Source organism: Heterodontus francisci, unplaced genomic scaffold, assembly GCF_036365525.1.
Source record: "Heterodontus francisci isolate sHetFra1 unplaced genomic scaffold, sHetFra1.hap1 HAP1_SCAFFOLD_121, whole genome shotgun sequence".
Classification (NCBI taxonomy): domain Eukaryota; kingdom Metazoa; phylum Chordata; class Chondrichthyes; order Heterodontiformes; family Heterodontidae; genus Heterodontus; species Heterodontus francisci.
Window position 1 is genome coordinate 2,466,757 of NW_027140425.1, and position 72,089 is coordinate 2,538,845.

The 72,089-nt window shown below is 45.2% G+C and overlaps 1 protein-coding gene across 1 annotated transcript; it reads right to left on the reverse strand.

Moving 5' to 3' along the window:
* Positions 1-5,785: 5,785 nt before the first annotated feature.
* Positions 5,786-23,177, reverse strand: LOC137359691 (histone H2A-like). Its single transcript, XM_068025472.1, has 4 exons — positions 23,144-23,177; positions 20,090-20,215; positions 19,099-19,163; positions 5,786-6,196 (listed from the first exon to the last, which is right to left on the reverse strand). The coding sequence occupies exons 1-4, from the start codon at positions 23,175-23,177 to the stop codon at positions 5,786-5,788; spliced, it is 636 nt and encodes a 211-aa protein (XP_067881573.1).
* Between the last annotated feature and the right edge of the window lie 48,912 nt (positions 23,178-72,089).

Here is a 72,089-nt window from a genome sequence, read left to right on the forward strand (position 1 = left end):
AGACTCTTGTGTTACAGAGCTGCTTGGGATGAATCTCAACAAAATCCACTGCATCTCTTTCCACACATGCTTTGCAAAGACACATTCCAGGAGGAGGTGGGCAACCGTCTCCTGCCTGAACACACACCTTCCCTTTTGTTCTCTTCCCCACCTCCACCTACCCTCCCCACCCCTCCGCCATGCCCACTTCACTTACTTAAAACTTATTACATTGAGTGTGGAACAAATTCCATCAATCTTTTGTACTGTATGAGATTAAGTTTGTCACACATTCTGGTACATTATATGACAGCAAATGTAATTCTAAATCTATCTCTGTTGTACTGTATCTGAGTGTGAGATTATTTGAGTGTCAGTCTATGGAACTAAATGTGATTGTGTGATTCATTCTGTCTGTCAATCATGAGTATTGTATGTGAATGTGTGGCAGCTTCTGTATCTATCTGCTACTGTGGGTGAATGTGGATATAATTCTGTATCTGTCAGTGTCTGGAACTAAATGTGAGTGTGAGATTCATTCTGTATGCACCAGTCTTACAGTCAGAATGTGATTGTTTGATTCATTCTCTATGTGTCAGTCTAAGGTATTATGTTTGTGTGTGGTTTTAATTAAGTGTCTGTCACTTTATGTGAGCTTGGGTCTCATTGTATATTTGTCAGTCTCTGGTTCTTTCTGTGAGAGTGAGATTAATTCTCTATCTGCTGGTCTCTGAAATTAATTGATTTTGTGACTCACTCTGTGTCTGTCAGTCTCTGCTAGTGTATGTGAGTGATATCTGTTATGCATATATTATTTTCTGGTACTGGAAGTGAATGTTGGATTTATTCTTTAGCTGTTAGTCTCTGGTACAACGTATGAGTGTGGGTCCCATTGAGTATTAGTCAATTTCTGGTACAGTCTGCATGTGCACATCCAGAGCTCATTCTGCATTTGGCAGTCTCTGGTTCTTAATGTGTGTTACAATTCATTTTTTATGTGTCTGTTTCTGGGACAGTCAGTTAAAGTGGAATTAATTTTGTATCTCTCAGCTACTGGTATTGTCTACAAGTGTGGTACATTCTGTATCTATGAGACTCTGGTGCAGGATTCCTCTGTACCGGTACTTAATATGTATCTCAGGGATGGTATTGAGAACTATTTGTTTAACGCCATAATGTATCACAATTTGCCTCATTTTAACTGTGTGTTTTATTGAGTTGTGGTATGAGAGTTTTAGGAACATAGGAGCAGGACACCCAGCATGCTCTGCCATTCAATAGGATCAGGACTGATCATCCACTTCAATGCCTTTTTTCCCACACTATCCTCATATCCCCTTATGTCATTTGTATTTAGAAATCTGTCAATCTCTGCTTTAAACATACTCAATGACTGAGCTTCCACAGTTCTCTGGGGTAGAGAATTCCTAATGTTTAACAACCCTCTGAGTAAAGAAATTTCTCCTCATCTCTGTTTGTTTTGGACGAGTATTTAGTCTGTAACTCTGAACACATTTGTGAATGATGACATATATTTCAAACTCACAAATGGTGTGCTCAGTATAATTAGAATCATTGAATTGATACTCTATCTTTCATTACAGCTCTGACAGAGATTATTGGATTGGTATGTCATGTGTAGTGCAGTCTGCACTAATTGGCATAATACTGTAACTTTCCTTTTGATACTGTATGAGATGTTTGTACTACATTGTAATCTGTCTCTCAGTCTGCACTCTGGTCTACATTCTTAGGATTCATTCTGTACCTTTCCATCAGCTGCTCTACCTCATATTTAATTTGTAGCTTAGGCTGCACTTGTGTGAGATTGATCCGGTGCCTTTCAATCTGATAGTGGGTGTGATTTTGAACTGAGATCAATGGACCTACCTTTCAGCAGTACTGAGTTGGGCTGAATTGGAAACAACTTCTGCCTCTCCGGCATTGTTTGATTGTCTGCTGGGAGAGTGGAGTGTGGTGGTGCGTGGGGGGAGGGTTGCGTGGGGAGAGGGGAGCGTAATGCAGTATCTTACACATTCAATGTCTCTTGATCATCTCCATTGACAACCCCATCTGGCCAATTGAATCAGGGAGCACTCCCACTGTCTTGTTTAGTCTTTTAGAATGCAAATGTGCAACCATATTTTCAGCCATTGTTGTGGTTTTTTTAAACAAGGTATTTGAAGTCCATAACAGTTCATACGACAAAATTAATATGTCTCATTTTTGACAGGTGTGGTTTTCGGCATAACATGAATGTAATATTTCAATTAATAATCATTATGACCAACCACAAAGGATGATCAGTAATACAAAGAGTGTCAGTGTCTGATTCCACTGCAGCACTCAGCTTCTGCTGATCAGGTTTTCTTTGGTAGTTTTATAACAAGTTAGTGACATCCAGGAACAACCCAATATCTGCACTGCTCCATGAATGGGAATACCTGCTGGAGCAGGGATGTATGCATAAGTCAGGATTTTATTTCCACCTGGCAATATTATGTAAGAACATAATAACTAGGAGCAGGATTAGGCCATTCCACCAATTGAGCCTGCTCCACCATTCAATAAGATCATGGCAGATCTAATCATGGCCTCAACTTCACTATCCTGCCTGCCCCTATAACCCTTCATTCCCTTGTAGATCAAAAGTCAGTCTAACTCAGCCTTAAATATATTCAATGACCAGTCTCCACCATCCTCTTGGGTAGAGAATTCCAAAGAATAGCAGCCCTTTGAGAGAAGATATTCCTCCTCAACTACATCGAAAATGAGACCCCTTATTTTGAAACTGTTCCCCCGAGTTCTTGATTCCCTCATGAGGGGAAACATCATCTCAGTAAATGCCCTGTCAAGCCCCCTCAGAATCTTATGTATTTCAATAAGATTGACTCTCATTCTTCTAAACTCCAATGAGTGTAGCACAACCAGGTCAACCTTTCCACATAACACAACACCTTCATCCCAGAAATCAACCTAGTGGTACTTGCCTGAACGACCTCCAATGCAAATATATCTCTCCATAAATAAGGAGACCAAAACTGCATGCAACACTCAAGGTGTGGTCGAACCAACAACTTGCACATTTCTACCCCATCCCCCTTGGAATAAAGGCCAACATTCCATTTGCCTTCCTAATTACTTGCTGTACTTTCATGCTAACATTTTGTGATTCATATACAAGGACCCCCTGATTCTCTGTACCACAGCATTCTGCAGTCTCTCTCGATTAAAATAATATTCTGCTTTTCTTCACATCATACCAAAGTGGATAACCTCACATTTTCCCACATTATACTTCATTGCCAAATTTTTGTCCACACACTTAACCTGCCTTTATCCCTTTGCAAACTCTTTGTGGCCTCCTCACAACTTTCCCACCTATATTTGTATCACCAGCAAATTTGGTTACAATACACTCGATCCCTTCATCTAAGCCAGTAATTATAGATTGTAAGTGGTTGAGACCCCAACACCGATCCCTGTGGCACACCATTAGTTAGTTTGCCAAACTGAAAAATGACCCATTGAACCCAATTCCCTGTTTCTTGTTAGTTAGCCAATCCTCTATCCATGCTAATATATTACACCTGAACACCATGAGCTCTTATCTTGTGTCTTTTACAAGGCACTTTATCGAACACCTTTTAAACTCCAAATAAACAACATCTACTGATATAAAAACAGGAAATGCTGGAAATACTCAGCAGGTCTGGCAGCATCTGTGGAGAGAGAAGCAGAGTTAACGTTTCGGGTCAGTGACACGTCTTTGGAACTGGCAAATATTAGAAATGTCAAAGGTTATAAGCAAGTAAAGCGGGGGTGGGGCAAGAGATAAGAAAGGAGAAGGTGTAGATAGGACAAGGTCACAGAGAATAACTGACCAGAAGGTCATGGAGCAAAGGCAAACAATATGTTAATGATGTGTTGAAAGCCAAAGCATTATTACAGATAGGGTGTTAACGGACTGAAAATTGAATAGCAGCAAGTACAGACATGAAAAAAAAACAGTGGGTAAGCCAATTGAACAGACTAAGATGAAATAAAATAAACATACAAAAAAATGTAAAAAGAAAAAATAACTAAAAATGAAAGTAAAATGGGGGGCTGTCATGCAATGAAATTATTGAACTCAATGTTCAGTCCGGCAGGCTGTAGTGTGCCTAATTGGTAAATGAGATGCTGTTCCTCGAGCTTTCGTTGATGTTCACCGGAACACTGCAGCAAGCCCATGATAGAGATGTGAGCATGAGAGCAAGGGGGAGTGTTGAAATGGCAAGCGACCGGAAGCTCAGGGTCCTGCTTGCGGACTGAGCGGAGGTGTTTCGCAAAGCGGTCATCCATTCTGCGTTTGGTCTCCCCAATGTAGAGGGGACCACATTGTGAGCAGCAAATACAGTATACTACGTTGAAAGAAGTACAAATAAGTTGCTGCTTAACCTGAAAGGAGTGTTTGGGGTCTGGGATAGTGAGGAGAGAGGAGGTAAATGGGCAGGTATTACACCTCCTGCGATTGCAGAGGAAGGTGCCATGGGAAGGGGACGAGGTGGTGGGGGTAATGGAGGAGTGGACCAGGGTGTGGCGGAGGGAAAGATCCCTTCAGAATGCTGACAGGGGAAGGGAGGGGAAGATGCGTTTGGTAGTGGCATCATGCTGGAGGTGGCGAAAATGGCGGAGGATGATCCTTTGGATATGGAGGCTGATGGGGTGGTAAGTGAGGACAAGGGGAACCCTGTCACGGTTCTGGGAGGAAGGGGAAGGGGTGAGGATAGAGGTGCGGGAAATGGGCCCGACACGGTTGAGGGCCCTGTCAACCACGGTGGGGGGAATCCTCTGTTGAGGAAAAATGAAGACATATCAGAAGTGCTGTCATGGAAGGTAGCATCATCAGAGCAGATCACTACATCTACTTGTTCCCCTTCATATACCCTGCTTGTTACATCCTCAAAAATAATTTTGTCAAATATGATTTCTTTTTCATAAATCCATGTTGACTCTGCATGATTGTACATTAATTTTCTGAATGTTCTGCTACCACTTACTTAATCATGGATTTCAGCATTTTCCCAATGACAGACATTAGGCTAGCAGGCCTATCATTACCTGCTTTTTGAATAGGGGTTTCACATTTGCGGTTTTAATATCCACTGGGACTGTTCCAGAATCTCGGGAATTTAAGATTACAACCAATGCATCCACTGTAGCCATTTCTTTTAAACTCTAGGATGCAGGCCATCAGGTCCAGGGGATCTGTCAGTCTTTAGTCCCATTAGTTTTCCTCATACATGTTTTCTAGCGATAGTGATGTTTTCAAGTTCCTTCTCTTACTCTGCACTCACTCTGTTCCATGAGCAGATTCTCAGTGAGAAGCGGCGCTCAGATCACCGGAGGAAAAAAAGAACAGAATTCAAACTGTCTAAATGAAAAACAGACCAGAATTGACCCAGATACTGTCATTATTAAATTAATTAATCAGCGCCAAACCACTTATCATTAATGCACCAGGAGGGTCTCCGAATTTATGAAATTGAAGGTGGCAGCATTTATTAAATTGTTGATGGACACCCTGTAGTTCAGTTCTTCATTTAACTGGGGGTGGGTTGGTACAGGGGGATGTGTGAGGAGAGAAACAGAGCGCAACCCAGAGAGGGAACGGAAAACACACCTGGACAGATGTGAAACAGGTCAATCCACTGTTACAATAACTCCATCACTGACTCCCTCCTGACAGTAACCAGCCCTTTCACAGAGACTGTCGGTGGCTCTGAAAAGAGCCTTTGGGTTATTGGATGACATTTTGGCCGCTTTACTTTTTCTGGGAGCTCTGAGCGCTGGTTTTCTTGGGCAGCAGCACGGCCTGGATATTAGGCAGCACCCCGCCCTGAGCGATTGTCACTCCTCCCAGAAGCTTGTTGAGCTCCTCGTCATTGCGAACCGCCAGCTGCAGGTGTCTGGGGATGATGCGGGTCTTCTTGTTGTCCCGGGCCGCATTACCGGCCAGCTCGCCGATTTCAGCGGTCAGATACTCGAGCACAGCAGCCAGATAGACCGGGGCTCCGGCACCCACACGCTCAGCATAGTTACCCTTTCTCAGGAGCCTGTGAACACGCCCCACCGGGAACTGCAGTCCAGCCTGGGAGGAGCGAGACTTGGCCTTGGCCCGAGCTTTCCCGCTGGTCTTTCCTCTTCCAGACTTTTTTTTAATTTCCAAAATATACTTTATTCATCAAAATCTGGAAGAAAAAATACATTACCGTACAGTTTCAAACAGCATCAAGTCAAAAAATACAAACAGTGCAAAGGAGGTCAGTTCCTTCAATAAAGGAGTGAGTTGCCTCACAACCATTTCATTTGTCATGCCAGATACATTTTTACATTTTATAGCACACAAATATTTTCCAGATAAAGTTCGAGGGGTTTTCCATGGATCCAGCCCCTCCATTCAGCTTGATGAGGGGAACTTACACAGTGGTCTTTCCCCATTGAGCCTTTGCTGCGGCTGCCCCAAGCTTTAGTGCGTCCCTCAGCACATAGTCCTGGACCATGGAATGTGCCAGTCTGCAACATTCGGTCATGGACAACACTTTGTGCTGGAAGACCAGCAAGTTTCGGGCAGACCAAAGGGCGTCTTTCACCGAATTGATAGTCCTCCAGCAGTAGTTGATGTTTATCTCGGTGTGCGTCCCTGGGAACAGCCCATAGAGCACAGATTCCTGTGTTGCAGAGCTGTTTGGGATGAACCTCGACAAAAACCACTGCATCTCTTTCCACACCTGCTTTGCAAAGACACATTCCAGAAGGAGGTGGGCAACCGTCTCTTTCTCACCACAGCCACCTCGAGGGCATTGTGCGGAGGGTGTGAGACTTCAGGCGTGCAGGAAGGATCTGACGGGGAGGGCTCTTCTCACCACTAGCCAAGCTGCATCTTGGTGCTTGTTTGAAAGTTCTGGTGATGAGGCATTCTGCCAAATGACTTTGGCGGTCTGCTCGGAGAACCATCCGACCGGATCCACCATCTACGTTTCCCGTAGGGCCTTGAGGACATTCCGTGCAGACCACTGCCTGATGGATTGGTGGTCAAAGGTGTTTTCCGCAGAAACCTTCCCACGCAGGATAGGTGGTACGGCACGGTCCAACTGGATGGAGTGTTCCGCAGCAATGTGACCAGGTCCATCCTTCTCAACATCGGGTACAGATAGAACCTCAGCACGTAATGACACTTGGTGTTTGCGTACTGAGCAGAAGACGGCAACGTCATCCATGTATGAGAAAAGCTCGAGTAGACTATGCTAGAATTCCCCAGAATGTAGAAGAATGACAAGTAATCGTACTGACAAATAAAAATCTTAAGTGGTTTGACACAATAGATACTGGGAGGCTGTTTCCTCTGGCTGGCAAACCTAGAACAAAGGCTCATAGTCTCAGTGTGAAGGGCTCAGTCATTCAGGACTGAGAAGAGATTTTTTTTCACTCTAATGGTTGTTAATCTTTGGAATTCTCTTCCCCAGAGAGCTGTGGATGCTCAATCATTGCGTATATTCAAGAGAGAGATTAATAGGTTTTTGGACACTTAGGTGATCAAGGGATCTGTGCTATTGTAGTGAGATGGAGTTGAGGTAGGAAATCAGCCCTAATCTTATCGAATGGCAGAGCTATTTCGAAGGGCCGAGTGGCCTAATCCTCCTTCTTATGCAAAGTTCCATTCTGTAAGAAATGGGACCTTTAATAACTGGTTCTTCTCATAATAATGTCGAATGCTGAAAGCAATATATTATAGCGGCACAGTGGCGCAGTGGTTAGCACTGCAGCCTCACAGCTGCAGCGACCCCGATTCGATTCTGGGTACTGCCTGTACGGAGTTTGCAAGTTCTCCCTGCGACCATGTGGATTTTCGCTGGGTGCTCCGGTTTCCACCCACAGCCAAAGACTTTCAGGTTGATAGGTAAATTGGCCATTATAAATTGCCCCTAGTATAGGTGTGGGGATGTGGTAGGAATATAGGATTAGTATAAATGGGTAGTTGATGGTCAGCACAGACTCAGTGGGATGAAGGGCCTGCTTCAGTGCTGTATCTCTAAATAAATAAAAGTAGCAGACAGAGCATGAGGCCACCCACAGAAAAGCAGTTCTTAGCAGCGAGGGTCAGCACTGGTATAAACAAAGATAGAGGCTGAGGAGTATGCTGTTCCTGAGGTGGTCATAATAGAAGCCACTGGACACCATCGACATTCCTGAACTGATAGATGGAGTCTTCTTGCACTTTGTGTACCCTGTTATCAGTACAAGTGTCTAGTGAAAGCTAAAAATGGGCTCCAGTATAAGATAAACTGAAAGATGACCTTGAGCAAAAGTGATGGACAAAGTTGGGTGGCCACCCTGATACTTCAGTTACCTGTCCTGTATTCATTGGTTAGAAGTGTTGGAACAAGTGATTGACATAGGGTACCAGTCCCTAGAAATAAAGTATATAAACAGGTGCTCGACAGGGAAATAGTCAGTCTTATTCAGACAGGAGAGCTTCCCAAAGCTCGGCTTCAGCTGAGTGTTAGACTTTGGCCTAACACTTTGGTTGGCTGAAGAAGACTGAGGACACCAACACCAACACCTCGCCTGCTTCATCGTCAGGGAGACTGTCAACACTGTTCTTCCCCACTGTATGATCCGGATCGGTAATCCATTCAATCTGTTATGGGTCGTACCTCTAATTCATCTATTTAGCTTACGCATCATCATATTTAAACTGTTCATATTTAAACTGATACTTCTTAATATTACATTAAACTGTTGCTTCTTAATAAACTATTTTGCAATCACATTATGAGCTCGGTCCCCTTCTTTGTGTATCTGTGAAGACCGAACCAAAATCTTACAATTCCTTCCCAGGGAATATTTCATTCTTCAAAAAGAGAAACTTGCTGGAAATCTGAATAACAGAAGATTCTGGAAACACTCAGCAATTCCAGCAGTATCTATGGAGAGAGGAAGGCAGGAGCAACGTTTCAGGTCTATAGAAGGGTCACAGAACTGGACCATTAACCTGAGCTTCTCTTCTCCACAGTTGTTTCTGGACTGGCTGAGTGTTTTCAGTATTTTAGTTTTTTTTTTTGTATTTCATCCCTTTCCCTTTTGACTGTTTGCTGTGAAACTTTCAGCGTTGTGCTCAGTTCTTTGTGTAGTTATGTTTTCTTTGTTTGAAGTGATGTAAATAGTATCCTAAAAAATCAGACAGAAATACTGCTCAATTTAGTGTAAAATATAACAGGGCACATTTACAAATATCTAATCAATTAAGGTAATTTTTAAAAATAAGAATCAATTACCTTTATTTTCAATATAAAAATATGAAGCAATATGAGTGCAGCACTTACAGACAAAATCTATTACCTCACATTACCTGCTTCTTTAATCATGACAGACTGTGTAAATTTCTTCTCCTATGTTACAGTTCTCACTTTCAGCTAGCAAATGTCAGCAATCTGTGATGCAGTGCAGTTTACAGATCAGACCGTCAGTCACAACATGCAATAATTGTTCAGCTTATGTTGGACAGGTGGAACTTAGAAATATTGGGAATGGAGACAAAGAACAAAGAACAAAGAAAATTACAGAACAGGAACAGGCCCTTCGGCCCTCCAAGCCTGCTCCGATCCAGATCCTCTTTCTTAACATGTCACCTATTTTCTAAGGGTCTGTATCTCTTTGCTTCCTGCCCATTCATGTATCTGTCTAGATACATCTTAAAAGACGCTATCGTGCCCGCGTCTACCACTTCCGCTGGCAACGTGTTCCAGGCACCCACCACCCTCTGCGTAAAGAACTTTCCACGCATATCCCCCCTAAACTTTTCCCCTCTCACTTTGAACTCGTGACCCCTAGTAATTGAATCCCCCACTCTGGGAAAAAGCTTCTTGCTATCAACCCTGTCTATACCTCTCATGATTTTGTACACCTCAATCAGGTCCCCCCTCAACCTCCGTCTTTCTAATGAAAATAATCCTAATCTACTCAACCTCTCTTCATAGCTAGCGCCCTCCATACCAGGCAACATCCTGGTGAACCTCCTCTGCATCCTCTCCAAAGCATCTACATCCTTTTGGTAATGTGGCGACCAGAACTGCATGCAGTATTCCAAATGTGGCCGAACCAAAGTCTTATACAACTGTAACATGACCTGCCAACTCTTGTACTCAATACCCCGTCCGATGAAGGAAAGCATGCCGTGTGCGTTCTTGACCACTCTATTGACCTGCGCTGCCACCTTCAGGGAACAATGGACCTGAACACACAAATCTCTCTGGACATCAATTTTCCCCAGGACTTTTCCATTTACTGTATAGTGCACTCTTGAATTGGATCTTCCAAAATGCATCACCTCGCATTTGCCCTGATTGAACTCCATCTGCCATTTCCCTGCCCAACTTTCCAATCTATCTACATTCTGCTGTATTCTCTGACAGTCCCCTTCACTATCTGCTACTCCACCAATCTTAGTGTCGTCTGCAAACTTGCTAATCAGACCACCTATACTTTCCTCCAAATCATTTATGTATATCACAAACAACAGCGGTCCCAGCACGGATCCCTGTGGAACACCACTGGTCACACTTCTCCATTTTGAGAAACTCCCTTCCACTACTACTCTCTGTCTCCTGTTGCCCAGCCAGTTCTTTATCCATCTGTTTAGTACACCTTGGACCCCATGCGACTTCACTTTCTCCATCAGCCTACCATGGGGAACCTTATCAAACGCCTTACTGAAGTCCATGTATATGACATCAACAGCCTTTCCCTCATCAATCAACTTTGTCACTTCCTCAAAGAATTCTATTAAGTTGGTAAGACATGACCTTCCCTGCACGAAACCATGTTGCCTATAGAACATAGAACATAGAACATAGAACATACAGCACAGAACAGGCCCTTCGGCCCACAATGTTGTGCCGATCCTTTGTCCTCTGTCAAGGACAATTTAATCTATACCCCATCATTCTCCTTTATCCATATACCTATCCAAAAGCCTTTTGAAAGTCCCTAAAGTTTCTGACTCAACAACTTTCCCGGGCAAGGCATTCCATGCCTCGACCACTCTCTGGGTAAAGAACCTTCCCCTGACATCCCCCTTATATCTCCCACCCTTCACCTTAAATTTATGACCCCTTGTAACGCTTTGTTCCACCCGGGGAAAAAGTTTCTGACTGTCTACCCTATCTATTCCCCTGATCATCTTATAAACCTCTATCATGTCACCCCTCATCCTTCTCCTTTCTAATGAGAAGAGGCCTAGAATGTTCAGCCTTTCCTCGTAAGACTTATTCTCCATTCCAGGCAACATCCTGGTAAATCTCCTCTGCACCCTCTCCAAGGCTTCCACATCCTTCCTAAAATGAGGCGACCAGAACTGCACACAGCACTCCAAATGAGGCCTCACCAAGGTCCTGTACAGCTGCATCATCACCTCACGGCTCCTAAACTCAATCCCTCTGCTAATGAACGCTAACACCCCATATGCCTTCTTCACAGCCCTATCCACTTGAGTTGCAACTTTCAATGATCTATGCACATAGACCCCAAGGTCTCTCTGCTCCTCCACATGCCCAAGAACCCTACCGTTAACCCAGTATTTTGCATTCATGTTTGTCCTTCCAAAATGGACGACCTCACACTTTTCAGGGTTAAACTCCATCTGCCACTTTTCAGCCCAGCACTGCAACCTATCCAAGTCCCTTTGCAGACGACAATAGCCCTCCTCGGTATCCACAACTCCACCAACCTTTGTATCATCTGCAAATTTACTGACCCACCCTTCGACTTCCTCATCCAAGTCGTTAATAAAAATCACAAACAGGATAGGACCCAGAACTGATCCCTGCGGCACGCCACTGGTAACTGGGCTCCAGGCTGAGTATTTACCATCTAAGACCACTCTCTGCCTTCTATCAGTTAGCCAATTCTTAATCCAACTGGCCACATTCCCCACTATCCCATGCCTCCTGACTTTCTCCATAAGTCTACCATGGGGGACCTTATCAAATGCCTTACTAAAATCCATGTACACCACATCCACTGGTTTACCCTCATCCACTTGCTTGGTCACCTGCTCAAAGAATTCAATCAGGCTTGTGAGGCAAGACCTACCCCTCACAAAACCGTGCTGACTGTCCCGAATCAAGCAGTGTCTTTCCAGATGCTCAGAAATCCTATCCCTCAGCACCTTTTCCATCAACTTGCCTACCACCGAAGTAAGACTAACTGGCCTGTAATTCCCAGGGTTGTTCCTATTCCCTTTCTTGAACAGGGGCACAACATTTGCCACCCTCCAATCACCTGGTACCACCCCCGTCAGCAGAGAAGATGAAAAGATCATTGCCAGCGGCTCTGCAATTTCATCCCTTGCTTCCCATAACATCCTTGGATATACCCCGTCAGGCCCGGGAGACTTGTCTATCTTCAAGTTATTCAAAAACCCCAACACATCTTCCCTCCTAACGAGCACTTCCTCGAGCTTACCAGTCTGCTTCCCACCGTCCTCTTCAGTAATACACCCCTTCTCATTCGTAAATACCGAAGAGAAGTACTCATTCAAAACCTCACTTATCTCTTCCGGCTCAACACACAGTCTCCCGCTATTGTCCTTGACCGGACCTATGGTCCCCCTAGTCATCCTCATATTTCTGACATACGCGTAAAAGGCCTTGGGGTTTTCTTTTATCCTACCCGCCAAGCATTTTTCATGCCCTCTCTTAGCTCTCCTAATCCCTTTCTTCAGATCCTTCCTGGCCATCTTGTATCCCTCCAGAGCTATGCCTGTGCCCTTTTTCCTCAACTTTATATACGCATCCTTCTTCTTCCTAACAAGACTCTCAACCTCTCTTGTCAACCACGGTTCCCTCACATGACCATCCCTTCCCTGTCTGACAGGGACATGCTTATCAATGGCCCCTACTATCTGCTCCTTGAAAAAGTTCCACATTTCGACCGTGCCCTTCCCTGCCAGCATATGCTCCCAACTTATGCTCCTCAGTTCCTGCCTGACAGCATCATATCTACCCTTCCCCCAATTGTAAACCTTGCCCTGTTGCACATACCTATCCCTCTCCATTACCACAGTGAATGCTACAGAATTGTGATCACTATCTCCAAAGTGCTCGCCCACCAACAGCTCTATCACTTGCCCTGGTTCATTACCTAGTACCAAATCCAATATTGCCTCCCCTCTGGTCGGGCAGTCTACATACTGAGTCAGAAAAGCTTCCTGGACATACTGCACAAACACTACCCCATCCAAACTATTCGATCTAAAGAGTTGCCAATCAATATTTGGGAAGTTGAAATCCCCCATAATTACTACCCTGTGACTTCTGCTCCTTTCCAAAATCTGTTTCCCAATCTGCTCTTCCACCTCCCTGCTGCTATTGGGGGGCCTATAGAAAACTCCCATCAAGGTGACTGCTCCTTTCCTGTTCCTGACCTCAACCCACAGTGCCTCAGTCGGCAGATCCTCCTCGAAAATTCTTTCAGCAGTTGTTACACTATTTCTAACTAACAATGCCACCCCCCCACCTCTTTTACCACCATTCCTAATCTTATGAAAACATCTATAACCAGGTACCTCCAAAAACCATTCCTCCCCCTCACCTATCCACGTTTCAGTGATGGCCACAACATCGTAGTCCCAAGTGCCCATCCACGCCTTCAGTTCACTCACCTTATTCCTGATGCTTCTTGCGTTGAAGTATACGCACTTTAACCCTTCTCCGTGCCCATCTGTCCTCTGTGACAGTGCTACCTTCCCCAATACCTCACTACACTCTTTGTCTTTCTGAGTGGACCCACTGGTCCCTGGATTACAAGTCCGGTTCCCATCCCCCTCCCAAACTAGTTTAAACCCTCCCGAACAGTACTAGCAAACCTCCCTCCCAGGATATTGGTGCCCCTCTGGTTCAGATGCAGCCCGTCCTGTTTGAACAGGTCCCATCTTCCCCAGAATGCAGTCCAATTATCCAAGAACTGGAAGCCCTCCCTCCTACACCATTCCTGCAGCCACGTGTTCAGCTGTGCTCTCTCCCTATTCCTAGCCTCACTATCACGTGGCGCCGGCAACAAACCAGAGATAACAACTCTGTCCGTCCGAGCTTTCAGCTTCCAGCCTAACTCCCTAAACTCACTTCTAACATCTGTGCCACCCTTCCTTCCTACGTCGTTGGTGCCAATGTGCACCACGACCTCTGGCTGCTCCCCCTCCCCTTTAAGGATCCTGAAGACGCGATCACAAACATCACGGACCCTGGCACCAGGGAGGCAACAAACCATCCGTGCGTCTCGCCTGCGCCCACAGAACCGCCTGTCCGTACTCCTCACCATCGAGTCCCCGATGACTAGTGCTCTCCCATTCTCCCTCCTTCCCTTCTGAGCCACAGTGCAGGACCCCGTGCCAGAGGCCCGGTCACTGCAGCCTGCCCCCGATAGGCCGTCCCCCCCAACAGTATCTAAAACTGTATACTTGTTGTTGAGGGGAACGACCACAGGAGATCCCTGCACTGACCTCTTCCCACCTCTAACTGTTACCCAGCTGCCTTTGATTTGTGGAGTAACGACCTCCGTGTAGCTTCTATCTATCAACCCCTCAGCTTCCCGAATGATCCTCAGTTCATCCAGCTCCAGCTCCAATTCCCTAACACGGTCTGATAGGAGCTGGAGACGGATGCACTTCCAGCAGGTGAAGTCGGCAGGGCCACCGGAGGTTTCCCTCACCTCGAACATTCTGCAGGAGGAGCAATACACTACACTGGCTGCCATTTCTTTTATTCAATTACCCCTTAGTTAAGTACAACTATAGATATTAACAAAAACAGTAAATAGCTTACCTGCTCAGTCCTTTTTGGTTAGAGGAGGAGGGTAAAAAGGGTCTCGGGTTTACTCAGCTCCGCACCTTTAAGGAAAATACCTACCCAGGAGTCCTCGCTGCCGACCAGCTTCCGGTTCCTCCGGCGCCAAAAGAAACTCAAAGACAAGGAAAACAGTAAGTAAAACAGTAAGTACTTACTTTTAAAACACAGCTCCTGATGCCTTCACTCACCCACCGAAGAGTCGCTACCTTCTCCTGCTGCTCCGCCGGGAAATGAGCACTGATAAGCCCATTTTCTTCCAAATGGGAATAGATCCTATCCCTCAGTATCTTCTCCAGCAGCTTCCCTACCACTGACATCAGGCTCCCAGGTCTATAATTACCTGGATTTTCCCTGCTACCCTTCTTAAACAAGGGGACAACATTAGCAATTCTCCAGTCCTCCGGGACATCACCCGTGTTTAAGGATGCTGCAAAGATATCTGTTAAGGCCCCAGCTATTTCCTCTCTCGCTTCCCTCAGAAACCTGGGATAGATCCCATCCGGACCTGGGGACTTGTCCACCTTAATGCCTTTTAGAATACCCAACACTTCCTCCCTCCTTATGCCGACTTGACCTAGAGTAATCAAACATCTGTTCCTAACCTCAACATCCGTCATGTCCCTCTCCTCGGTGAATACCGATGCAAAGTACTCATTTAAAATCTCACCCATTTTCTCTGACTCCACGCAAAACTTTCTTCCTTTGTCCTTGAGTGGGCCAATCCTTCCTCTAGTTACCCTCTTGCTCCTTAGATATGAATAAAAAGCTTTGGGATTTTCCTTAACCCTGTTTGCTAAAGATATTTCATGACCCCTTTTAGCCCTCTTAATTCCTCGTTTCAGATTGGTCCTACATTCCCGATATTCTTCCAAAGCTTCGTCTTTCTTCAGCCGCCTAGACCTTATGTATGCTTCCTTTTCCCTCTTAGCTAGTCTCACAATTTCACCTGTCATCCATGGTTCCCTAATCTTGCCATTTCTACCCCTCATTTTCACAGGAACATGTCTCTCCTGCACACTAATCAACCTCTCTTTAAAGGCCTCCCACATATCAAATGTGGATTTACCTTCAAACAGCTGCTCCCAATCTACATTCCCCAGCTCCTGCCGAATTTTGGTATAGTTGGCCTTCCCCCAATTTAGCACTCTTCCTTTAGGACCACTCTCGTCTTTGTCCATGAGTATTCTAAAACTTATGGAATTGTGATCACTATTCCCAAAGTAGTCCCCTACTAAAACTTCAACCACCTGGCCGGGCTCATTCCCCAACACCAGGTCCAGTATGGCCCCTTCCTGAGTTGGACTATTTACATACCGCTCGAGAAAACCCTCCTGGATGCTCCTTACAAATTCTGCTCCATCTAGACCTCTAACACTAAGTGAATCCCAGTCAATGTTGGGAAAATTAAAATCTCCTATCACCACCACCCTGTTGCTCCTACATCTTTCCATAATCTGTTTACATATTTGTACCTCTATCTCACGCTCGCTGTTGGGAGGCCTATAGTACAGCCCCGACATTGTTACCGCACCGTTCCTATTTCTGAGTTCTGCCCATATTGCCTCACTGCTCGAGTCCTCCATAGTGCCCTCCTTCAGCACAAGCTGTGATATCCTCTTTGACCAGTAATGCAACTCCTCCACCCCTTTTACCTCCCTCTCTATCCCACCTGAAGCATCGATATCCTGGGATATTTAGTTGCCAATCGTGCCCTTCCCTCAACCAAGTCTCAGTAATAGCAATAACATCATACTCCCAGGTACTATCCAAGCCCTAAGTTCATCTGCCGTATTTACTACACTTCTTGCATTAAAACAAATACACCTCAGACCACCAGTCCCTTTGCGTACATCATCTGCTCCCTGCCTACTCTTTCCCTTTGTCACGCTGACTTCATTATCTAGTTCCTTACAGGCTTTAGTTACTACCTCCTTACTGTCCACTGACCTCCTCATTTGGTTCCCATCCCCCTGCCACATTACTTTAAACCCTCCCCAACAGCGTTAGCAAAAGCACCCCGAAGGACATTGATTCCAATCCGGCCCAGCTGTAGACCGTCCAATTTGTAATAGTCCCACCTCCCCCAGAACCGGTCCCAATGTCCCAAAAATCTGAACCCCTCACTCCTGCACCATCTCTCAAGCCATGCATTCATCCTGACTATTCTTTCATTTCTACTCTGACTATCACGTGGCACTGGTAGCAATCCTGAGATTACTACCTCTGAGGTCCTACAGATAGCCATTATTGCACTGAGTTTGTCCAAACATTAATTGTACCATTGTGCCACATCAGCCAGCCTGTTGTCCCGTACATGAGAATGCGAATCATTCTTTATATGCGGCTAACTGTCAGTCTTGGTTCCTGAGTGGGAGTATGGGATTCATGCTGCAGTCAGTCATATTCTAGTCCTGTATGTAACTGATTCATACTGTGCTATTAGGTCTCTGTTGCTGTATGTGACTTTATGATCCAGTCTGTATCTGTCAGTACTGTGTGTTAGTGTGGACTCATTCTGTATCTCAGTCTCATGTATGCTATTTGAGTGTGCGATTCATTCTGTATCTTTAAGTTACTGGTACAGTATGTGAGTGTAGGAATATTGTTGTAATTCTCAGCCACTGTAACTTTTTGAATCTGGGACTCATTCAGTATCAGTCTCTCGTCCTGTGTATGAGTGTGGCTTTCATTCAGTATCTGTCAATCTCTGGTATGGCCTGTGCATGTGGGTTTCATTCTGTATCTGTCAGTCTCTGGTACTGCCTGTGAATGTGGGTTTCATTCAGTATCTGTCAGTCTCTGGTACTGCCTGTGAATGTGGGTTTCATTCAGTATCTGTCAGTCTCTGGTACTGCCTGTGAATGTGGGTTTCATTCAGTATCTGTCAGTCTCTGGTACTGCCTGTGAATGTGGGTTTTTTCAGTATCTGTCAGTCTCTGGTACTGCCTGTGAATGTGGGTTTTGTTCAGTATCTGTCAGTCCCTGGTACTGCCTGTGAATGTGGGTTTCATTCAGTATCTGTCAGTCTCTGGTACTGCCTGTGAATGTGGGTTTCATTCAGTATCTGTCAGTCTCTGGTACTGCCTGTGAATGTGGGTTTTGTTCAGTATCTGTCAGTCTCTGGTACTGCCTGTGAGTGTGGGTTTTTTCAGTATCTGTCAGTCTCTGGTACTGCCTGTGAGTGTGGGTTTCGTTCAGTATCTGTAAGTCTCTGGGATTCTGTTTATGGGATATATTCCGCAACCATTAATCTCTGGGATGTTTTGCTGTTCTGAATTCATTCTACACAGAATTACATAGAATTTACAGCAAAGAGACAGGCTATTGTGCCCAAGATTTTGCATTTCCACATGAGCCTCCTCCAACTCTACTTCATCTAATCTGATCAGCAAACCCCTCAAATCTTTTCTGCCTCATATAATCATTTAACTTGCTGTTAAGTGTCGCAATGTTCATGAACTCAACTGCTGCATGTGGTGGCATGTTACAGATTCTAACCACGGTCAAAGCAGGGTGAAGAAGTTTCTCCTGAATTATTTATTTGATTTATTACTGACTATTTCCTATTCACAACTTTTCCCACAAGTGTGAAAAATCTCTACCTCGACCCTATCAAATCCTTTCATAGCCAATGCTTCTATTAGCCTGAACACTGAGCCTCCTTCTTTCCAGAGAAAGGAGCTCAGGCTTATTCAATAATGTGGAACATGTAGTTCTGTTGCAGTCATGGAATAAATATTGTATCTCAGTCTGAAACTGTATGCGATTTTAGATTGGTATGTAATGTGGAGCTCAGGCTGCAATCAATAATTGAGACAGTATCTTTCACACTAACACTATAGATTTTTGGAGTGCTATGTTATCTGTACTTCAGCCGGTTCCAATGGAATAGATAATGTTATCTCTAAGTCTGATAATGCTTGTTTATTAATTCACAGGATGTTAGTGTCACTGGCAAGGTCAGCATTTATTGCCCATCCCTAATTACACTTTCAAGACAGCTGAGTGGTTTGCTGGGCCATTTCAGAGGACAGTTAAGGTTCAATCACATTGTTGTGGGCCTGGAATCACTTATACTTCAGACTGGGTCAGAATGGCAGATTTCCTTCTCTCAAGGACATTCATGAATCTGATGGATTTTTTGACAGCAATCCAGTAGCTCCAGGGTCACCAGTGCTGAGACTAGATTCTTTTTATTCCAGATTTATTTAATTAACTGAATTTAAATTACCCAGCTGCTGTTGTGGAATTTAAACTCATGTGTCTGAATCATTAGTCGAGACTTCTGGATTAATCCTGTACCACAACCACAATCAACCAGTAGATTTTTTACTGGTTTGTAATGTGGAGCTCAGTCTACACAAATGAAATTGATACTCTATTTCATTCTGATACTGTATATGTTTTTATGGCTGGTAAATAATGTGTCATTCAGTCTGCTGTATTTTTCAATTCTTCAGTTTGGGTGAGTTCTGTACTGACATCTAATTTGCACCACAGTTTACAATTTACAAGCATTGCACAATCGGATACTGTGGGCTGGATTTTACAGACCCCCACCCGACATTGCCTTTCATGATGGGGGAGGGGGGGGCAGCAGAAAATGCCTCCGGGAGAGGCTGGGAGGGTCCGGCCCGCCGATATTGCCGGTTGCAGCGAGGCCTCATGGCAGCACCCCATTTCCCGCCGCTCAGCAACCAGACCTCCATTTGCATATTCAAATATATGTAAATGAATGCACTAATTATATTTACGTCCCCACCTGAGTTACTCCTCCTATCCTCAGTCTGGTGGCTGGCCTTCGGATCCCTGTCCCGGGAAACGAGGCACACACTCATGGGCAGGGGGAAGGAGGTAAGTTTCTTAGTGCAGGAGGGAGGGGGAACATGGTCAAAGTAACATATTGGTGTAGGGGATGGTGGGAAGGGTTTGAGGTTAAAGTTTATGCACTTTGGGTGGGGGGGCGCGGAAGGTCAGGTGGACAAGGTAAGTGTTTTTGGGGAGAGAGGGCAAGTCATTAATTTAATTGATACTGGGGGTGGGAGAGAGACAGAAGAAATGTCTTTGTTTATTTTCATGTCCTTGCGGTTTAAATATTTAAATTTAAAGATAGGGCTCAAAGCCCTTTAAAAATGGTATCAGCACCTGCGCACAGGCGGCTGACGCCATTGCCAGGGATGGTCAGCTCGCCCCCTACATGTGATCGGCGGGAGGTGGCCCACCCCGGCTATTTAAATGAGCCACCACGCTGAGGATCGCGCTGACTCCACGACGTGTGGCCCGCACGAGCGGACCACCATTGTTTTCACCGGCCGTCGATTTCGGCAGCAGGCTTATAAAATTCAGCCCTGTGTGTGATTTTTGGACTGGCAATGTTTAGCTCAATCTGTACTAATGGAACTGATACTGCATTTCAGTTTGATATTGTATCTGTTTTGAGAATGGTATGTAATATTTAGTAATTTTTCATGGTGTGGGTGAGTTTTGAACTGGTATCTAATTTGTGTCTCAGGTTGCGCGATTTTTCAGCCCTTTTAAATATTTTACTGTAATGAATGTTGAACTTGTATGTAACTTGTATCTCAGGGTACACTATTGGGATGGTTAATCATCTTTTATAATCAATAGGCGTGAGCTTTGGGTATGGTATTTAATTAAAAACTCAGGGTACATCATTAGGTCAGATTCTGTGCCATTCAGTCAATACTGTGTGCCAGTTCTATCTGATATTTAATTGATAGCTAAGTCTGCATTATATTTAGATTGACACATTGCATTTCAATCTGCCAGTGGGTGTGATTATGACCTGGGATTGATGTATCGACCTGTTAGTGGTACTGAGTTGGGGTGAAACACAAACAATTTATTTCTCTCCCGCTTTGTTTGATTGTTGGATTGAAAATATGACTCTGGAACTCGGGATCAATGTGAGCCTGACTACTTCTGCAGTCTGAGACTGGGGAACTGATGAACTGTCTATCCCTCTGTCCTCTGAGTGATAATGTACCTACTGTGTGTGAGAGGAGCTGGCTGCACTGTTCCTTGTGCCTCGAGTGCAGCAACCATCACATTCATCACAATACCTTCAAATATTTGCCTGTTGGAAGAAAAAATATATCTTATAACTCAAGAACAGGTGAGGTGCAAAATATCAAAGTGATCAATTTAATTTCTCAATTAATATTCATTAAGAACACACACAATTGAAAACCAGTGTCAGTATCAGCCTCCACTGAAGTACTGAAGCTCCCAGCTCCTGCATCACAAGTGTTCTGGGCAGATCCATCCTGACAAAACACTGCATTGGGATCATCCCAACTGCTCTATGCTCTACACATATTTCCAGCCATCCTGCTTCATATAAATGAATAACAGAAAAATAAAGCCCTATATGTATAGTCCTCTATTCCTTTCACCCCATACATCTGTTCAGCGTCCCCTTCAGTGCACCGACCGATACTATTCGCCTCAACCTCTCCCTGTGTTAGCATGTTCCAGATTCTAAGCACTCACTACATAAATACATTTTTCATTAATTCCTCATTTCTTTTAAATTTTAAATTTCTCGCCCTTTTTTCCCACAAGTGGAAACATCTACCCTATCAAACCCCCTTCACTATTTCCTCATATTGCAAGGTTTCTTTAACCCTGACAGACTTTGGGAGTTTCTGCCACTCTATTGAAATTCTTGCTTCCCGCCAGTAGATGTCACCTCACTCCAATACAGTGAAGTTTACAAATCTGCGAGGGACACAACAGGAAATAATTGTTCACATTATAGTGAATGTGTGAGATTTAGAAATACTAGGAGTGGAGATGAGCTATTAATGCATTTTATTTAAGCAATCATTGGTTTTGATGTTGTCATAAATCTGTCAGCTTGTTGTCTTGCCTGTGAAAGTGAAAGTCATTTTAAAAATCTGTCAGTCTCTGGTACTGACCGTCAGTGAAATTCATTACCTATCTGTCATTCACTGGTGCAGTGTGTGAGTGTGGGATTAACACTGTATTTGTCATTTTCTGGTAATGCATGTGTGAGTGTGGAAAACACTTTGTATCTGTCAGAGCTGTTATACATGAGTCTGGGATTCATTCTGTGTCTGATACTTGGTGTGTTTCGTGGGGGGGAGGAGTTTTCTTTCTGTAACTGTGGTCTCTCATTCTGTGTGTGAGTGTGGAATTTATTCAGTCTCTGTTTTTCTGATACATTGTGTCTGAGTATGGGATTAATTCAGTGTTTGTGAGGTTGTGGTAGTGTCTGAGTGTGGAATTCATTCTCCATCTGTCAATCTCTGGCACTGTATGTGAGTATGGGATTCATTCTGCAGCTGTCAATTTCTGGAACAGTATGTGAGTGTGTTTGTCAGTCTCTAACAGTGTCAGTGAATGTGGTATTTTTTCTATATCTTTGAATCTTTGGTATTATGTCTGAGTGTGCGCATCTGTATGCCAGGCTCTGTTCCTGTGTGTCCATGATGGATTAATAAAAATATGACAGTCTCTGATACTCTATGTGAGCATAAGTTTCTTTCTTCATCCATCTGCCTTGGGCACTCTATAAAGATGTTGATTTCCTTATCCATCACTCACTGAAACTAAATAGGATTAATTCTGTTTCAGTCAATAACTGAAACTAAATGTCACTGGTAATTACTGAATGTCAGTTAGTCTCTGGTATTGCATCTGAATGCAGGTCTCACTCATTCGTGCCAGTGCCTGGTACTGTGTGTGAATATGATATTAATTCCATACCTGTTAACACCTGGAGTTGAATGGAAGTGCAAAATTCAGCTTGTATCTGTCAATCTCTGGTACTGTGTGTGAGTTATAGAGAGATACAGCACTGAAACAGGCCCTTCAGCCCACTGAGTCTGTGCCAACCATCAGCCACCCATTTATACTAATCCTACATTAATTCCATATTCCCTCCCACATCTCCACCTTCCCTCAATTCTCCTACCACCTACCTACCTACACGAGGGGCAAGTTACCATGGCCAATTTACCTATCAACCTGTCAGTCGTTGGCTGTGGGAAGAAACTAGAGCACCCGGCGGAAACCCACAGTCACAGGGAGAACTTGCAAATTCCGCACAGGCAGTACCCAGAACCGAACCCAGGTCGCTGGAGCTGTGAAGCTGCGGTACTAACCGCTGCACCACTGTGCCACCCTGTGGGATACATCTTCTGTCTGCCATTCTCAGGTATGGTAAGCAACTGAAATTATTCTGCATCTCTCAGTGCCGAGGGCTGAATGAGAATAAGTCCCACACTCACAATCACTCCATCTCTTGTAGTCATTTAGACTCATTCTATACTTGGATAACATTGGTGCTGTATGTGAGAGTGGGATTAATTCTGTATCTGTCAGTTTGAGGGATGATATATGAGTGTGGGATTCATTTTGTCTGTGTGAGACTCTGGTATTCTGTATGATTACATTCTGTAAATCTTAGTCCCTGATTCTGTGCATAAGTGTGCAACTCATTCTGTCTCCATCAGTCTTTGTTTCTGGTCATGTAATAGTGACTCCTCTGTAACACTCAGCAATGTATGAGTGTGGGATTCATTCGGTAGCTCTCCATCTCTGGAACTGTTTGAGACTTATTCTGCATCGATCAGTCAGTTGTACAATACATGCTTGTGGGATTCATTCTGTACCTGTCAGTCCATGGCACTGTGTATGAGTGTGGGATTCATTCTGCATCTGTCAACCTCTGGTACTGTAGGTGAGCACAGGATTTATTTTATAGTTGCCACTCACTAGCATTATGTATCAGTGTGGGATTTATTCTGTATCTGTTAATCTGTTAACATGTAGGATTTGTTGTGTAGCTCTCTGTTTGGAGTGCTGTATATGAATGTGGGATTCATTCAGTTGCTCTCAGTATCTGGTGTTCCATGTGAGTTTGGGATGCATTCTGTATCGGTCAGGTATGGTGTTGGAAAGGATATGTTTCACACCTTAATGTTCCATAAATGTATTCTGACTTGTATCTAATTGAAAGGTGGATCAACTGAAGTTAATAGCTGTTGGTTTTAATCAGATATTGTGAGAGAGTTTTGGTCTAGTATTCAATCAGTATCACTGTGAACACAATTTGAGAATGGCAATATATTTTACAATCTGATTGATGGCCTGGTTTGTGAGGTCAGCTTCATTCAACTCATAACAATGGAATTAATATTGCGTCTTCCAGTCTGACCCTTTGTCAGTTTTGTGGAGTGGTGTGTAACAAGTAGCTCAGTCTGCAGTCTGGGTACATTATTGAGATTAATTCTGTACCTTGCAATCAGGTACTGTTTGTCTGTTCTATCTTTGTTATTTTTTTTATTTTATTTAGAGATACAGCACTGAAACAGGCCCTTCGGCCCACCGAGTCTGTGCCAACCAACAACCACCCATTTATACTAACCCGACACTAACCCCATATTCTCTACCACATCCCCACTATTCTCCTACCACATACCTACCACCTACCTACACTAGGGGCAATTTACAATGGCCAATTTGCCTATCAACCTGCAAGTCTTTTGGAGGTGGGAGGAAACCGGAGCACCCGGAGGAAACCCACGCAGATACAGGGAGAACTTGCAAACTCCACACAGGCAGTACCAAGAATCGAACCCGGGTCGCTGGAGCTGTGAGGCTGCGGTGCTAACCACTGCGCCACTGACATTGATTTTGTAGTTGAGGCTGCACTCTTATGAGAGTGACACAGTGCCTTGCAATCTGATAGTGGGTGTGATTTTGGACTGGGATTGATGTATCTACCTGTCAGTGGGACTGAGTTGGGGCGAAATGGAAACAACTTCAGTCTTTCCTGCTCTGTGTGACTGTTGGATTGAATGAATGTCTCTGGAACTTGAGATCAGTGCCAGTCTGACTACTTCTGTTGTTGGTGGAACTGATGTCTCTTCTCTCTGAGAGTGATACTGTACTTACTATTTGTGGATTGGCTGCACTTCCCCTTGAGTCGAGGAATCACTACATTTATTCCACTTCCTTCAAGTATTTGCCTGTAGGAAGAAAAGGTATTTATAGTTGACTTTGTTGCAGTTAGATACAACTGAGAGGCTTGCTAGGCCATTTCACAGGGCATTTAAGAGTCAAATTTATTGCTGTGGGTCTGGAGTCACTTGTAGGCCGGACCAAGTAAGGAGAGCAGATTTCCTTCCCAGAAGGAAAATAGTGAACCAGATGGGTTTTTACAACAACCAACAATGGTTTCATGGCCATCATAAAACGAGCTTCATTTAATTCCAGATTTATTAAATAAATTCAACATTTTGCCATGGTGGAATTTGAACCCATGTCCCCAGAACAAGGCCCTGGGTTTCTGAGGTACTCGCCCAGTGACAATACCACTGCATCACTGCCTCCCCAATCAAAATCCTGGAACTCGCTTTCTAAGAGCACTGTTGGTGTACCTAACCCACATGGACTGCAGCTGTTCAAGAAGGCAGCTCACCACCACCTTCTCAAGGACAATTAGGGATGGGCAATAAATGTTGGCCTAGCCAGCGATGCCCACGTCACATGAACGAATAAAAAAAATCAGGAAGATGTGTGGTAGAAGATACAAATGTGACCAAAACAATGTTTCAATTAATAATCATTGTGAACAATCACAAAGGAAACCCAGCAACACAAACAGAGTCAGTGTCAGATTCCACTGCAGTCCTGCAGCCCCCAGCTACTGCATACCAGAGGCTTTGGCCATTTTACAACAATTAAATGACATCCAGAAACAATCCACTGGGCCATGAATGGGACTGACCGACGGAGCAGAGACTTTTACACAGGTCAGATTTCCAGTTCCCGCTCCTATGGTCGAAGTGAAACCAAACAGCCGCTGTTTAAAATGTGTCCTTCACACTTCTCACCTGGTGCCTATAATAGATTCTCTTTGTGTAAATCCCCACATCCTGACTGTCCGCTTCTGTTTCCACACTTCACTGTCCAATAACAATAAACTGTGGGATCAGGCTGGATCGCTCTTTGCGCTGGCACGGTCACGATGGACCGAATGGCCTCATTCTGTGTCGGAAATTTTCCATGTTTCTGTTAGCGGAGTTGTTGCAGAAATCTGCGCCTGCGCTCCCCTCCCCCAGCACTGCCTGTGAGCGGAAGAAGATGCTTTAAAACAGCCGCCAATGAAGAGATCCCGGTCCCGGGGGAAGGCAGCAAACAGCAGCCTCCTTCCAGCAGCACATCGCTTTGGGAGCGTGTCCGCAGATGGACTCAGAGATCAGCATCGAGTCCGGGGCAAGTTCAGGGGGAGGTGGGGGCTGTTTGTAAGAGACGGAGTGAAGCGAGAACTGGTCCCGGAACATGGAGTGAGTGGGGGAAGGGAGAGACTATTCTCGGGCTGTGTGTGGACAAGGGGAGGGAGACAGAATGTGAAGAAACTGTTATTGTAGTGGAGTGAAACACTGACAATATTTGTGTGGCTGGGGTTCCTTTGCGGGTATCCATAATGATTATTATTTGAGGGATTAAATTAATTAAAACTCTATCTCCTATTTCACCTTGATTTGAATTAAAAAACATACTTTTGTTCCAACAGGCAAATAATTGAAGAAACCAGAGTAAATGTCATTTTTCCTCCACCCAAGTTACAAGGAAGAGTGTCACCAGCTCCTTCTCACACACTGTACGTACATTATCACTCACAGAGCGCAGAGAGACAGACAGATCATCAGTTCCACAGTCTCAGACAGCAGAAATAGTTCCAGAGACATATTTTCAATGTATCAATCAAACAGAACAGGAGAGACAGACGTTGTTTCCATGTCACCCCAACTCAGTACCACTGACAGGTAGATACATACATCCCAGTCCAAATTCACACCCACTATCAAATTATCAGTGTGTCAATCCCACAACACTGCAACCTCAGCTACAAATTAAATACACATAGAACTGGGTACATGGTTCCCGTTTCAAAGTTACAGAATTAGCCTCAATAATGTACTCTGAGATTCAAGTTAATACCCGCCCAATATTAACACATTATGGGTTTATAAGTTGCAGTATTAATTCCCATAGTGTATGCTGACATATACATTAGATACTAGTCCAAATTTCAGGTGCAGAATCAGATTTAGAGATTCCGTAAAATAGAATGTCTTTCCTGGATGTCAAGTGATATAGAGGATTGGATAAGGAAAAAAAATGAGGCTTATGGCAGATTCAGAGTGCTGAAAACAGTGGAGGCACGAGAGGAGTATGGAAAGTGTAGGGCAGTACTTTAAAAAAGTAATTAGGAGAGCAAAGTGGGGTGATGAGAAAACACTGGCGGGCAAGATAAAGGAAAATCCCAAGGCATTTTCTAAGTATATTATTTATTTTTTAAATTTTATTTAGAGATACAGCACTGAAACAGGCCCTTCAGCCCACCGAGTCTGCGCCGATCAACAAGCACCCATTTGTACTAATCCCACATTAACCCCATATTCTCTACCACATCCCCACCATTCTCCTACCACTTACCTACACTAGGGGCAATTTACAATGACCAATTTACCTATCAACCTGCAAGTCTTTGGAGGTGGGAGGAAACCGGAGCATCCAGCAGAAACCCACACAGACACAGGGAGAACTTGAAAACTCTGCACAGGCAGTAACCAGAACTGAACACAGGTTGACTGAAGCTGTGAGGCTGCAGTGCTAACTACTGCGCCACTGTGCCGCAAGAGGGTAACTAGGGAAAGAGTAGGGACCATTAGGGACCAAAGTGGCAATCTGTATGTGGAGCCGGAGGATATAAGTGAGGTTTTAAATGATTACTTTTCATCCGTGTTCACTATGGAGAAGGACGATGTAGGTATAGAGATCAGGGAGGGGGATTGTGATAAACTTCAACAAATTAGCACTGAAAGGGAAGAAGTATTAGCTGTTTTAGCGGGCTTAAAAGTGGATAAATCCACAGGGCCAGATGAGATGTTATGTGAGGCAAGGGAGGAGATAGCAGGGGCTCTGACACAAATTTTCAAATCCTCTCTGGCCACAGGAGAGGTACCAGAGGACTGGAGGAAAGTTACTGTGGTACCTTTATTCAAGAAGTGTAGCAGGGATAAACCAGGTAATTACAGGCTGGTGAGTCTAACATCAGTGGTAGTGAAACTATTGGGAATAATTCTGAGGGACAGGATTAATCTCCACTTGGAGAGGCAGGGATTAATCAGGGATAGTCAGCATGGCTTTGTGAGGGGGAGATCGTGTCTAACTAACTTGATTGAATTTTTCGAGGAGGTGACTAGATGTGTAGATGAGGGTAAAGCAGTTGATGTAGTCTACATGGACTTCAGTAAGGCTTTTGATAAAGTCCCGCATGGGAGATTGGTTAAGAAGGTAAGAGCCCATGGGATCCAGGGCAATTTGGCAAATTGGATCCAAAATTGGCAGGAGGCAGAGGGTGATGGTCAAGGGTTGTTTTTGCGAGTGGAAGCCTGTGACCAGTGGTGTATCACAGGGATCGGTGCTGGGACCCTTGCTGTTTGTAGTGTACATTAACGACTTAGACATGAATATAGGAGGTATGATCAGTAAGTTCGCAGATGACACTAAAATTGGTGGGTGTCGTAAATAGTGAGGAGGAAAGACTTCAATTACAGGACGATATAGATGGGCAGAGCAGTGGCAAATGGAAGTTAATCCTGAGAAGTGCAAGATGATGCATTTTGGGAGGACTAACAAAGCAAGGGAATATACAATGGATGGTAGGACCCTAGGAAGAACAGAGGGCCAGCGGGACCTTGGTGTACTTGTCCATAGATCACTGAAGGCAGGAGCACAGTTAGATAAGGTGATTAGGAAGGCATATGGGACACTTGCCTTTATTAGCCAAGGCATAGAATATAAGAGCAGGGAGGTTATGTTGGAGCTGTATAAAATGTTAGTTAGGCCACAGCTGGAGTACTGTGTACAGTTCTGGGCACCACACTGCAGGTAGGATGTGATTGCACTGGAGAGGGTGCAAAGGAGATTCACCAGGATGTTGCCTGGGCTGGAGCATTTCAGCTGTGAAGAGAAACTGGATAGGCTAGGATTGTTTTCTTTAGAGCATGAAGGCTGAGGGGGGACATGATTGAGGTATACAAAATTATGAGGGGCATTGATAGGTTAGATAGGAAGAAACCTTTTTCCTTAGCAGAGCGGTCATAACCAGGGGCCATAGATTTAAGGTAAGGGGAAGGAGGTTTAGAGGGAATTTGAGGAAAAAAATTTTCACCCAGATGGTGTTTGGAATCAGGAACACACTGCCTGAAGGGGTGGTAGAAGCAGGAACCCTCACAACGTTTAAGAAGTCTTTAGATGAGCACTTGAAATGCCATAGCATACAAGGCTATGGACCAAGTGCTGGAAAATGGGATTAGAATAGATAGGTGCTTGATGGCCAGCACAAACACGATGGGCTGAAGGGCCTGTTTCTGTGCTGCATAACCCTATGACTCTATAACCTGAGATACAAACTCAGTTTCCACTTTAAAACTCCCCCGGACTGTGAAACTAAAAGATACAATAGCAATTCAATTTGTATTGACTGTGCTTTGGATCACATTCCAGCCTTCGTACAGTATGATACTGGAAGATACTGTAGCAGTTCCATTCGTGCAGACTCAGCTCTACATTACAGGCAAGTCCAAGATTCTCATTCAGAGTCAGACTGAATGGCACTGATCAAATTGATTAGTACAGCCTGAGTTACACTTGCACACCAATCCTGTATCAGATTGAAGGAGACATTATCTTTCACTGTTGTGTTCACAGTGACAGATATTTAATAGTCGGCAAAATCTTACACACTTCGTCTGCTTAAAACCTACTCCATCAATGGCCTGTTGTTGTGCTGAAATTTGTATGTAGAATGAATCCAGACTTGCAAACAGTCCCAGAGACTGAAGGTTACATAATGACTCCCACATTAACATGAAGTAGCAAAGACTGACAGATAGTGATTCTGAAATACATGTCCAGTATTAGATGCTGAAAGATACAGACTGACTATTATGCTCACTCACAGTACCTGAGCCTTAGTGATACTCAATCTCTCACATGCTAATAGTACTACTGACCGATTCAGAAAGAGTACCAGACACTCACGTAGAGTTCCAGACACTCACGTAGAGTACCGGACACTCACGTAGAGTACCGGACACTCACGTGGAGCAGCAGACACCCACATAGAGTACCAGACACATGCATAGAGCACCAGACACTCAGATAGAGTACAAGACACATGCATAGAGCACCAGACACTCACATAGAGTACAAGACACTCACATAGAGTACCAGACACTGACAAAGAGCTGCAGACACTCACATAGAGTACAAGACACATGCATAGAGCACCAGACACTCACATAGAGTACAAGACACTCACATAGAGTACCAGACACTCACATCGAGCAGCAGACACTCACATAGAGTACAAGACACATGCATAGAGCAGCAGACACTCACATAGAGTACAAGACACTCACATAGAGTACCAGACACTCACATCGAGCAGCAGACACTCACATAGAGTACAAGACACATGCATTGAGCACCAGACACTCACATAGAGCAGCAGACACTCACTTAGAGTACCAGACACTGACATAGAGCACCAGACACTCACATAGAGCAGCAGACACTCACATAGAGCAGCAGACACTCACATAGAGTACCAGACACTGATATAGAGCACCAGACACTCACATAGAGCAGCAGACACTCACATGGAGTACCAGACACTGACAGAGAGCAGCTGACATTGAGAGACACACACACACACACACACTACCAGAGACTGACGGATATAGAATGAATCCCACATTTATATACAATACCAGTGGCTGAAAAATACCAAATGAATCCAACAATCACATACAGACCACTGACAGAATGTATCCTACACTCATATTCAATACCAGAGACTGACAGGTTCAGAATGTATCTCACACAGTAACAATGAGTAACAGAGACAAAATGAATCCTACATTCACAAACTATACTGGAGACTGGCAGGTAATAATGAATCTCACTCTCACTTACAGGACAACAGGCTGATGGATTTAGCACAACATTACAGCTATTGTTTGTATAACAAAAGGTAATCACAGATATTTTCATTCCTCGGCTGGATTTTTTGCAGGAGGCGGGGCTCCTGGTGCCAGGCCTAAAAGGTGGGGGGAACCCCGCCTCTGCATTTTTTCAGCACCCCTACCCCTCGAGCGATTCTGAATCTTTTGTTGTCAAAGTTTAAGGAGCCGGGATCCGTGTCCTTTTAAAAACTTGAATAGGAACCGGGATCCCATCCCCAAGAGCTGCCGGTCGTTTACAGGGCTGGCAGTTCAGCAGTATCGGCAGCTCCACTGGGAGTAGTGGCCATTGCCAGTACTGCAGAGGTCTCAGACCCAGGCCCAGCACTGGATCTTGGCAAAGTGGTAGTGAGGCGGGTTTGCTGGGGCCAGTCCAGAAGGCCCCAGCGAGGGGTGGGGTGGGCGTTTGGTTTGGGGGTGTGTTGTCCCTGGGGATACAGTTGTTCCCAGTGGGGCTCCTCTGTCGGCCACAAATTATCCGCGAAGGAGGGACCACCCCCGCCATCCCGCAGGGAGGCCATTGAGTAGGAAGGTTGTTGTCAGACGATTCCGCCTCCAGGAGAATCTGAACCAGGATTCCCGACGTCGGGTTCCATGGTGGTGGGTAATTCTGCCCTGATTCTTCGCCTCCTCACCCCCCACCACAAAATCCGCCATCAGGATGAGAACAAAAACCAGCCCCTAGTGTTTGTAAACCTACCCGTCCACCAGAATATGAACAATTCTTGTCTGTTGTGTTTTTCTTTGATCTGCAAACTTCGTTGTACCGCAGTGTGGTGATATCTAGTGGCCGGGAGTGAGAACTGCAACAGAGTGGCAGAAATTCATAGGATCTGTCAGTGTTGCAGAAACAGGGCAATATGAGGAATTAGGAAGTGGATTGATAGGGTAGACATGGAGATGTTTCCACTTGTGGAGGTTTCCAAAGTGAGGGGCCAAAAATATAAAACAGTCATTAGGGTGGCACAGTGGCGCAGTGGTGAGCACCGCAGCCTCACAGCTCCAGCGACCCGGGTTCAATTCTGGGTACTGCCTGTGTAGAGTTTGCAAGTTCTCCCTGTGTCTGCGTGGGTTTTCTCCGAGTGCTCCGGTTTCCTGCCAAAAGACTTGCAGGTTGGTAGGTAAATTGGTCATTATAAATTGCCCCTAGTATAGGTCGGTGGTAGGGAAATATAGGGACAGGTGGAGATGTGGTAGGAATATGGGATTAGTGTAGGATTAGTATAAATGGGTGGTTGATGGTCGGCACAGTCTCGGTGTGCCGAAGGGCCTGTTTCAGTGCTGTATCTCTAAAACTAAACTAAAACTAAAAACTAAATCAAAAATAAACAGGAGAACGTATTTTCCCTGAGAACGTTTAACATTTGGAAGCTGCTATCACCTGGAGCAGTTATGGCGAAGTGCAGAGAGGGGTTTAAGGAAAAGCTTGATAAGTGTCTGAGGTAGAAAGGATTTCAGGGAGATACAGACAGTGAGAATTGATGTAGAATGGGTGGAGGGAGAACCATCAAGCAATTGGGACAAATGGCCCCTGTCAGTAGAATGAATCCAGACACACAAAATGTCCCAGAGACATAATGAATCCCACACCCATGCAGTGTACCAGAGACACAACGATACAGAATGAATCTTGCATGCACACATATCATCAGAGATTGACAGGTACAGCCTGAATCCTACACACATTCATTATCCAAGCATAAGAGATACAGAATGATTTCCACACTCAGATACAGTATTAGAGATAGACAGATACAAAACCAATTGTAAGCACACATACAGTGTCAATGACCAATTCAGAATGAGTTCCAAACTCACAAACTGTACCAGAGACTGAGAGAAACAAAATCAATTCCACACTCACATGCACTACCAGATACAACATGAATCCTATACCTACACACAGTACCACTGACACATTCAAAATTATCTCCAATACTATCCACAGGTCCAGAGACAGACAGATACGGACTAAATACTATGCTTAAATACACTAACAGAGATTGACAGGTACAGCCTGTATCCTACACACACAGTACCAGAGCCTGTCAGATACAGATGAAATACTGCATACATATACAGTACCAGAACTGAGAGATACAGAATGAATCCAATACTCACACATAGCGCCAGAGATTGACAGATATTGAAATAATCCCACACTCACATAAAGCAGTGGAGACAGAACAAGACAGACTGAATTCTACACTCCATACAGTACCACTGACTGACTGAGATAGAATGGATTCCAAACTCACACACACTATTAGAGACTGAGAGATGTATGATGATTCCCACACTCATAGAGAATATTGAATCATACCTTGCAACCAATGTTCCAGACTCTTCCATCACCATCCATGGGTATGCCATAGAGTCATAGAGTTATACAGAAACAGGCCCTTCGGCCCATTCTGTCCGTGCTGGCCATAAAACACCCAACTATTCTAATCCCATATTCCTGCACTTGGCCCACAGCCCTGTATGCTATGGCGTTTCAAGTGGTCATCTAAATACCTCTTAAATGTTGTGAGGGTTCCTGCCTCCACCACCTCTTCAGGCATTGCGTTCCAGATTCCAACCACCCTCTGGGTGAAAAAATGTTTCCTCAAATCTCCCCTAAACCTCCTGCCCCTTACCCTAAATCTATGCCCCCTGGTTCTTGACCCCTCCGCTAAGGGAAAAAGTTTCCTACTATCTAACTTATCAATGCCCCTCATAATCTGGTACACCTCAATCATGTCCCCCCTCAGCCTTCTCTGCTCTAAGGAAAACAACCCTAGCCTTTTCAGTCTCTCTTCATAGCTGAAATGCTTCAGCCCAGACAACATCCTGGTGAATCTCCTCTGCACCCTCTCCAGTGCAATCACGTCCTTCCTATAGTGTGGTGACCAGAACTGTACACAGTACTCCAGCTGAAGCCTAACTAGCATTTTATACAGCTCCATCATAATCTCCCTGCTCTTATATTCTATGCCTCGGCTAATAAAGGCAAGTATCCCATATGCCTTCCTAACTACCTTATCTCCCTGTGCTGCTGCCTTCAGTGATCTATGGACAAGTACACCAAGGTCCCTCTGACTTTCTGTACTTCCTAGGGGCCTACCATCCATTGTGCATTCCCTTGCCTTGTTAGTCCTCCCAAAATGCATTACCTCACACTTTTCAGGATTAAATTCCATTTGCCACTGCTCTGCCCTTCTTACCAGCCCATCTATATCTCCCTGTAATCTAAGGATTTCCTCCTCACTATTTACAACACCACCAATTTTCATGTCATCTGCGAACTTACTGATCATGCCTCCTATATTCACATCTAAATCATTAATGTACACTACAAAGATCAAGGGTCCCAGCACCGATCCCTGTGGTACACCACTGGTCACAGGCTTCCAATCGCAAAAACAGCCCTCAACCATTACCATGTCCTGTGCTACCAGCAGGACAGATCCACCAGAGCTGGCGGCACAATTGTATACAGTCAGGAGAGAGTTGCCCTGGGAGTCCTCAATGAAGTCTCATGGTGTCAGGTCAAACATGGGCAACAGAATTTGTTTATGTTTATGTTTATGTTTAGAGATACAGCTCTGAAACAGGCCCTTCAGCCCACCGAGTCTGTGCCGACCATCAACCACCCATTTATACTAATCCTACACTAATCCCATATTCCTACCACATCCCCACCTGTCCCTATATTTCCCTACCACCTACATATACTAGGGGCAATTGCGAATGGCCAATTTACCTCTCAACCTGCAAGTCTTTGGCATGTGGGAGGAAACCGGAGCACCCGGAGAAAACCCACGCAGACACAGGGAGAACTTGCAAACTCCACACAGGCAGTACCCAGAATTGAACCCGGGTCGCTGGAGCTGTGAGGCTGCGGTGCTAACCACTGCGCCACTGTGCCACCCATTTCCTGCTAATTACCCTCCCTCAGCTGGAGAATCAGTACTCCTCCATGTTGAACACCAACTGGAAGAAGCACTGAGGGTAGCAAGGGCACAGAATGTACTCTGGGTGGGCGACTTGAAGGACATATCTGCCAGACTGGAACAATGCAGGTGGAGAACCAACAAGAGGGGAAAATCCTACTTGACCTTTTCCTCACCAATCTACCTGTTGCAGACACATCTGTCCATGACAGCACTGGTAAGCATGACCACCACACAGTGCTTGTGGAGATAAAGTCCCATCTTCACACTGAGGACTCCCTCCATCGTGTAGTGTGGTACTACCACCATGCTAAATGTGATAGATTCAGAACAGATCTAGCAGCTCAAAACTGGACATCCATGAGGGACTGTGGACCATCAGCAGCAGCAGATTGGTATTCAAACACAATCTGTAACCTCTGGCCAGGCATATTCCTCTCTCTACCATTACCATCAAGCCATGGAATCAACCCTGGTTCAATGAAGAGTGAAGGAGAGCATGCCGGGAGCAGCATCAGGCCTACATAAAGATGAGGTGCCAGCCTGATGAAGCTACAACACAGGGCTACATACATGCTAAGTAGCAGAAGCAAAATGTGTTAGACAGAGCTAAGCCATCCCACAGCCAATGGATCAGATCGAAGCTCTTCAGTCCTGCAACAGACAGTTGTGAATGGTGGTGGACAATGAAAGAACTAACCAGTGGAGGAGGCTCCACAACCATTTCCATCCACAATGATGTGGGAGTCAAGCACATCATTGCAATAGACAACGCTGCTCATTTACACCATCTTTAGCCAGAGGTGCTGAGTGGATGATCCTCCTCCGGAGATCCCCAGGAGTCACAAATGCCAGTCTTCAGCCAATTGTGATATGAAGAAACAGCTGAAAGGACTGGATACCGAAAAGGTTATTGACCCTGCCAACAATCTGGCTGTAGTACTGAAGACTTGTGTTCCAGAACTAGCCGAACCCCTAGCCATGGTGTTCCAGTATAACTACAACACTGGTAACAGGCAATGTAAAGTACTATTGACAAAATCAGAATGTGACCCAAACTCTCACACAGTATCTGATATTGACAGATACAGACTTAATACCACACACATAAACAGTACCAGAGACTGACAGATACAGACTGAATCCAACATACATAAACTGCACCAGAAAATGACGGATACAGACTGAATCCAACACACATAAATTGTACCACAGACCAACATATACAGACTGAATCCAACACACATAAACCGTACCAGAGACTGACAGATACAGACTGAATCCAACACACATAAACCGTACCAGAGACTGACAGATACAGACTGAATCCAACACACATAAACTGTACCAGAGACCAACATATACAGACTGAATCCAACACACATAAACTGTACCAGAGACTGACAGATACAGACTGAATCCAACACGCATAAACTGTACCAGAGACTGACAGATACAGACTGATTCCAACACACATAAACCGTACCAGAAACTGAGATATACAGACTGAGTCCAACACGCATAAACTGTACCAGAGACCAACATATACAGACTCAATCCAACACACATAAACTGTACCAGAGACTGACATATACAGACTGAATCCAACACACATAAACTGTACCAGAGACCAACATAAACAGACTCAATCCAACACGCATAAACTGTACCAGAGACTGACAGATACAGACTGAATCCAACACACATAACCCGTACCAGAGACTGACAGATACAGACTGAATCCAAAACGCATAAACTGTACCAGAGACTGAGAGATACAGACAGAACCCAACACACATAAACTGTACCAGAGACTGAGAGATACAGACTGAATCCAACACACATAACCCGTACCAGAGACTGACAGATACAGACTGAATCCAACACGCATAAACTGTACCAGAGACTGAGAGATACAGACAGAACCCAACACACATAAACTGTACCAGAGACTGAGAGATACAGACTGAATCTAACACACATAAACTGTCCCAGAGACTGAGAGATACAGACTGAATCCAACACACATAACCAGTACCAGAGACTGACAGATACAGACTGAATCCAACACGCATAAACTGTACCAGAGACTGAGAGATACAGACAGAACCCTACACACATAAACTGTACCAGAGACTGAGAGATACAGACTGAATCTAACACACATAAACTGTACCAGAGACTGAGAGATACAGACCGAATCCAACAGGCATAAACCATAGCAGAGACTGAGAGATACAGACTGAACCCAACACACATAAACTGTACCAGAGACCAAGAGATACAGACTGAATCCAACACGCATAAATTGTACCAGAGACTGAGAGATACAGACAGAACCCAACACACATAAACTGTACCAGAGACTGACAGATACTGACTGAATCCAACACGCATAAACTGTGCCAGACACTGACAGATACAGACTGAATCCAACACACATGAACTGTACCAGAAACTGACAGATACAGACTGAATCCAACACACATAAATTGTACCAGAGACCAACATATACAGACTGAATCCAACACACATAAACCGTACCAGAGACTGACAGATACAGACTGAATCCAACACACATAAACCGTACCAGAGACTGACAGATACAGACTGAATCCAACACACATAAACTGTACCAGAGACCAACATATACAGACTGAATCCAACACACATAAACTGTACCAGAGACTGAGAGATACAGACTGAATCCAACACGCATAAACTGTACCAGAGACTGACAGATACAGACTGATTCCAACACACATAAACCGTACCAGAGACTGAGATATACAGACTGAGTCCAACAAGCATAAACTGTACCAGAGACTGACATATACAGACTCAATCCAACACGCATAAACTGGACCAGAGACTGACATATACAGACTGAATCCAACACACATAAACTGTACCAGAGACCAACATAAACAGACTCAATCCAACACGCATAAACTGTACCAGAGACTGACAGATACAGACTGAATCCAACACACATAAACTGTACCAGAGACTGACAGATACAGACTGAATCCAACACGCATAAACTGTACCAGAGACTGAGAGATACAGACAGAACCCAACACACATAAACTGTACCAGAGACTGAGAGATACAGACTGAATCTAACACACATAAACTGTACCAGAGACTGAGAGATACAGACTGAATCCAACACACATAAACTGTACCAGAGACTGAGAGATACAGACTGAATCCAACAGGCATAAACCATAGCAGAGACTGAGAGATACAGACTGAACCCAACACACATAAACTGTACCAGAGACTGACAGATACAGACTGAATCCAACACACATAACCCGTACCAGAGACTGACAGATACAGACAGAACCCAACACACATAACCCGTACCAGAGACTGACAGATACAGACTGAATCCAACATGCATAAACTGTACCAGAGACTGAGAGATACAGACTGAATCTAACACACCTAAACTGTACCAGAGACTGAGAGATACAGACTGAATCCAACACGCATAAACTGTACCAGAGACTGAGAGATACAGACTGAATCCAACACACATAAACTGTACCAGAGACTGAGAGATACAGACTGAATCCAACAGGCATAAACCATAGCAGAGACTGAGAGATACAGACTGAACCCAACACACATAAACTGTACCAGAGACTGAGAGATACAGACTGAATCCAACACGCATAAACTGTACCAGAGACTGAGAGATACAGACTGAATCCAACACGCATAAACCATAGCAGAGACTGAGAGATACAGACTGAATGCAACACACATAAACTGTACCAGAGACTGAGAGATACAGACTGAATCCAACACGCATAAACTGTACCAGAGACTGAGAGATACAGACTGAATCCAACACGCATAAACTGTACCAGAGACTGAGAGATACAGACTGAATCCAACACGCATAAACCATAGCATAGGCTGAGAGATGCAGACTGAACCCAACACACATAAACTGTACCAGAGACTGAGATATACAGACTGAATCCATCACACATAAACTGTACCAGAGACTGACATACACAGACTGAATCCAACACGCATAAACTGTGCCAGAGACTGAGAGATACAGACTGAATCCAACACACATAAACTGTACCAGAGACTGAGAGATACAGACTGAATCCATCACACATAAACTGTACCAGAGACTGACAGATGCAGACTGAATCCAACACGCATAAACTGTACCAGAGACTGAGAGATACAGACTGAATCCAACACACATAAACTGTACCAGAGACTGAGAGATACAGACTGAATCCATCACACATAAACTGTACCAGAGACTGACATATACAGACTGAATCCAACAAGCATAAACTGTACCAGAGACTGAGAGATACAGACTGAATCCAACACGCATAAACTGTATCAGCGACTGAGAGATACAGACTGAATCCAACACGCATAAACTGTACCAGAGACTGAGAGATACAGACTGAATCCAACAAGCATAAACTGTACCAGAGACTGAGAGATACAGACTGAATCCAACACGCATAAACTGTACCAGAGACTGAGAGATACAGACAGAACCCAACACACATAAACTGTACCAGAGACTGAGAGATACAGACTGAATCCAACACGCATAAACTGTACCAGAGACTGAGAGATACAGACTGAATCCAACAGGCATAAACCATAGCAGAGACTGAGAGATACAGACTGAACCCAACACACATAAACTGTACCAGAGACTGACAGATACAGACTGAATCCAACACACATAACCCATACCAGAGACTGACAGATACAGACAGAACCCAACACACATAACCCGTACCAGAGACTGACAGATACAGACTGAATCCAACACACATAAACTGTACCAGAGACTGAGAGATACAGACTGAATCCAACACGCATAAACTGTACCAGAGACTGAGAGATACAGACTGAATCCAACACACATAAACTGTACCAGAGACTGAGAGATACAGACTGAATCCAACATGCATAAACTGTACCAGAGACTGAGAGATACAGACTGAATCTAACACACCTAAACTGTACCAGAGACTGAGAGATACAGACTGAATCCAACACGCATAAACTGTACCAGAGACTGAGAGATACAGACTGAATCCAACACACATAAACTGTACCAGAGACTGAGAGATACAGACTGAATCCAACAGGCATAAACCATAGCAGAGACTGAGAGATACAGACTGAACCCAACACACATAAACTGTACCAGAGACTGAGAGATACAGACTGAATCCAACACGCATAAACTGTACCAGAGACTGAGAGATACAGACTGAATCCAACACGCATAAACCATAGCAGAGACTGAGAGATACAGACTGAATGCAACACACATAAACTGTACCAGAGACTGAGAGATACAGACTGAATCCAACACGCATAAACTGTACCAGAGACTGAGAGATACAGACTGAATCCAACACGCATAAACTGTACCAGAGACTGAGAGATACAGACTGAATCCAACACGCATAAACCATAGCATAGGCTGAGAGATGCAGACTGAACCCAACACACATAAACTGTACCAGAGACTGAGATATACAGACTGAATCCATCACACATAAACTGTACCAGAGACTGACATACACAGACTGAATCCAACAGGCATAAACTGTGCCAGAGACTGAGAGATACAGACTGAATCCAACACACATAAACTGTACCAGAGACTGAGAGATACAGACTGAATCCATCACACATAAACTGTACCAGAGACTGACAGATGCAGACTGAATCCAACACGCATAAACTGTACCAGAGACTGAGAGATACAGACTGAATCCAACACACATAAACTGTACCAGAGACTGAGAGATACAGACTGAATCCATCACACATAAACTGTACCAGAGACTGACATATACAGACTGAATCCAACAAGCATAAACTGTACCAGAGACTGAGAGATACAGACTGAATCCAACACGCATAAACTGTATCAGCGACTGAGAGATACAGACTGAATCCAACACGCATAAACTGTACCAGAGACTGAGAGATACAGACTGAATCCAACAAGCATAAACTGTACCAGCGACTGAGAGATACAGACTGAATCCAACACGCATAAACTGTACCAGAGACTGAGAGATACAGACAGAACCCAACACACATAAACTGTACCAGAGACTGAGAGATACAGACTGAATCCAACACGCATAAACTGTACCAGAGACTGAGAGATACAGACTGAATCCAACACACATAAACTGTACCAGAGACTGAGAGATACAGACTGAATCCATCACACATAAACTGTACCAGAGACTGACATATACAGACTGAATCCAACAAGCATAAACTGTACCAGAGACTGAGAGATACAGACTGAATCCAACACGCATAAACTGTACCAGCGACTGAGAGATACAGACTGAATCCAACACGCATAAACTGTACCAGAGACTGAGAGATACAGACTGAATCCAACAAGCATAAACTGTACCAGCGACTGAGAGATACAGACTGAACCCAACACACATAAACTGTACCAGAGACCAAGAGATACAGACTGAATCCAACACGCATAAACTGTACCAGAGACTGAGAGATACAGACAGAACCCAACACACATAAACTGTACCAGAGACTGACAGATACTGACTGAATCCAACACGCATAAACTGTGCCAGACACTGACAGATACAGACTGAATCCAACTCACATGAACTGTACCAGAAACTGACAGATACAGACTGAATCTAACACACATAAATTGTACCAGAGACCAACATATACAGACTGAATCCAACACACATAAACCGTACCAGAGACTGACAGATACAGACTGAATCCAACACACATAAACCGTACCAGAGACTGACAGATACAGACTGAATCCAACACACATAAACTGTACCAGAGACCAACATATACAGACTGAATCCAACACACATAAACTGTACCAGAGACTGAGAGATACAGACTGAATCCAACACGCATAAACTGTACCAGAGACTGACAGATACAGACTGATTCCAACACACATAAACCGTACCAGAGACTGAGATATACAGACTGAGTACAACAAGCATAAACTGTACCAGAGACTGACATATACAGACTCAATCCAACACGCATAAACTGGACCAGAGACTGACATATACAGACTGAATCCAACACACATAAACTGTACCAGAGACCAACATAAACAGACTCAATCCAACACGCATAAACTGTACCAGAGACTGACAGATACAGACTGAATCCAACACACATAAACTGTACCAGAGACTGACAGATACAGACTGAATCCAACACGCATAAACTGTACCAGAGACTGAGAGATACAGACAGAACCCAACACACATAAACTGTACCAGAGACTGAGAGATACAGACTGAATCTAACACACATAAACTGTACCAGAGACTGAGAGATACAGACTGAATCCAACACACATAAACTGTACCAGAGACTGAGAGATACAGACTGAATCCAACAGGCATAAACCATAGCAGAGACTGAGAGATACAGACTGAACCCAACACACATAAACTGTACCAGAGACTGACAGATACAGACTGAATCCAACACACATAACCCGTACCAGAGACTGACAGATACAGACAGAACCCAACACACATAACCCGTACCAGAGACTGACAGATACAGACTGAATCCAACATGCATAAACTGTACCAGAGACTGAGAGATACAGACTGAATCTAACACACCTAAACTGTACCAGAGACTGAGAGATACAGACTGAATCCAACACGCATAAACTGTACCAGAGACTGAGAGACACAGACTGAATCCAACACACATAAACTGTACCAGAGACTGAGAGATACAGACTGAATCCAACAGGCATAAACCATAGCAGAGACTGAGAGATACAGACTGAACCCAACACACATAAACTGTACCAGAGACTGAGAGATACAGACTGAATCCAACACGCATAAACTGTACCAGAGACTGAGAGATACAGACTGAATCCAACACGCATAAACCATAGCAGAGACTGAGAGATACAGACTGAATGCAACACACATAAACTGTACCAGAGACTGAGAGATACAGACTGAATCCAACACGCATAAACTGTACCAGAGACTGAGAGATACAGACTGAATCCAACACGCATAAACTGTACCAGAGACTGAGAGATACAGACTGAATCCAACACGCATAAACCATAGCATAGGCTGAGAGATGCAGACTGAACCCAACACACATAAACTGTACCAGAGACTGAGATATACAGACTGAATCCATCACACATAAACTGTACCAGAGACTGTCATACACAGACTGAATCCAACAGGCATAAACTGTGCCAGAGACTGAGAGATACAGACTGAATCCAACACACATAAACTGTACCAGAGACTGAGAGATACAGACTGAATCCATCACACATAAACTGTACCAGAGACTGACAGATGCAGACTGAATCCAACACGCATAAACTGTACCAGAGACTGAGAGATACAGACTGAATCCAACACACATAAACTGTACCAGAGACTGAGAGATACAGACTGAATCCATCACACATAAACTGTACCAGAGACTGACATATACAGACTGAATCCAACAAGCATAAACTGTACCAGAGACTGAGAGATACAGACTGAATCCAACACGCATAAACTGTACCAGCGACTGAGAGATACAGACTGAATCCAACACGCATAAACTGTACCAGAGACTGAGAGATACAGACTGAATCCAACAAGCATAAACTGTACCAGCGACTGAGAGATACAGACTGAATCCAACACGCATAAACTGTACCAGAGACTGAGAGATACAGACAGAACCCAACACACATAAACTGTACCAGAGACTGAGAGATACAGACTGAATCCAACACGCATAAACTGTACCAGAGACTGAGAGATACAGACTGAATCCAACACACATAAACTGTACCAGAGACTGAGAGATACAGACTGAATCCATCACACATAAACTGTACCAGAGACTGACATATACAGACTGAATCCAACAAGCATAAACTGTACCAGAGACTGAGAGATACAGACTGAATCCAACACGCATAAACTGTACCAGCGACTGAGAGATACAGACTGAATCCAACACGCATAAACTGTACCAGAGACTGAGAGATACAGACTGAATCCAACAAGCATAAACTGTACCAGCGACTGAGAGATACAGACTGAATCCATCACACATAAACTGTACCAGAGACTGACATATACAGACTGAATCCAACAAGCATAAACTGTACCAGAGACTGAGAGATACAGACTGAATCCAACACGCATAAACTGTACCAGCGACTGAGAGATACAGACTGAATCCAACACGCAGACTGAATCTCTCGCTGTCTCTTGCTGATTTGCTCAGTCCCTTTTTTTGTCCGCAGTATTTTGGTTTTAATTTACCTTTTTCTGTCAGTTCCTTTCTGAATGCTAATAGTGGTTTGCTGTTTTTCTGTGTATTTTTCTCTTCCTGCCCCATTCTTGGTGATGTTACTCAGTGTCCTTATACCATTGTGCAGTGAGGGTGAGTCTGTCAGCGCGTGTGTTGCTGACTCTGGGATTCTTGAGCGAGCTGACTGCAAGACTATTATTTTAAAAAGATCAAGAAAAAAGACATCTCTTTCGCTAAGCACTAATATGTAGCTTGAATTCAATCGTTCCACAGCAGAGTAGCGCAGTGGAAGCATGCTGGGCCCTTAACCCAGAGGTCGATGGATGGAAACCATTCTCTGCTATTTATCTTTCATCGTTACGCAAACAACTCACTTTTAAAACTTTGTGTTACCCACAATCGCATCACGCTTCTGAAAACACTGGAATGCCATCAGCTTTTTCCTTGTAACTTTGTGTAGCCAGGCTGAGCCTCCCAACACCTGCGTTGCCGTAATAAAAACAGAAAATCTGGAAATACTCAGTGTGTCTGGCAGCATCTGTTAATAGTTAACGTTTCAGGTTAACGTTCCGAAGAAGGGTCACTGACCCGAAACGTTAACTCTGCTTCTTTTTCCACAGATGCCGCCAGACCTGCTGAGTATTTCAAGCATCTTCTGTTTATGTTTCAGATTTCCAGCATCTGCAGTATTTTGCCTTTGTACATGCGTTGCGATGTCTGGGACTGTTTGAGTGCAATGCTATTGCTTTATAAACAGCGTTGAAACAAACATTTATCTCGCTAACACACAGCACTAATACACAGCTGGATATAAACAGCAGCCTGCAGCAGAGGGCGCAGTGGAAGTTTATTAACGCAAATAATTCACCAACACAATATTTACTGCTACGCACAGTCACCTCGTCTTAACTCTTTATTTACATCAACTTCTTGCTTCCAATAAACACTTCAATTTGGAACATAGCTTCCAAAACACCCTTATTCACAAACCTGAACACAAGCTGCAAATGCTGCAAACACACACCAGCCCAGACTTTCCCCTTTCTGTCAACACATTCCTGCATCACTGCCTCTCCATCAACAGTTGCTGATAGAATCATACAATCATAGAATGGCGACAGCACAGAAGGAGGCCATTCGGCCTGTCGAACCGGTGCTGGCTCTCTGCTAGAGCAATTCACCTAGTCCCACGCCCCAGTCAGTTTAACATTGGTGGTGGGGAAACTGCGAGAACAAATAATTCAGGACAAAATTAATAGTCACATGGACAAATGCAGATTCATTCAAGAAAGCCAGCATGAATTTCTTAAGGGAAAATCATGTTTAACTAACTTGCTGGAGTTTATTGATGAGGTAATAGAGAGGGTTCATGAGGGCAATGCAGTTGATGTGGTGTACATGGACTTTCAAAAGGTGTTTGAGACAGTGCCACACAACAGACTTGTGAGCAAAATTATAGCTCATGGAATAAAAGGGAGGTAGCAACATGGATATGGAATTGGCTGAGTGACAGAAAGCAAAGAGTTGTGGTTAATGGATGTTTTTCGAGTTGGGAGAAGGTTTGTAGTGGAGTTCCCCACGGGTCAGTGTTGGGACCCTTGTTTTTCCTGATATATATTAATGATCTAGACCTAGGTGTACAGAGCAGAATTTCAAAGTTTATGGATGATATGAAACTTGGAAGCATTGTGAACTGTGTAGAACTTCAAAAGGGCAGACAGGTGACAGATGAGGTTCAATGTGGAGAAATGTGAGGTGATTTATTTTGGTAAGAAGAGCATGGAGAAACAATACAAAATAAAGGGCACAATTCTAAAGGAGTTTAGGAGCAGAGGAACCTAGGTTTATATGGGCATAGGTCATTGAAGGTGGCAGGACAGGTTGAGAGAGTGGTTAATCAAGCATACAGTATCCTGGGCTTTATTAAGAGGGGCATAGAGTACAAGAGCAAGGAAGTTATGTTGAACTTGTATGAGACACCAGTTCGGCCTCAGCTGGAGTATTGCATCCATTTCTGGGTGCTGCACTTTAGGAAGGATGAGAAGACATTGGAGAGAGTACAGAAAAGATTCACGAGAATGGTTCCAGGAATGAGGAACTTCAGTTATGAAGATAGATTGGAGAAGTTGGGATGGTTTCCCTTGGAGGAGAGAAGGCTGAGAGGAGATTTGATAGAGGTATTCAAAATCATGAGGGGTCTGGACAGAGTAGATAGAGAGAAACTGTTCCCACTCATGAAAGGATCGAGAAGGAGAGGGCACAGATTTAATGTATTTGGTAAGAGAAGCAAAAGTGACATGAGGAAAAACTTTTCACACAGCGAGTGGTTAAGGTCTGGAATGCGCTGCCTCAGAAAGTGGTGGAGGCAGGTTCAATTGAAGCATTCAAAAGGGAATTAGACAGTTAAGTTAAAAGGAAGAATGTGCAGGGTTATGGGGAGAAAGCAGGAGAATGGGACTGAGGGAATTGCTCTTTCAGAGAGCCGGGGCAGACATGATGGGCCGAATGGCCTCCTCTGCACTGTAACAATTCTGTGATTCTGCGGTGAGCAGAGCAGACACACAAGCTCAATGACAGGACAGCTCGGCTGTCCCTGAGTTTCAGCTCCCGGCTCTTACATTTCCTCATCCACACTGTCTTTACTGTGGATGTTCAGGGGTTCCTTGTCGGATCTGAGGACTGTATCCATTAAACATTCTGAGCCAGGAGATCCACACACTCTCTGTTACCAAGATTTATGGGTTATTTATACCCCCAGCTCCCTCTGCTCCTGCACCTTCTTAGAATTGTTCCCTTTATTCTATATTGTCTCTCCATGTTCTTATTACCAAATGAATCACCTAATTTCTCTGCATTGAACTTCATCTGCCATCAGTCCACCAACTTGTCTATGTCCTTTTGAAGTTCTACACTATCCTCCTCACAGTTCACAATGCTTCCAAGTTTCGTATTATCCACAAACTTTGAAATTCTGCCCTGTACACCAAGGCCTCGGTCATTAATATATATCAGGCAAAGCAAGGGTCCCAACACTGATCCCTGGGGAATTCCACTACAAACCTTCCTCCAGCCCAAATAAACATCCATTGATCACTACTCTTTGTTTCCTGTCACTCAGCCAATTCCGTACCCATGTTGCTACTGTCCCTTTTATTCCATGAGTATCTAATGCTTTTTGAAAGTTCATGTACACATCAACAGCATTGTCCTCAATAACCCTCTCTGTTACCTCCTCAAAAAACTCCAGAAAGTTAGTTAAACATAATTTTCCCTGAAGACATATCCATGCTGGCTTTCCTTAATTAACTCGCATTTCTCCATGTGACTATTGATTTTGTCCCGAATTGTCTTTTCCATAAGTTTTCCCACCACCGAAGTTAAATTGACTGGCCTGCAGTTGCTGGGCTTATCTGGACATCCTTTTTTGAACAAGGGTGCAACGTTGGCAATTCTCCAGTCCTCTGGCTCCACTCGCGAGTCTAAGACACTTCCGGGTCTCTTTAATTTCGACTGAAAAGATGAAAAGGGCTGTTCGATTTTCCTCTGACAGAGAGCGTGTTTCACTCGGGTTAATATAACCCGGGACTTTTGCTGCTGAAATGAATTCTGCAAGGTCCCAGCAAACACACCGGCTCCCTCCTTTCTCCCCTCTTTCTATCGGATTGTTTTACCAGGAGGGGCTCAATAATAACAAACCCCTGCAGGGAATGACCGCAAATTGAGCATCTAAATGGGGCAAGTGGGCAGCGTTCTAGGTTCTAGGTTCCCCCTACCCCGCCCCTCCCTCCCTCCAGTCCAAGCCCCTCTTCACTTTCTTTGGGACTTTGATGAGGGTGAAATGGGGAAAGTTCCCATTGATGTTTGAATGCTGAATTGCTGCAGATCTCTGCGCACGCGCGATGTAGCCCCGCCCCCAGTGGGACGTCACAATGAGGAGTGGAGCGCATGCGCATCCTTTCCCCAACCCAGTCTGTGAGGCCATTCACTCAATCAGGGGAAGATGCTTCAAATCAGCTGCTAATGGAGACTTCCCGGGCCCGGGGGAAGGGAACAAACAGCATCTACTTCCAGCAGCCACTGCTTTGGGAGCGTGTCCGCAGATGTGCTCAGAGATTAGCATTGAGTGGTGGGAAGTTGAGGGGGAGTCGGGGAGTGTTTGTCACAGACACTGTGGAGCAGGAGCTGCTCCCAGAACATGGAGTGAGCCGGGGACATGGGGAAGGGAGAGTTCATTCTCGGACAGTGTCTGTACAGGCTCAGGGAGACACAATGGGAAGAAATCACTATTGAAAATCACTGACAATTTCACCACCCAAAGGAGAGGGAATTTTCCTGCTTTAGTTCCAGTCTCTCACTGTTTGTTGGATTGTGAACAGTGGGGGGAAAATAGCCGCAAAATAACGATGTGGACAGTTAGACAAAGAACATTTATTGCAGACACCAGGTGAGAAGTGTGAAAGGCACATTTTAAATAGTGGCTGCTTGTTTTCTGTTGAAATAGAAATGTGACTGTGTAAAGGTCACTGCTCTATCGGACAGTCCCAGTCATTGAGCAGTGCAGGGCTTGTGTTGTTTCTGAGTGTCACAAACTTGTTGTAAAACCACTGCAAACACCTGGTCAACAGAAGCTGAATACTGCAGTACTGCAGTGGAGTCAGACACTGACACCGTTTGTGTTCTTGGTTTTCATTTTGTGATTGTTCATAATGATTATTATTGGGACGATTACATTGATCGCTTTTGTATCTTCTACCTCACCAATTCTTCAGGTATAAGAACAAGAAGTGCTGGAAATACTCAGCAGGTCTGGTAGCATCTGTGGAGAGAGAAGCAGAGTTAACGTTTCAGGTCAGTGACCCTTTTTCAGAACTGGCAAATATTAGAAATGTAAAAGGTTATAAGCAAGTAAAGCAGGGGTGGGGCAAGAGATAACAAAAGACAAGGTGCAGATAGGAGAAGGTCACAGAATAGTTGACCAGAAAGTCGTGGAGCAAAGGCAAACAATATGTTAATGGTGTGTTGAAAGACAAAGCATTAGTACAGCGTGATGCCACTAGCAAACGCATCTTCCCCTCCCTTCCCCTGTCAGCATTCTGAAGGGATCGCTCCCTCCGTGACACCCTGGTCCGCTCCTCCATTACCCCCACCACCTCATCCCCTTCCCATGGCACCTTCCCCTGCAATCGCAGGAGGTGCAATACCTGCCCATTTACCTCCTCTCTCCTCACTATCCCAGGCCCCAAACACTCCTTTCAGGTTAAGCAGCGATTTACTTGTACTTCTTTCAATGTAGTATACGGTATTCACTGCTCACAATATGCTCTCCTGTCCATTTCGGAGACCAAACGCAGACTGGGTGACCACTTTGCAGAACACCTGTGCTCAGTCCGCATGCAGGACCCTGAGCTTCCGGTTGTTTGCCATTTCAACACTCCCCCCTGCTCTCATGCTCACATCTCTGTCCTGGGCTTGCTGCAGTGTTCCAGTGAACATCAACGCAAGCTCGAGGAACAGCATATCATTTACCAATTAGGCACACTACAGCCTGCCGGACTGAACATTGAGTTTAATCATTTCAGAGCATGACGGGCCCCCCATTTTACTTTTATTTTTAGTTTTTTTTTTCCTTTTTTAATATATGTTTTGTTTTTATTTTATTTCATAGTTTGTTCAGTTTGCTTACCCACTGTTTTTTTTTCATGTTGGTACTTGTGGCTGTTCAATTTTCAGTCCGTTAACACCCTATCTGTACTAATGCTTTGTCTTTCCGCACACATTAACATATCATTTGCCTTTGCTCCATGACCTTCTGGTCAACTATTCTGTGACCTTCTCCTATCTGCACCTTGTCTTTTGTTATCTCTTGCCCCACCCCTGCTTTACTTGCTTATAACCTTTTACATTTCTAATATTTGCTAGTTCTGAAGAAGGGTCACTGTCCTGAAATGTTAACTCTGCTTCTCTCTCCACAGATGCTGCCAGACCTGCTGAGTATTTCCAGCATTTCTTGTTTTTATTTCAGATTTCCAGCATCTGCAGTATTTTGCTTTTATGTTAAGGTTTAAGAGTTACTTTTCATTCCTGCAGGCAAATACATGAAGGAACCTGAATGGATGTGGTGATTCCTGGACACAAGGAAAAGTGCAGCAAGCTCGTTCCAACACACAGTAGGTACAGGATCACTCACAAAGCACAGAGATACTGCCAGCTCATCAGTTCCACTGGAACAAACAAAAGAAGTAGTCAGACATACACTGATGCCAAAGTGAGAGACACATTTTCAATCCAACAGTCAAACAACGGCAGGAGAGACAGAAGTTGTTTCCATTTCACTCCAATTCAGTACAGCTGACAAGTTGATACATCAATCACAGTCCAAAAACAAACCCACTATCAGATCTCAATAAACTCTGTCACCATGGCCACATTTTAAATATAAAATCTGAAATAGAACAGACAAAATTTAAAAGCAAAATACTGCAAATCTGAAATAAAATCAAGAAATGGTGGAAATACTCAGCAGGTCTGGCAGCAGCTGTGGAGAGAGAAGCAGAGTTAACGTTTCAGGTCAGTGACCTTTCAGATGCTGCCAGACCTACTAAGTATTTCCAGCATTTCTTGTTTTTATTACAGACAAAATTTTCCTGATTGAAAGGTACAGAATGAATGCAAGGAGGCTTCAAGGGGATTCGGACAGGCTAAGTGAATGGGCAAGAACATAGCAGATGGAATATAATGTGAATAAGTTTGAAGTGATCCACTTTGGTAGAAAAAACAGAAGGGCAGAGTATTTCTTAAATGGTGAGAGGTTGGGAAGTGTCGATGTCCAAAGGGACCTGGGTGTCCTTGTTCATGAGTCACTAAAAGCTAATGTGCAGGTGCAGCAAGCAATTAAGAGGCAAATGGTATGTTGGCCTTCATTGAAAGGGGATTTGAGTGCATGAGTAAAGATGTATTGCTTCAATTGTATAAAGCCTTGGTGAGACCGCACCTGCAGTATTCTGCACAATTTTGGTTTCTTTATCTAAAGAAGGATATACTTGTCATCGAGGGAGTGCAACGGAGGTTCACCAGACTCATGCCCTGGGATGGCGGGATTGTCTTATGATGAGAGACTGCAGAAACTGGGCCTGTGTTCTCTCGAGTTTCCAAGAATGAGAGGTGATCTCATTGAAACTTATAACATTCTCACAGGGCGTGACGGGGTAGATATAGTTAGGATGTTTCCTCTGGCTAGTGAGGCTGGAACAAAGGGACACAGTCTCAGAATAAGGGCAGGCCATTTGAGACTGAGATGAGCAGGAATTTCTTTGCTCAGAGAGTGGGAAATCTGTGGAATTCTCGATCCCAGAGGGCTGTGGAGGCTCAATCATTGAATATACTCAAGACAGAAATCGATAGATTTCTGAATACTAATGTTATCATACGTACGAACATCCGAATTAGGAGCAGGAGTGGGCCACTCGGTCCTTCGAGCCTGCTCCGCCATTCACTAAGTTCATGGCTGAACTGATTACTCCACATTTCCACCTACCCCCGATAACCTTTCATCCCCTCGCTTATCAAGAATCTATCTACCTCTGCCTTAAAAAATATGCAAAGACTCTGCTTTCACCACTTTTTGAGCAAGAGAATTCCAAAGACTCACGACCCTCAGGGAAAAAAATTCTCCTTATCTCTGTCTTAAATGGACGACCCCTTAATTATAAACTGTGACCCCTGGTTCTAGATTCACAAGGGGAAACATCCTTTCCACATCCACCCTGTCAAGACCCCTCAGGATCTGATATGTTTCAATCAAGTCGCCTCTTACTCTTCTAAATTCCAGCTGATACAAGCCTAGCCTGTCCAGTCTTTCTTCATAAACCACCCCCCCCGCCCCCCATTCCAGGTATTAGTCTAGTAAACCTTCTCTGTACTGCCTCCAACTCATTTACATTCTTCCTTAAATAAGTAGACCAGTATTGTACTCAGTACTCCAGACATGGTCTCACCAATGCCCTGTATAGCTGCAGCATAACCTCCCTACTTCTGTTTTCAATTCCCCTTGCGTTAAACTATAACATTCTATTAGCTTTCTTAATGACGTGCTGTACCTGCATATTAACCTTTTGTGATTCATGCAGTAGGACACCCAGTTCCCTCGGCATCTCAGAGCTCTGCAATCTCTCACCATTTAGATAATCTGTTTCTTTTTTATTCTTCCAAAGTGGACAATTTCACACTTTCTCACATTATACTCCATTTGCCAGGTCTTTGCCCACTCACTTAACTTATCTATACCCCTTTGTATCCTCCTTATGTCCTCCTCACGAGTTACGTTCCGACCTATCTTTGTCTTCAGCAAATTTAGCAACCATTCCTTCAGTCCCTTCATCAAAGTCATTTCTATTAATTGTAAAATGTTGAGGCCCCATCACAGATCCCTGTGGCACACCACTCGTTACACCTTGCCAACCAGAAAATGACCCATTTTTATGCCTACTCTGTTTCCTGTTAGCTAGCCAATCTTCTGTCCATGCCAATATGTTACCCCCTGCACCATGAGCTTTTATTTTCTGTAATAACCTTTGAAGTGGCACCTTATCAAATGCCTTCTGGAATCTAAGTGCAATACATCCATTGCTTCCCCTTTATCCACGGCACATGTAACTCCCACAAAGAACTCCAATAAATTGGTAAAACATGATTTCCCTTTCACAAAACCATATTGACTCTGCCTGATTACCTTCAATTTTTCTAAATGCCCTTTAAATGTCTTTAATAGCTTCTAACATTTTCCCTAAGAGAGATGTTGAGCTAACTGGCCTGTAGTTTCCTGCTTTCTGTCTCCTTCCCTTTTTGAATAAGGGAGTTATATTCACTATTTTCCAATCTAACAGAACTTTCCCCGAATCTAGGGTATTTTGGAAAATTAAAACTAACGCATCAACTATCTCAGTAGCCATTTCTTTTAAGACCCTTGGATGAAGTCCATCAGGACCCGGGGACTTGTCAGCCAGCAGCTCCTACAATTTGTTCAATATCACTTCCCTGGTGATTGTAATTTTCTTGATTTCCTCTCTCCCTTCCATTTCTGACTTACAGCTAATACTGGGATGTTATTTGTATCTTCAATAGTGAAGACCGATGCAAAATATCTGTTCAATTCATCTGCCATCTCCTTATCCATGATTAATTCCCCAGACTCACTTTTTATAGGACTAACATTCACTTTATTAACTCTTTTTAAAATATCTATAGAAACTCTTACTATCTGTCTTTATATTTCGAGCTAGCTTTCTCTTGTCCTCTAATGTAACCTTCCTTATCAACCTTTTAGTCATTCTTTGAACAGTATATAAAAAACGGCAATCTTCTGACCTGTCTCCCATCTTTGTGTAATTGTAAGCTTTTTCTTTAAGTTTGATACTATATTTAACTGTTTTAGTTAAATATGGTTGGTGGGTCCCACCTTCAGAATTTTTCTTTCTCGTTGAAATGTATCTTTTCTGTGCATTCTGAAATATCCCCTTTAACGTCTGTCACTGCATCTCAATTGACTTATCCCTTAACCTGATATGCCAGTTCACTTTAGCTAGCTCTGCTTTCATGCTCTCATAATTGCCCTATTTAAGTTTAAAATACTGGTCTTGGATCCACTCTTCCCTCCCTCAAACTGAATGTAAAATTCATTCATATTATGATCGCTGCTACCTGGGGGTGCCTTAACTATGAGGTCATTAATTAATCCTATCACATTGCACAATGCCAGGTCTAGTGTAGCCTGCTCTCTGGTTGGCTCCAAAATGTATTGTTCCAAGAAATTATCCCAAAAACATTCTGTGTACTCCTCATCGAAGCTACCTCTGCCCATCCGATTTTTCCAGTCTGTCTGTAGGTTAAAATCCCCCATAATTATTACTGTACCTTTCTGACAAGCTGCCATTATTTTTTTACTTTATACCCTGTCCGACAGTGTGGTTAATGTTAGGTGGCCTGTACCCCACTTCCAAAAGTGATTTCTTGCCTTTTATGATTTCTCATTTCTACCCAAACTGCGTTACTTCTACATCCTGGTATCCTCAACTTAGGTCATCCCTCTCTATTGCGCTAATAGCATCATTAATTAACAGAGCTACCCCTCCATCTTTTCCTAGCTTCCTATCCTTCCTAAATGCCATGTACCCTTCAATATTCAGGTCCTAATCTATGTTGTCCTGCAGCCATGTCTCTGTAATGGCTAACAGATCATACTGATTTATTTCTATTTGCGCTCTCAGTTCATCTGTTTTGTTTTGTTTCGAATGGTACATGCATTCGGATGCGGAGCCTTTAGTTGTGTCCTTTTATTGTTTTTGTAACCTGTAGCCTTATCTGTTGATTTACTCTTAGATTTGTATGCTCTGTCCTTCCTGTCACAGTCTGTTTATCATTTCCAATATTCATACCATTCTCTCTTGCCTTGTCTCTACTCTTTGATTTACCATTGTCTTCCCAAAGTTGATCCCTTGCCCCTACTATTCCGTTTAAAGCCCTCTCTACCTCCCTAGTTATGAGGCTAGTTATGTCAAGGGATACGGAGATAGTGGGGAAAAATAGTGTAGAGGTAGTTGATCAGCCACGATCTGTTTGAATGGCGGAGCAGGTGCGATGGGCCGATTGGCCTCCTGCCCCTATTTCCTATGATCCTACGAATCTCAATAATGTACGTCAGATGTTAGACCGAGCTACACATTACATAGCAGTCAAAAAGTCCCACAAAGATTAAGACTGAAAGATAAAGTATCAATTCCATTACTACAAAGTGAAGGACTTGGAGCTTGCATAGCAGCCCATGTATAAGATTGAAAGTTAACTTTTCATTCACAATCGTTTTCACAGAGCTAAATATTGAATACCAATCCACAACTCACAATGTACAGCTATAAAATAGAGAGAGAGAGACAGAGAGATCACTCAGACAGCAGGAAGCAGCGTGAGAGGAGCAGACAGGAGCCCACGCCACCGGAGTTTGAAAACAAAGTGAACTGTGACATAACAGGAAAGCTGCAAGGTGATTGGTTGTGAGTAACTGCTGTTAGGGATTATCAATAAATAGTTAATACACCACTGTTCGGGTGGGTGCATAAATAGTTGGGTTATAGCGTCTCAACTCTGGCAGACTAAAAAAAAGACAGTATAAATTCAATATTCATAATAATGAACAAGTGAGTAGCTGAGTATTATTTTTTGAGTAAGGTTTGTTTTAACTGGTGAACTGTATTGATTTTTAGTAGGATTCATCAGTACTAGTAAGGTTTTATTAATAATTCTAAGGTGTTGTAGTATTGGTAAGGTTTTTTTTAAGCAGTAGCAAAGGGTCAACTAATAAATAAATGAATGGTAGGGGTGCTTCAGCTTCGAGAGTGCACCTCCTGTGCTATGTGGGAGCTCCAGGATCCTTCCCGTATCCTGGAGAACCATTTGTGCAGGAAGTGTGGTCAATTGCGGCAGCTTGAGCTCTGGGTTTTGGAACTTAGGCAGCAGCTGGCGACACTGCGGTTCACTTGAAAGGATGAGAGCTGCACGGATAGCATGTTTATAGATGTAGTCACCCCACAGCTTAACAGTAAGCATGGAGAGAGGGAATGGGTGACCACCAAGCAGTCAAAAAGAATCAGGCAGGTACTGCAGGACACTGAGTGCATCTCACTCTCCAACTGGTATTCAGTTCTGAATATGGAGGACAATGATGCTTCCCTGGTGAGTGCAGTCAGAACCAAGTCCATGGCACCATGGGTGGCTCAGCTGTAAAGGGGAGTACAGGGAAGACTGGAAAAGCCATAGTGATAGGCGACTCAATAGTCAAGGAAAAATGAGGCATTCCTGTGGCCGCAGATGTGAATCCAGGAATGGAGTGTTGCCTTCCTGGTGCCAGGGTCAAGGATGTCATTGAGTATCTACAGAGCATCCTGAAGGGGGAGGATGAGCAGCCAGCAGTTGTGGTCCACATTGGACCCATCGACATAGTTAGAAAGAAGGATGTTGTCCTGCAGTCAGAACTTAGGCTGCTCGGTAAGAAATCAGCAAACTTGCCATCAAAAGTAGTAATCTCCAGATTATTCCCAGTGCCACGTGCAAATGAGTACAGGAATAGAAGAGTAACACAGATGAATGTGTGGCTGGAAAGATGGTGCAGGAGGGAGGGCTTCAGATTCTTGGGACAGATCGGATGGGTTGCACCTGAACAGAGCTGGGACTGAGTTCCTTGCGGGACATTTTGTCAGTGCTGTTGGAGAGGGTTTAAACTAGTTTGGCAGGGGGATGGGGACCTGAGGGTAGACTCAGATGGGACAAAAGCTGAAATGAAAATGGAAGGCAGAAAATTAATGTCTGGAAGACAGAGGAAACAAAGGTTAGAAAATTAAAAAAAAAAGTTTGGCAGTGCTCAAGGGTATCTATTTTAATGCAAGGAGTATAGCAAATAAAGCAGATGAGCTGAAGGCACGGAGAGACACATGGCAGTATGATATCATAGCTATTACAGAAACATGGCTTAAGGAGGGACAGAAATAGCAGCTCAATTTTCCTGTTTACAGGGTTTTCAGACGCGATAGGGAGGGGGATAAGAAAGGAGGGGGAGTGGCAATTTTGGCCAAAGAAACTATTACAGCTGTGAGGAGGGATGATATGTTGTAAGGTTTATCAGATGAGACTATATGGATCGAGCTAAGGAACAAAAAAAGGGGCAATCCCACTGCCGTGAGTGTACTATGGACCCCCAAACAGTCAGTGGGAGATAGAACAGCAGATATGTAGGCAAATCTCTGAGAAGTGCAAGAACAATAGAGCAGTAATAGTAGGGGATTTGAGTTTTGGGCAGTGGCAATATCGTAGCTAATGAGGTTTAACCGAAGCGTGATTATGATGGGGAAGCTTTGAGTAAAATGGCGATAACCAATTTTCGAGCTTCGGGCCAGGGAGTGCGCAACACAGTTCGGGTGGTCGTGACGGACAAGGAAGGAGATGCACCGGTCGATCGCACCTTCTTCATCCATAAAATTCTCTTCGATTGCTGCGGATTTCAAGCGACGGAGGTCTTCTGCCTGCAGGATTTCCCCAGCAGTGGATACTTCGACGTGACGTTCCGGAACGTGGCGGGATGCATCAAGTTCCTGAAGGCGTTCAAGGAGAAAGGGGACCGGGCTCCACTGTCGATCCTCACAGCGGAGCCGCTCTTCACACTTCCGTCACAACGGGACCGGGTGGTGACGATTCACCTCTACAACCCCCATGTTCCGGTGGTGGATGTACTCACCTTTCTCGCCAGGTACGTCGAGGTGGCCGGCAGCAGCACTGATGTCAAGGACCCCTTTGGGATCTGGACCAGCAAGCGGCAGGTCAAGGTGACCTTGAAGGTAGATCCCAGTGGAGCCATCATCCACCCTCCCTCCAGCTTTGCTATCGGGGGAAGTCGAGGCTTCTTGGTCTACGCTGGGCAGCCCAGAGTTTGCCGCACCTGTGGCAAATCTGGTCACATGGCAGCCAACTGCAGCACGGTTGTTTGCAAGAACTGCAAGGAGGAAGGCCATCAGACCAAGGACTGTAAGCAGACTAAGTGTTGCAACTTGTGCGGTGCGGCAGGCCATCTCTACAAGACCTGCCCCAAACGTTGTCTCAGCTATGCTCAGGCGGCAAGGTCCAAGGAATGGCCGGGCGAAGGTTCGACGAAGGCGTCCGCTGTCCGAAAGGAGACCAGCAACCTTCTCCGCAGTGAGGAACTTCAACCTGAGAAGGAAGGGGAGGCAGCTGAAACCAACGACCCAGCACCTACCCAGCGCCCGGAAACCCCTCCTCCACAGACAGAATCAATGGAGGAGGAGGCAGCAGATGTACAAACAGGTCAGTGGCAAGTGGTCCAGAGGAAAACCACAAAGAAAAAACATCCCAAAGCCACCACCCAAACCAGTGGCAAGAGGAGGCTCTCTTCTGAATCAGACTGCAACAACTCCTCTTCACTGGACGGGGAAATGCTGGAACGACAGCCCCTTCAAAAGAGGCGGCAGAACTCCGAAATGGATGATAAAGCATCCCAGCCCCCGGGCACTGGAAGCTGTGATGGGCCCAGCGTGCCCCAACCCCAATGCCCCAAACGTAACGAAGTGGCCAACGCATCTCAGCTCTGCGACACCGGGAGCAAAGACACGTCTGGCGCACCTGAGCTCCGGGAGACCGGGAGCTGTGATGTTTTCGAGGAGGAACAGATGGAAGCAGCTGAGGACAACCCAATCCTCTCTGCCTACAAGACACCCCCCACCCCCCGATGTCACCCGAGCGGCACAAACCCTGCATGAAAAATCAGGAGGGGTTTCTGAGCCCAACCAACGTGAAACTGCTTGCGCATACGATGGGTATGCAGGAACATCCCGAAGGGGAAGGACTGGGACTAGCGAGGACAAATGGTATGGGAAGCAACAACTAATTTTTAGTTAAAAATGGGTGTAAGAATTGCTTCCATTAATGTGCGTAGCATTAAATCTACTACGCGATGTGTTTCAACCTTGGATTACCTTGCCAAGGTCAAAGCTGACCTACTGTTTCTGCAGGAGTGTGGAATACCACACCTCAGCACCTACAGGCAGTGGTCGCGATGGTGGTCCCACGGGCCATCGATCTGGTCGGGGGGTAATGACTGCCGTTCCTCAGGCCTGGGTATTCTGCTGCGGGGAGGTAACTTCACCATCTCCGAAGTTAAGGAGGTGGTGGGCGGCCGCCTCCTCGGAGCAGACGTGATGTACAACAACGCTCCGCTCCGGTTGATCAACGTGTATGCCCCGGTACAACGCAGCGAGCGGCTGACCGTCTTCCAGCAGCTCCCACTGCTGCTGGCAACGTCCAGGCCGGTCATCCTAGGCGGTGACTTCAACTGCATCATCGATGCGGCTGGACGATCCGGCAGTGACGACAGCAAACTGGACGCTACGTCCAGATTCCTAGTAGAAACAGTTAAGGATGCCAAACTGCACGACGTCTTCAGCAAACCTGCAGACGGAGCGCAGCGCAGATACACATGGTCAAGATCGGACGGGTCTGCCCGTTCCAGGATTGACTTCCTGTTTGTGTCCCGTGCTGTCACGGTCGGATCCACCGACGTCAAGCCGGTGTTCTTCTCCGACCACTGCCTCTTACTGGCCGACTGTCACTTACAGGACGACCAGCGGGTTGGCAGAGGGACGTGGAAGCTCAATGCGACACTGCTGACCCCAGAGAACGTTGAGGAACTCAAAAGGGATTACAAAGGTTGGAGGACCGTGAAACCCCTCTTTGAGTCTCCAGTTCACTGGTGGGAAGCGACAAAGGAGAACATCAAGAGGTTCTTCATCCACAAAGGTGTTCAGAAGGCGAGAGAGAGACAGAGGGAACTGTCCCGACTCCAGAAAATTATGCAAAATCTACTCCGGTTGCAGTCAATGGGGGTCGAGGTCAAGGAGGACCTCCAAGAGGTGAAGAGCCAGCAGGCCTCGCTCTTTGCCAAGGAGGCCTCCAAGATCATCTTCCAGTCCAGAGTCCGCTCCATCGAGCAGGATGAGACGTGCTCGCGTTACTTCTTCCAAAAGGTACACAGAGAGAGCTCTGTTATCAGCAGCCTGAAGGAATAAGATGGCTCGGTAACGTCTTCGCAGTCCGACATACTAAGGATCAGCTATTCCTTTTATGCTGGGCTGTATGACGCGAAGCCCACAGACAGCAGAGCCTCCCAGTCCTTCCTGTCATCTATCACAGAGGTCCAAGATGACAGCAGGAGGGAGAGACTGGACAAGCCGCTAATTCTGGACGAGCTGACAAAGGCCGTCGAGTCTTTCGAGACGAGTAAAACCCCCGGGAGCGACGGCTTACCGGTCGAGTTGTACTCGGCCCTGTGGGACTGGGTCGGCCCGGACCTGCTGGAAGTATACGAGAGTATGCTCCTGGCCGGCAGCATGTCAGAGACCATGAGAAAAGGCATCATCACCCTCATTTACAAGCAGAAGGGGGAGAGGGCAGAAATCAGAAATTGGCGGCCCATCTCACTGCTTAATGTTGATTACAAGATTCTGTCCAAAGTCATAGCCAGTCGAGTCAAGTCTGCTCTGGAGTTGGTGATTCACCCCGATCAGACCTGTACTGTACCCGGCAGGAAGATCTCTGATAGTCTCGCGCTACTCAGGGATACGATCGCCTATGTACGGGACAGGAGGGTGGACACCTGCCTCATCAGCCTGGACTTTTGACAGGATATCGCACACCTACATGATGGACGTGCTTTCCAAAATGGGGTTTGGGGAGGGAATCTGCAATTGGATCCAACTGCTCTACACAAACATCAGTAGCGCAGTGTCAGTCAACGGGTGGGAATCTGAAAGTTTCCCGATCAAATCTGGAGTCAGACAGGGCTGTCCTCTGTCCCCGGTCTTGTTTGTTTGCTGTATTGAACCCTTTGCTGAGTCTATTAGGAAGGATGCGAGCATAAGAGGGGTGACAATCCCAGGCAGCGGAGGCACTCAGGTCAAAACCTCCCTGTACATGGATGACGTCGCCGTCTTCTGCTCGGATCCGCTGTCCGTGCGCAGACTGATGAGCATCTGCGACCAGTTCGAACTGGCCTCGGGAGCCAAAGTTAACCACGGCAAGAGCGAGGCCATGTTCTTTGGGAACTGGGCTGACCGATCCTTTGTCCCCTTCACCGTCAGGTCAGATTACCTGAAGGTGCTGGGGATATGGTTCGGAAGTGCCGGGGCGTGCACCAAAACATGGGAGGAGCGTGTAGCCAAGGTACGACAAAAGTTGGGCATGTGGGGGCAGCGATCTCTCTCCATTGTGGGTAAGAACCTGGTCATCAGGTGCGAGGCGCTCACGTTGTTGCTCTCCGTGGCGCAGGTCTGGCCCATACCCCACTCCTGCGCCGTGGCAGTCACCCGAGCCATTTTCCGCTTCGTCTGGGGATCTAAAATGGACCGGGTCCGGAGGGACACGATGTTCAAATCTCTGGACATGGGCGGGAAAAATGTACCCAACGTGGCCCTCATCCTGATGACCACCTTCGTGTGCGGCTGCATCAAGCTATGTGTAGATCCCCAGTACGCAATCTCCAAGTGTCACTACGTGCTGAGGTTCTATCTGTCCACGGTGTTGCGAAGGATGGGCCTGGTCACATTGCCGCGGAACGCACCATGCAGTTGGGCGGAGCCGTACCACCTATCCTTCGTGGAGCAGTTTCTGCGGAAAAACGCCTTTGACCACCGGTCCATCAGGCAGTGGTCTGCACGGAATGTCCTCAAGGCCCTACGGGAAAAGGAAACGGTGGATCCTGTCGGATGGTTCCCCAAGCAGACCGTCAAAGTCATTTGGCGGAATGCTTCATCACCAGAACTTTCAAACAAGCACCAAGACGTAGCTTGGCTGGTGGTGAGAAGGACCCTCCCCGTCAGATCCTTCATGCACACCCGAAGTCTCGCCCCCTCCGCACAGTGCCCCCGCGTTGGCTGTGGTGGGGAAGAAACGGTGGCCCACCTCCTCCTGGAATGTGCCTTTGCAAAGCAGGTGTAGAAAGAGATGCAGTGGTTTTTGTCAAGGTTCATCCCAAGCAGCTCTGTAACACAGGAGTCTGTGCTCCACGGGCTGTTCCCAGGGACGCACACCGAGACAAACATCAACTGCTGCTGGAGGACTATCAATTCGGTGAAAGACGCCCTTTGGTCTGCCCGAAACTTGCTGGTCTTCCAGCGCAAAGAGTTGTCCACCACCGAATGTTGCAGACTGGCACATTCCAAGGTCCAGGACTACGTGCTGAGGGACGCACTGAAGCTTGGGGCAGCCGCAGCAAAGGCTCAATGGGGAAATACTACAGTGTAAGGTTCCCCCACCAAGCTGGACTGAGGGGCTGGAACCATGTGAAGCCCCTCGAACTGTATTGTTAATATTCTCAATTGCTGTAAATGTAAAACTGTAATTGACATGACAATTGTGAAACGGAAGGGTTGGGAAGAAACTCATGACATTATTGAAAGAAACTGATCTCTTTTGCAATGTTTGTATTTTTTCGTGCTGTTTGGAAACTGTTTGGCAATGTAATTTTTACAGATGTTTATGAATAAAGTATATTTTGGAAATTAAAAAAAAAAAATAGTAGGCGATTTTAACCAACATGAACTGGGATAGTTTTAATATGAAAAGAATTGAGGGAGCAGAATTCTTGAGCTGCATTCTTGAGAACATTTTTAGCCAATATGTAGCAAGTTCAAACAAGAGAGGGTGCAGTTTTAGACTTAGTTTTAGGAAATGAAGATGGGCAGGTGGAAGGAGTGGCAGTGGGAGAGCATTTTGGTGGGAGTGATCATAATTCAGTCAGTTTTAACATAATTATAGAAAGGACAAGGATACAACAGGAGTTAGAGTTCTCAATTGGGGCAAAGCCAACTTTACGAAGCTGAGGAGTGAGTCAGCGAAAGTGGATTGGAAACAGCTACTTGAAGGTAAATCAGTGTCAGAGCAGTGGGAGTCATCCAAACGGGAGATTCAAGGGGTTCAGAGTCAAGATGTTCCCACAAAGAAAAAGGGTGGGACGGCCAAATCTAGAGCCCCATGGATGTCAAGGAGCTTATGGGTATAATAAGGCAGTAAAGGAAAGCTTATGCCCGACACAGAGAACTCAATACTGCAGAAAGCCAAGAGGAGTATAGAATGTGGAGGGGGGAAATCAAAAATGAAATTCGGAAACTGAAGAGAAAGCATGAAAGAATATTGGCAATCAAAATCAAGGTGAACCCAGAGATGTTTGATCAATACATTAAGAGTAAAAGGATAACTAAGGAAATTGTATGGCCCATAAAAGACCAGAAATGTAACTTGTGTGTAGGGGCAGAAGATGTTGGTAATGTTCTTAATGAATACTTTGCATCTGTCTTCATAAAAGAGAGGGGACGATGCAGGTGTTGTAGTTAAGGAAGAGCGGTGTGAAGTATTGGATGTGATCAACAGAGGGAGAGAGGACATATTAATAGGATTAGTGTATTTGAAAGTTGATAAACCACCAGGGCAGGATGAAAAGTACCCCAGGCTGTTAAAAGAAGAAAGAGAGGAAACAGCAGAAGGTCTGACCATCATTTTCCAGTCCTCACTGGATACAGGTGTGGTTTTGGAGAACTGCTAACGTTGTACATCTGTTTAAAAAGGGAGTGAGGGATAGACCGAATAATTACAGGCCAGCCAGACTAACCTCAGTAGTGGGCAAATTATTGGAAACCATTCAGAGCGACAGGATAAACTGTCACTTCGAAAGGCACAGATAAATCAAGCATAGTCAGCATGGATTTGTTATGGGAAGATCCTGTCTGACCAACTTGATTGAATTTTTTGAAGAAGTAACAAGGAAGATTGACGAGGGTCGTGCAGTTGATGTAGTCTGCATGGAAGTAAACGTGCGGGTCACGATCCAAGAAATTTGCAGATGACACAAAGATTGGCCATCTGGTAAATAGCATGGAGGATAGCTGTCGGCTGCAGAAAGATATTGATGGTCTGGTCAGGTGGGCAGAAAAATGGCAAATGGAACTCAACCTGGAGAAGTGTGTGGTGAAGCATTTGGGGAGGTCAAACAAGGCAAAGGAAGACACGATTAATAAGAAAATGCTGATAGGTGTAGAGAAAGTGAGGGACCTTGGAGTAAATGTCCACAGATCCCTGAAGGTAGCAGGACAGGTCGATAATGTGGTCAGAAGGTATGTGGAATCCTTTTCTTTATGAGCCGAGGTATAGAATATAAGAGCAGGGAGGTTGTGCTGTAACTGTATAAATCATTAGTCAGGCCACAACATGAGTACTGTGTGCAGTTGTGATCATCTCATTACAGAAAGGATGTAATTGCACTAGAGAGGGTACAGAGGAGATTTACGAGGATGTTGCCGGGACTGGAAAAATGCAGCTATGAGGAAAGATTGGATAGGCTGGGGCTGTTCTCCTTGGTACAGAGAAGACTGAAATGTACAACATTTTGAGGGGTCTGGATAGAGTTGAGGTGAAGGGTCTATTCACCTGAGCAGAGAGATCAGTGACTAGGGGCATAGATTTAAAGTGATTGGCAGAAAGGTTACAGGAGAGGAGAGGAAATGTTTTTTCAACCAGAGGGTGGTGAGGGTCTGGAACTCACTGCCTGAAAGGGGAGTTGAGACAGAAACCTTCAACTCATTCAAAAGGAGTCTGGATATGCACCTCAAATGCCATAATCTGCAGGGCTGCGGACCAAATGTTGGAAGGTGGGATTCGAATGGGTAGAATGTTTTTCATCTGGCACAGACACAATGGGCCAAGTGGCCTCTTTCTGTGCCTTCAACTTTCTATGATTCTATAAATTACCCAGCTGCTTTAGTGGAATTTGAACTCATGTCTTTGGACCATTCGTGGAGACTTCTGGATTACTCGTCCTGTAAAGTAACCACAAAATCACCATACCTCTGAGATTTTTTACTGGTTTGTAATGTGGATTTCAGTATACACAAATGGAATTGATAATCTGTTTCACTCTGATAATGTATGAATTTTTTGACTGGTAAATAATGTGTATCTCTGTCTTTGTATTTTTCAATTCCGCAGTCTGGATGAGTTCTGTACAGGCATCTAATTTATATCACAGTTTACACTTCATATCAGTTTTGCTCAATCTAATACTGTATGTGATTTTTGGATTGGCAATGTTTAGATCAATCTGCACGATTGGAATTTATACTGCATCTTTCAATTTCACGGTGTGGGTGAGTTCTGAACTGGTATCTAATTTGTGTCTCAGGTTACAGTATCTTTCAGCACCTTTGAAGCTTTCACTGTAAAAAATGTTGGACTTGTATGTCACTCAAGGTACACTATGGGGATATTTAAACATCCTTTATCATGGGTGTGAGCTTTGGGTATGGTATTTAATTTAAATATCAGGCTATATCATTAGGTCAGATTCTGTGCCATTCAATCAGTACCGTGGGCCAATTCTATCTGATATTTAATTGCTAGCTAAGTCTGCATTATATTTAGACTGACACATTGCATTTCAATCTGCTAGTGGGTGTGATTTTGACCTGGGATTGAGGTATCTGACTGTCAATGGGACTGAATTGGGGTGAAATGGAAACAACCTCTTTCTCTCCTGCTTTGTTTGATTGTTGGATTGAAAATGTGCCTCTGGAACTTGGGATCAATGTGAGCCTGACTACTTCTGCAGTCCGAGACTAGGGACCTGATGAACTGTCTGTGCCTCTGTACTCTGAGTGATAATGTACCTACTGTGTGAGAGAGGAGCTGGCTGCACAGTTCCTTGTGCCTCAAGTGAAGGAACCATCACAATTCCTTCAAGTATCTGCCTGCATGAAGAAAAAGTATATCTTATAACTCAAGAACAGATGCGGTGCAAAATATCAGATGAATTAAATTTCTCAATGAATAATCATTAAAAACAGCCACAAATGTAGACCAGTGTCTCCACCGAAGTACTGAAGCTCCCAGCTCCTGCATCACAAGTGTTCTGGGCAGATCCATAGAGTCATAGAGTCATACGGCATAGAAACAGGCCCTTCAGCCCACCGCGTCCATGCCGACCATAATGCCCATCCATACTAATCACACCTGCCTGCATTGATTCCATATCCCTCTATGCCTTGCTCATTCAAGTACCTGTCCGGATGCCTCTTAAATGTTGCTACTGTTCCTGCCTCCACCACCACCTCAGGCAGCTCATTCCAGATACCCACTACTCTTTGTGTGAAAAATTTACCCCTTTGATCCTCTTTAAACCTCCTCCCTCTCACGTTAAATCTATGCCGTCTAGTTTTAGTCACCCCTACCATGGGAAACAGACTCTGGCCGTCCACCCACCTATGCCTCATAATTTTATATACCTCTATCATGTCCCCTCTCAGTCTCCTTCGCTCCACGGAAAACAGACCCAGCCTATCCAATCTCTCTTTATAACTCAAGCCCTCCAAACCAGGCAACATCCTTGTGAATCTTTTCTGCACCCTCTCTAGCTTAATCACATCTTTCCTGTCGTGTGGCGACCAGAACTGCACACCGTACTCCAAATGCAGCCTAACCAACGTTATGTACAACTGTAACATGTTGTCCCAACTCTTGTACTCAATGCCTCAGCCGATGAAGTCAAGCATGCCATATGCCTTCTTCACCATCCTGTCTACCGGTGTTGCTACTTTCAGGGAACTATGTACTTGCACCCCAAGGTCTCTCTGCTCAACAACACTCCCCAAGGCCCTGCCATTCACTATATATGTCCTGCCCTGGTTTAACTTCCCAAAATGCATCACTTCACACTTGTCTGCGTTAAATTCCATTTGCCAATCCCTTGCCCACTTTCCCAGTTTATCTATATCCTGTTGTAACCTTAGACAACCTTCTTCACTGTCCACTATACCACCAATTTTGGTGTCATCTGCAAACTTACTAATCATGCCCCCAACATTCACATCTAAGTCATTAATATATATGACAAACAGAGGGCAAAGCACCAACCCCTGCGGCACACCACTGGTCACCGGCCTCCGATCGGAAAAACAACCCTCCACTACCACCTTCTGCCTCCAATCACCAAGCCATTTTTGTATCCAATTTGCTAGCTTACCCTGGATCCCATGTGTTCGAACCTTCCGGACCAGCCTACCTTGTGGGGCCTTGCTAAAGGCCTTGCTAAAGTCCATGTAGAAAACGCCAATCGCTCTGCCCTCATCAATCCTCTTTGTCACCTCCTCGAGAAACTCAATCAAATTCATTAGACATGATTTCCCACGCACAGAGCCATGCTGACTATCCCTAATCAGACCATGCCTTTCCAAATGCATATAAATCCTGTCTCTCAGAATCCCTTTCAATAACTTTCCCTCCACTGATGTAAGGCTCACCGGCCTGCAGTTCCCTGGCTTATCCCTGCTGCCCTTCTTAAATAAAGGCACAACATCAGCTATCCTCCAGTCTTCCGGTACCTCAGCCGTGGCTAACGATGATACAAAAATCTCTGCCAGGGCCCCAGCAATCTCCTCCCTTGCTTCCCATAGCATCCTGGGATACACCTGTTCAGACCCTGAGGATTTATCCACCTTAATGCACTTCAAAACCTCCAACACCACCTCCTTTGTAATGTTGATATGCTCCAGGATATTGCTGTTCCCTCCCTTGAACTCACTAGATTCCATGACCTTCTCCACGGTAAATACGGACGAAAAATATTCATTTAAGACCTCGCCCATTTCCTGTGGCTCCACACATAGATTGCCACACTGATCCTTAAGGGGACCTACTGTCTCCCTAGCTACCCTCTTACTCTTAATATACTTATAGAATCTTTTAGGATTCTCCTTTATATTATCTGCCAGGGAAATCTCATGGCCCCTTTTCAAAGAACAAAGAACAGTACAGCACAGTAACAGGCCATTCGGCCCTCCAAGCCTGCGCCGATCTTGATGCCTGCCTAAACTAAAACCTTCTGCACTTCCGGGGACCGTATCCCTCGATTCCCTTCCTATTCATGTATTTGTCAAGATGCCTCTTAAACGTCGCTATCGTACCTGCTTCCACCACTTCCCCCGGCAGCAAGTTCCAGGCACTCACCAACCTCTGTGTAAAGAACTTGCCTCGCACATCCCCTCTAAACTTTGCCCCTCTCGCCTTAAACCTATGTCCCCTAGTAACTGACTCTTCCACCCTGGGAAAGAGCTTCTGACTATTCACTCTGTCCATGCCGCTGATAACTTTGAAAACCTCTATCATGTCGCCCCTCCACCTCCGTCGTTCCAGTGAAAACAATGAGTTTATCCAACCTCTCCTCATAGCTGATGCCCTCCAGACCAGGCAACATCCTGGTAAACCTCTTCTATACCCACTCCAAAGCCTCCACGTCCTTCTGGTCATGTGGCGACCCTCCTAATTTCCTACTTCCTTCTTACGTGTAGTCCTACATCCCCTATACTCCTCGAGGGACTCACTCTATCCCAGCTGCCTATACCTGACATGTGCCTCCTTCTTTGTCCTGACCAGACCCTCAATATCCCTCGTCAACCAAGGTTCCCTAAACTTGCCAGCCTTGCCCTTCCATCTAACAGGAACATGCTGGCCCTGAACTCTTCCTATCTCACTTTTAAAAGCCTCCCACTTGCCAGACGTCCCTTTACCTGTAAACAACCTCTCCCATTCAACTTTTGAGAATTCCTGTCTGATGCCATCAAAATTAGCCTTCCCCCAATTTAGGACTTCAACCTGAGGACCAGTCCTATCCTTTTCCATAACTATCTTGAAGCTAATAGAATTATGTTCACTGGTCCCAAAGTGCTCCCCCACTGACTCATCAACCACCTGCCCATCCTCATTTCCTAAGAGGAGGTCGAGTGTAGCCCCTTCTCTAGTCGGGCCATCCACATACTGCTTCAGAAAACTATCCTGGACACATTTACAAAATTCTTCCCATCTGATCCCTGAGCACGAAGGCAGTCCCAGTCAATATGAGGGAAGTTAAAATCACCTACTATTGCAACCCTATAATTCCTACACCTATCTGTGATTTCCCTACCTATATGCTCCTCCACTTCCCTCTGACTATTGGGGGGTCTATAGTATAATCCCATCAAAGGGATCACCCCTTTCTTCTTTCTAAGTTCTACCCATTTGGCCTCACTGGACATTCACCCCGGGATATCCTCTCTAAGTACTGCCGTGATGTCTTCCCTAATCAATAGTGCAACTCCCCCTCCTCTCTTACCTCCACCTCTGTCACACCGGAAGGATCGGTACCCCGGAACATTGAGCTGCCAGTCCTGCCCATCCCTCAACTACAATTCCGTAATAGCTATAATATCACAATCCCATGTACCGATCCATGCTCTGAGTTCATCTGCCTTACCTGTAAGGCTTCTTGCATTAAAATAAATGCAGTTTATCCATCCAGACAAAACACTGCACTGGGATTGTTCCAACTGCTCTATGCTCTACATATATTTCCAACCATCTTGCTTCATATGAATGAAAGATAAATAAAGTCAGATATGTATATCTCTCAATTCCTTTCTCCCCAGACACTTGTTCCACCTTCCCTGCATCGATACTATTTGCCTCAACCTCTCCCTGTGATAGCAAATCCCAGCTTCTAACCATTCACTACATAAATACATATTTCATGAATTCCTCATTGGTTTTATAAATGGCGATTTTATATTTTTGGCTCTTGTTTCACCACAAAAGTAAACATGCCTCCTTGTACTTTATAAAAGCCGTTCATTATTTCCTCACTTTTTTCATTTGTTCATGGGATGGAGGCATCACTGGCTATGCCAGCATTCATTGCCCATTCCAAATTGCCCTAAACAAAGTGGTAGTGAGCTGCCTTCTTGAGCCGCTGCAGTCCTTGAGATGTCGGAACACCAACAGTGCTGTTTGGAAGGGAGTTCCAGGATTTTTACCCAGCGACAATGAAGGAATGGCGAAATAGTTCCAAGCCAGGATGGTTTGTGGCTTGCAGGGGAACTTGGTGTTCCCATGCATCTGCTACCCTTGTCCTTTTAGGTAGTAGAGGTTGCGGGTTTGGAAGGAGCTGTCGAAGGAGCGTTGGTGAGTTGCTGCAGTGCATCTTGTAGATGGTACACACTGCTGCCACTGTGCATCGGTGATGAATGTTGAAGGTGGCGGATGGGGGCAATCAAACAGGCTACTTGAGTGTTGTTGGAGCTGCACTTATCCAGACAAGTGGAGAGTATTGCATCACACTCCTGACTTGTGCCTTGTAAATGGTGGACAGGTGTGGGGAGACAGGAGGTGAGTTATTCGCCACAGAGTTCCTAGCCTCTGACCTGCTGTTGTAGCCACAGCATTTATGTGGCTGGTCCAGTTCAGTTTCTGGTCAATGGTAACCTCCAGGATGTTGATGGTGGTGGATTCAGTGATGGTAATGCCATTGATCATCAAGGAGAGATGATTAGATTCTCTCTTGTTTGAGATGGTCATTGCCTGGCACTTATGTGGCATGAATGTTACTGCCACTCATCAGCCCAAGCCTGGATGTTGACCAGGTCTTGCTGCATCTGATCATGGGCTATCTGAGGAGTCACGAATGGTGCTGAACATTGTGAATATCGCCACTTCTGGCCTTGTGATGGAGGGAAGGTCATTGATGAAGCAGCTGAAGATGGTTGGGCCTAGAACACTAGCCTGAGGAACTCCAGCAGTAATGTCCTGTGACAGAGATGATTGACCTGAACAACCATAGCCATCTTCCTTTGTGTGAGGTCTGACTCCACCCAGCGGAGAGTTTTACTCCTGATTCCCATTTACTCTAGTTTTGCTTGGGCTCCATGGTACCATACACGGACAAAGGCTGCCTTGATGTCAAAGGCAGTCACTCTCACCTCACAATGCAGTGTTGCTTTAACCCTAAAACAAAAGCAAAATTCTGCAGCTGCTGGAAATTTGAAAAAAAAAAACAAAAGTGCTGCAAATACTCAGGCCTTCAATCAGCAAATGTGGAGAGTGAAACACAATTAAGGTTTCAGGTCTGTGTCCTTTCATCTTACGATATGTTTTATGTCCCGGTATGTAAGGTCAGGTGATAGGCGGGGTATAAAGAGCAGTGAGCCGAGGCCGGAGACCAGAAGCAGTGACAGTGTCGGTGGCGAGAGGAGCCGGGGTATAAAGAGCGGTGAGCCGAGGCCCGAGACCAGAAGCAGTGACAGTGTCGGTGGCGAGAGGAGCTGGGGTATAAAGAGCAGTGAGCCGAGGCCGGAGTCCAGAAGCAGTGACAGTGTCGGTGGCGAGAGGAGCCGGGGTATAAAGAGCGGTGAGCCGAGGCCCGAGACCAGAAGCAGTGACAGTGTCGGTGGCGAGAGGAGCTGGGGTATAAACAGCTGTGAGCTGAGGCCCGAGACCAGAAGCAGTGACAGTGTCGGTGGCGAGAGGAGCCTGGGGATAAAGAGCGGTGAGCTGAGGCCCGAGACCAGAAGCAGTGACAGTGTCGGTGGCGAGAGGAGCCGGGGTATAAAGAGCAGTGAGCCGAGGCCCGAGACCAGAAGCAGTGATAGTGTCGGTGGCGAGAGGAGCCGGGGTACAAAGAGCAGCGAGCCGAGGCCTGAGACCAGAAGCAGTGACAGTGTCGGTGGCGAGAGGAGCTGGGGTATAAAGAGCAGTGAGCCGAGGCCCGAGACCAGAAGCTGTGACAGTGTCGGTGGCGAGAGGAGCTGGGGTATAAAGAGCAGTGAGCCGAGGCCCGAGACCAGAAGCAGTGACTGTCGGTGGCGAGAGGAGCCTGGGGATAAAGAGCGGTGAGCTGAGGCCCGAGACCAGAAGCAGTGACAGTGTCGGTGGCAAGAGGAGCTGGGGTATAAAGAGCAGTGAGCCGAGGCCCGAGACCAGAAGCAGTGACAGTGTCGGTGGCGAGAGGAGCCGGGGTATAAAGAGCAGTGAGCCGAGGCCTGAGACCAGAAGCAGTGACAGTGTCGGTGGCGAGAGGAGCTGGGGTAGAAAGAGCAGTGAGCCGAGGCCCGAGACCAGAAGCAGTGACAGTGTCGGTGGCGAGAGGAGCCAGGGTATAAAGAGCAGTGAGCCGAGGCCTGAGACCAGAAGCAGTGACAGTGTCGGTGGCGAGAGGAGCTGGGGTATAAAGAGCAGTGAGCCGAGGCCCGAGACCAGAAGCAGTGACAGTGTCGTTGGCGAGAGGAGCTGGGGGAGAAAGAGCAGTGAGCCGAGGCCCGAGACCAGAAGCAGTGACAGTGTCGTTGGCGAGAGGAGCTGGGGGAGAAAGAGCAGTGAGCCGAGGCCCGAGACCAGAAGCAGTGACAGTGTCGGTGGCAAGAGGAGCCTGGGGA

Bases quoted from the DNA above. Each gene is read 5' to 3' on its own strand.
- LOC137359691 (XM_068025472.1), bottom strand. From the start codon at position 23,177: ATGAGTCTAAATGACTACAAGAGATGGAGTGATT. The intron at 20,216-23,143 runs GTGAGTGTGGGA...AATCACACACAG, and splicing joins CTACAAGAGATGGAGTGATT to GGCTGAATTTTATAAGCCTG. The intron at 19,164-20,089 runs GTGGGCCACCTC...GTTGTGGTACAG, and splicing joins GGCTCATTTAAATAGCCGGG to GATTAATCCAGAAGTCTCGA.